General features: G+C 41.3%; 6 protein-coding genes and 1 pseudogene across 8 annotated transcripts; 2 read left to right on the top strand and 5 right to left on the bottom strand.

Moving 5' to 3' along the window:
• Positions 1–8,038: 8,038 nt before the first annotated feature.
• Positions 8,039–15,429, top strand: LOC122027209 (uroporphyrinogen decarboxylase). The gene is made up of 6 exons (XM_042586127.1): positions 8,039–8,282; positions 8,730–8,851; positions 9,557–9,667; positions 10,046–10,234; positions 14,360–14,485; positions 14,748–15,429. Exons 1-6 carry the CDS (start codon positions 8,168–8,170, stop codon positions 15,261–15,263), a joined length of 1,179 nt encoding a protein of 392 aa, XP_042442061.1. The 5' UTR covers positions 8,039–8,167; the 3' UTR covers positions 15,264–15,429.
• A 2,553-nt stretch (positions 15,430–17,982) lies between these two features.
• LOC122026300 (adenine/guanine permease AZG1-like) lies at positions 17,983–19,946 on the bottom strand. Its single transcript, XM_042584970.1, has one exon. It carries the CDS (start codon positions 19,874–19,876, stop codon positions 18,185–18,187), a length of 1,692 nt encoding a protein of 563 aa, XP_042440904.1. The 5' UTR covers positions 19,877–19,946; the 3' UTR covers positions 17,983–18,184.
• A 20,295-nt stretch (positions 19,947–40,241) lies between these two features.
• On the bottom strand, positions 40,242–41,269 carry LOC122027747 (wound-induced protein 1-like). Its single transcript, XM_042586755.1, has one exon. It carries the CDS (start codon positions 41,265–41,267, stop codon positions 40,788–40,790), a length of 480 nt encoding a protein of 159 aa, XP_042442689.1. The 5' UTR covers positions 41,268–41,269; the 3' UTR covers positions 40,242–40,787.
• A 1,948-nt stretch (positions 41,270–43,217) lies between these two features.
• LOC122027235 (protein LIGHT-DEPENDENT SHORT HYPOCOTYLS 5-like) lies at positions 43,218–44,269 on the bottom strand. The gene has a single exon (XM_042586164.1). It carries the CDS (start codon positions 44,064–44,066, stop codon positions 43,356–43,358), a length of 711 nt encoding a protein of 236 aa, XP_042442098.1. The 5' UTR covers positions 44,067–44,269; the 3' UTR covers positions 43,218–43,355.
• Positions 44,270–45,923: 1,654 nt separating this feature from the next.
• Positions 45,924–50,705, bottom strand: LOC122027849 (annotated as a pseudogene).
• An 806-nt stretch (positions 50,706–51,511) lies between these two features.
• LOC122026516 (uncharacterized protein At5g39865-like) lies at positions 51,512–52,889 on the top strand. Its single transcript, XM_042585255.1, has 2 exons — positions 51,512–51,625; positions 51,702–52,889. The coding sequence occupies exons 1-2, from the start codon at positions 51,512–51,514 to the stop codon at positions 52,443–52,445; spliced, it is 858 nt and encodes a 285-aa protein (XP_042441189.1). The 3' UTR covers positions 52,446–52,889.
• Positions 52,890–54,045: 1,156 nt separating this feature from the next.
• LOC122026083 (40S ribosomal protein S26-1-like) lies at positions 54,046–57,417 on the bottom strand. Of its 3 annotated transcripts, none has more exons than XR_006124013.1 (6): positions 57,279–57,417; positions 57,109–57,201; positions 56,873–56,957; positions 56,667–56,797; positions 54,517–54,645; positions 54,046–54,288 (listed from the first exon to the last, which is right to left on the bottom strand). XR_006124013.1 is itself a non-coding variant. In XM_042584719.1 (5 exons), exons 1-5 carry the CDS (start codon positions 57,279–57,281, stop codon positions 54,580–54,582), a joined length of 378 nt encoding a protein of 125 aa, XP_042440653.1. In that variant the 5' UTR covers positions 57,282–57,417; the 3' UTR covers positions 54,362–54,579. The 3 variants fall into 3 exon arrangements, 1 of the variants encoding a protein (XP_042440653.1); XR_006124012.1 differs by having other exon boundaries at positions 54,046–54,284; XM_042584719.1 differs by lacking the exon at positions 54,046–54,288 and having other exon boundaries at positions 54,362–54,645.
• Between the last annotated feature and the right edge of the window lie 13,771 nt (positions 57,418–71,188).

Below are 71,188 nucleotides of genomic sequence, written 5' to 3'. Positions count from 1 at the left end.
ACTCCTCACGACGACGCACTGATCATCCAAATGGTAATCGTCAATTATGCAATCCATCAAACTTTTATTGATATAGGGAGCTCGGTGAATATCATATTCAAGAAGGCGTTCGATCAATTACAGATTGACTGGGGTGAGCTGCTGCCAATGACAACCTCATTCTACGGCTTCACGGGCAATGAAGTGTTACCGATCGAACAGACCAAGTTGTCCATCTCTCTTGGAGAAGAGCCCCTGAAGAGGACAAAGACTACAAACTTCATCGTGATAGACGTGTCTTCGGCCTACAACGTCATTTTGGGCCGACCGAGGCTCAATGAGTTTCGAGCGGTGGTGTCCACTTATTGCCAGAAGACCAAATTCCCAGTGGAAGATAAGGTAGGGGAAGTCAGAGGAGGCTAGTTGGCCGCTCGACGATGCTACGTCGAGATGGTCTAGTCTGAAGTAAGAGTCGCTCGGAAAAACCTACGCTTGGAGGTGAACACTATCATTGAGAAACCCCCTGCGATGGTTTATAAAGAAAGGAAGAGGTCCAGATTCACTCGAGCCGGTCGGATGCGACCACCTTCATTGCCGCCGATCTAGAGAGCAAGAGAAAGGCAGAGTTGTCCGCCTGCCTTAGGCGGAATCATGACGTGTTCGCTTGGCGACCCACGAGCTCCACGGAATCTCGCCAAGCGTCGCCCATCATGAGCTTCATATTCGACCAAACGCCTGACCTGTGAAGCAGCAGAAAAGAGACTTCAGCACGGAGTAGAACATGATCATCCGAGCAAAAATAGAGAAATTACTAGAGGTCGGTCACATCTGGAAAGTCCAACTCCCGAGATGACTCACTAATGTCGTGCTGGTCTCCAAGTCAAACAATAAATGGCAGGTGTGCATCGACTTCCGTGACTTAAATAAGGCGTTCTTGAAGGATTTCTATTCGCTGCCCCGGATAGACCAGATGGTGGACTCTATGGTGGGTTACTTTGCGAGCTGATCTGCATGCTAGACGCGTATCAAGGCTACCACCAAGTGTCGCTTGCCAAAGAAAATCAGGAAAAGGTTAGCTTTATCATGACCGACGGAACGCTATGCTACAACGTCATGCCGTTCGGACTAAAGAACATCGGCGCCACCTACCAAAGGCTTATGAATAAGGTGTTTCGGAAGTAGATCGGCCACAACTTGGAGGTATATGTCGATGGCATATTAATAAAGTTAGTCTGAGCTGCTGATTTGTGTATAGATATCGAAGAAACATGCCAAACCTTGAGGATATACGGGTTGAAGCTGAACCCAAGCAAGTGCCTGTTCGGCGCAAAAAGTTGGCGCTTCCTCGGATGTACCATCACCGAGAGAGGGATCGAGGTGAATCTGAGCAAGGTAAAAGTACTGCAAGACATGCCCCCCATGTAACTTGAAAAAGACCCAACAGCTGACCAAACGGATCACAGTGTTGTCCAGATTCATATCCAAGTCATCCGATCAGAGTCTACCGCTCTTCAAGGTGTTGCACTGAGCGACAAGATTCCAGTGGGACACGGAGTGTGATCGGGCGTTGGAAGAGCTCAAGGAGTATCTTAACTCCTTGCATGTGTTAGCTAAGCCGAGCACTGGGGAGCTGCTTTGGATTTATTTGTCGTCCACCGAGTATGCGGTCGGCTCGGCATTAGTCAAGCAGAACGGCCATGAACAACAACCCAAGTACTTTTTAAGTCATATATTGAAAGACGTTGAATCCTGCTACACCGGTCTGGAAAATTTAGCCTACGATTTGGTGCTTACCGCTCAGAGACATCGTCCGTACTTCCTCGCTCATCTGATCATCGTCATGACCAATAGTACCCTGGGAAGAGTCCTCCTCAACCCAGAGGCGTCCGAATGGCTAATCAAATGGACAACTAAATTAAGCGAGTTTGATATTCAATATCAACCCCGAATGACGATCAAAGCTCAGACCTTGGCTGATTTTGTTATAGAGGTCCAGAACGCCGAGACAGCAGCAACTTGGAGAATATATGTCGATGGTTCATCCACTTGACACGGCAGTGGGATCCGCATTCTCCTCATTTCACCACGGGAAGACCGGATGTAACTTTCCGTTTGGCTAGATTATCGGGCCACCAACAACGATGCCGAGTATGAAGCCTTGATAGCCGGCTTACAGGCAGTGCAACATGTTTGAGCCACAAAAGTCTTCATTCACTTGGACTCTCAGTTGGTCACCCAACAACAATAAGGGGCATTCAAAATTAGCAGCTCCCAATCCAAGTTATATACAGAAGCTTTTGAAAAACTGAAGGCAAATTTCCAAGAGGTCACTGTACAAAAGATCCCCTGTTCAAAAAATCAAGCAGCAAATGAACTGCCTAAGTTAGCTAGTTCATTATCTCCAGTTGTGATTAGCCGGTCGATCGAGTAGGTCTCATTAGTGGCGCACATCGACCGGATGGAGGGAGTGGTCTTCTCGAGCGACAGGAGAACACCGCTGATTGAATTCCTCTGATCAGGTAGAACTCCAGCCGACCAGGAGGCAGCGCGACTATTAAAGAAGAGGGTCGGATGGTTTACCTTGGTCGGAGATCAACTGTATAAAAGAGTCTTCTCTAGACCCCTGCTCAAGTGCGTTGGACCACAGGACCAGAGTACAAGTGTAGGAAGTGCACCAAGGCTCTTGTAGAAACGATCCGGGTGGTCGTTCGTTGGTTCAAAAGATTCTCCTGGACGGATATTTTTGGCCAACCCTCTAAGAGGATGTCGCTCGGACAGTAGCCACGTGCCTGTCCTACCACAGGTATCACAACATCATGCACTGACCGACCGAGGAGATGAAGTCATCCGCAGTGTCTTGCCCGTTCGACCAATGGGACATGGACATCATAGGACCATTTCCCATGACGACTAGTCAACGGAGGTTCCTACTCATCGCAGTGGAATACTTCTCAAAGTGGGTGGAGGTCAAGTCACTGGCAAGGATAAGTGAGCAAATGGTCATCAAATTCATCTGACAGAACATCTTATGTCGGTTCAACATCCCCCACAGGCTCGTCTCGGATAATGGGAGACAGTTCATAGGTCGAAGACTCAGGGAGTGGTGCGAAGGCTATGTCATCCAGCAGGCCTTCACCTCAATTGCCTTCTCCCAGAGCAACGGCTAGGCGGAAGTCACAAACCGGGAGATCCTTAGAGGCTTACGAGTTCGGCTTGACCACTCTCTTGAGTGTCTTGTGGGCACTTCGCACGACTCCAAAAGAGGCAACCGACGTAACACCATTCCAGCTGGTGTATTAAGGAGAAGCGGTGGTCCCCTTGGAGATTATAGTAGAATCCGACCGGGTGGGACTCTACGACGAGGGAAACACTGAGCGGAGGTTGATGGAGCTCGACTTGGTTGATGAAGAACTGGATAAAGTTATCGTTCGGCTAATGGCATATCAACAGCGGATGACGCAAAACTACAATCGGAGGATGATCCTAATATCCTTCCAGGTCGATGATCTGGTCTGGAAGAGAATTAAGCCGATCAGGGGCGTCACCAAGCTCGAGGCACCATGGGGGGACCTTACAAGCTCGTACAGAAACTCTGGTCAGGGCCTATTACTTGGAAGATGAAGACGGAAGACAGCTCGAGCGGCCATGGAGCGCGAATCATCTCCAACCCCTACAAGGTCAGGTGAGAGGTGCATGAGCAAATATAAATGTACTTGTGTATATGCCTTCTGGATGCAGGACAGACATGAATAAACAAAAAATGTTTTCAAGACTCTTGAGCCGATAGACCAAGATAATAGTCGAGCGGCGACTATAAACCCCAGTCTTCACCAACGGTCGAACGACGACCTTAAACCCTTTTCGCCATCAACGGTCGAGCGCCAACCTTAAACCCCAATTTTCACCAACGGTCTAGCAGCGACATTAAACCCCTATCGTCATCAACGGTCGAGCGGTAACCTTAAACCCCTATCGTCATCAATGGTTGAGCAGTGACCTTAAACCCTTGTCATCATCAACGGTTGAGCGGCGACCTTAAACCCCTGTCGTCATCAGCAGTCGAGCGGCGACCTTAAACTCTTATCATCATCAGCGGTCGAGCGACGACCTTAAACCCCTATCGTCATCAACAGTCGAGCGACGACCTTAAACCCTTATCGTCATCAGCGGTCGAGTGGCGGCCTTAAACCCACATCTACGCCATTAAACGGTCAAGTAGCGACCTTAAACTCGAAACTTCAATCGACGTCAAAGGATAACCCAAAAACGCCGCGCAAAAGCAACGGTGTTTTACTACAAGGTGGACATTCAGCAAGGACGAATTGATCTAGTGGTTATGAAAGTGGATAGTCATTTGTCGATTGAGAGGCCACGAAGCCACATTTGCAGCGCGCTATAGTTAGTGGTTCGCAAAGCGGAAAATATGAAAAGGAAGAGTCGAACGACGCAAAACGAAGGAGTGACTATAAAAAGGTTCGCTGAACGGACAACCATTCATTAGCATTGGCACAATTTTTACAAGTCCAAAAAAGAGGTAGTACAAAAAAGAAGGCGCGCAGGAGCATGCTCATTCAAGATAATCCAGAACGTCGTCAGGCAGTGACTCGGTCATGTTATCCTGGCTGATGACCTTACTTGTCAGAGTGGTTGGAATATAGGTGTCGTCCTTCAGTTGATCGAGTATCTCGTCGATTGCAAGCTTGAAGAGACGGAGTGCCCGATCGATGACCTTGTCGTTGAGAGCATCCGAGCGGAGGTAAGCCTTTTTTTGTGCCTCGAATCGCGTGGATTCAGCATCTTGGTAAACTTACAATGCCGCTCGGGAGGCTTCTATGTTTGCCTTCAACTGCACCAGCTCCTCATCCTTGGCGTCCAGCTGGGCCTTCGTTGTAGATTAATCGGCCAACTTGCCCTCTCGTTCGGCGTCCATAGACGCCTCCGTGTCCTTTAGCTTCTGAGACAACGCCCAAAACTCTTTATTTTTTATTTCCAAGTTCTCGATGGCCCGGAGCTTCCTGTTGTTGGTCAAGTTGAGCTTGGAATCAAAGGAGCTGGCCTGCTTATCAAGCCGAGCCAATTGTGCAGCCTGCTCATCGCTTTTGCCTTTCTCGGCCTCCAGCTGCTCGGAGCTACCCTAGCGTTGGCCCATATCTGGGCGAGTGGCCCTTGGATAATTATCTGGTGCTCAGGGGCTCGAGATTCGGCGTTGTCCGAGGTATGCCACTCGTCCGTAGGCAGATGAATGACTGTCGTTATGTGGCATCGACCGCGGAGTGGACGGGGCTGAAGTTGCTCTGCCAACCGACTAAGGCGATGACACCGGTCAACGCGGGACACTTATCCCACCGGCAAAGGGGGTGGCATGAAGGTGACCAGCGGTGCAGCTATTAATCCCTCAAGCAGACCGGACAATGACAGTGTCCGGTCAGAAGATATAGAGCCTAGGAGCACAACGGCTCCCTGATCGGGAGCAAGTGCAGAGGTTTCACCCAGCTCGGAAGGGGGGCGAGACATGATCGGTGTTGGAGTCTGCAAGGTGGAAGTCGCATATCAGGAGGAACCCCCTTCCGCTCAGCACCTCTTGCGGTGTCGCAGGGGCTCGTCGGAAGTCGCCGACTCCGAAGCAACTGCTATCGAGACCATGGATGACCGTTCAGGAGGAAGGTCCACTGTTGCAGCTGTCGCATCGCTCGCGGATGTCCAACTTCCTCTAGCACCACTCCCCATCACTTGAGTTCCCTCCTCCTCGTTGAGCGGATCTTCATTGGAATCGACCGGCTATAGACCGTGGCTCTCCAGCTAGGTCACGACCGCGACGTTGATGTCTGCGTCCGTAAGCTTACACTTGCTGGCCAGACGTGCTCACAACATGATTCGAGCTGCACAAAAGGAAGAAAAATCAGTTAGATTCAAAAGTTGGGAAAAAGAAAGAGCATACCTAGGCTGGACGGAAGCCTTGTGAAGATCGGGCTCAGGCCGAACACATAGAGGATGCCCTTCAGCAACAATTTATGGATATAGTATTTTTGACCGGCCAAGCTGGAAGCTGCATGGAGGTAGTCCGATCGGCTCTTGTATTTCTTGAACTCGGGAGGGTTCGACACCTCTAATTTTTAGTTGGTCGGAAAGTCCGACCGCTCGGGAAAGCGAACAAAGAAGTAGTAGCCCTTCTAATATTTATTGGAGGACGACATTTTATTAAAGAAGACTAGACCCACTCGGGCTTGGAAGAGAAAAGTCCCCGGCTCGGACAATTTAGGATAATAGAAATAGTGGAAGAGCCGAGGAGTAAGAGGAATGTCGTGCAGGCGGAATAGAATGACAACCCCGCACAACAGCTGAAAGGAGTTCGGCACTAGTTGATGGAGAGAAATACGAAAATATTTACGAATGACAGAGAAAAAAGGATGGATCAGGAACGGCAAACCGACGGTAAATTGGTCCCTAAAGAAGCATACAAAACCCGGAGACGACTCGTTCGAGCGGTCAAAAGCCGAAGGAAGGCCGATTTGATAATCAGAGATAATTTCAAAAGCGGTTCTCAAACTCTCAGCATCACCCATCGAACTTGGACTCAATGGTCGTGTACAAAAGCCTTTTCGCTTCGAAGGCTTGGGCCGAGCAATAACCTCACGAAAGAGGGCCGAGCGGCATGAGCTTGTCACCGATCGAAAACCGGAGCATGAAGGTCGCTTGGGCCTTAGAGTCGTCAGCGACACATCTTGTCCAGTAAGTCTGACTTATAGCCTCCTTCGACTAGACTTGAAGGGGAGACTTGTGATGCGGTAGTAAGGAGCCCACCTGGCACGGGTCAACGGTCGCGGTGGAGGTCAAAGTCAAGATGGTCAACGTGGCTCAACCACGTCGCCCGAGCGAGAGGGGGATACATAGGCCGATCGGAGGAACCGCTATCCGGTCAACCGTCTGGAGGAAACAACGTCTGGTCAGCTCGATCGACAGGAGAGCGGGTCATCCGTCCGACTTAGGGTATGCCATTGACAGTGAATAATGAACTAGTATAATAAAAGAAGAAAAAACGAATACTTAATAAGGGGAAAAGAAAACAAATGAGAACATTCCATCTATTATTAAATGCTGAGAAGCCAAAACAAAGATGTCTTTTGTCTGTAATTAATATCATTTAACAGGGAAATATGAAGGGTCACTAAAACAGATATAAAAGAACATGATAAGTATGAAGAAAGACGAGATTAATCTCTATCCCTAGAAATTTCACTTTCTCTTCTTCTTCTATTTCTAATTTGAGCATCGGAAGGTCAACACCAAGGACTCCTTCCTGATTTGATTTTATCTTACAGAAAAAAAAAGAACGAGGTCTTCATCCAATCAACAGAGCTACCACATTTCTAACTTTCCAACTTTATACTTTCATATAAGAACATCAAGTATTCATCTTCTCACGTTTTGGAAGGGTTCAATTTTAAAAATTACGAGTGACATTTTACTCATTGTGCTCCATCAATAAATGAATTAGGCGAAAAACTATTTATCTATTATAAAAAAACATAATACTAATTGTTTAACTTTTATCCTTAATTCACTCATATCAGAAGCCATCTAGCCTGATTTAAATAACTCTTTAATCACAAAATAAAAGTGAGATGTAAGCTATCGTACATAAAATATGTTCATAATGGGATGGAAGCCCTGAGCCTTAATGAGTAACAAATTAATGCTAGTGGACGAGCGAAACAAATTAATTAATTGAATTTTTATACTATTGCAAAATAAACATTATGAAGGTGCCAATCGAGTTATCTAACATATAAAATTAATAATATTTTTTTATTTTTTCAGCTGGAGCACAAACTGATAAGGCTTCTGGTGGTGTTGATACTCGCTCGAGTTAAGGCATTATCCACAGGGCAGGGCCTGATCAATTCTAATTGGCTGGTGAGAGAACGGGAAAGATACAGCTAACGTGAGATTACCTAAACACGCCAGATTGAGATCGAAGTTAGTTTTGAAACCTTTGTCTTCTGGTTCGACGATAGGGTGTTTTGGTAAGTTCGCAATTATATCTTTATTTCATGGTTTTAAGATCATTCATCATCACGTCTTGACGGCAATTGAAAAAATGAGCTGGAGGTGGGAGGACTGCCGAGGATTTTAGGGGAGCGTTTGATTTCGTACATCGCAGTCGCCTCCTTCGTTGCCTAATTGGAAGATGTCGTGTATCGGCTACCCGATTTCGCTATCTTCGACTTCCACTGTCGTTCGGAATTCGGTGTTTGGTTATCAGTCAAAGTCGAAGTTTCTCCCTGTCCGATGCGCTGTTGGAGGTACCGAGCCTTTAACATTTTCAATTCCTTCTGCTGTTTTTGCTTTTGGCGTTCATTCTCGGTCATCGCCTAGCTTTTCGATTAGGGTTTTAGTTTTTTTTTTTTTTTTTTTTTTTTTGTGGAATTGGGACTAATACGTATTTCCTTTTTTAAAAACAATGTTCTTCTTCTTCTTATTATTATTATTATTATTACATATCCGTGGAAAATTTCTTGTATTCACAGACCAATGAGTTGTGGTTCTATCTGATTGCGCAGATAAAAAAAGGTTAGATGCCATTAAACATATGTTTCTCAACCTTCCCATTGATATGTGTATATTACAAATTGATAAGTTTCTTTTTCAGTTTAAAAGAACTGAACACTAAAAAGTAGGCGATGACGTATAATTTTTCTTGTTGATTATCCTGTTCTAGATGTAATCTATGATTCTCTGCAATGTTTCAGAGTATGTAGAAACACCAAAGGTTGCAAGCATTGCGGAGCCCCTCTTACTGAATGCTGTTCGTGGTGAGAAAGTTGAGAGACCTCCAGTTTGGCTGATGCGGCAAGCTGGGAGGTACATGAAGGCAGGTTTAGCGCACTCTTTTGTTTCAGCTGCGGCTTGCTTAGCTCACTTATTAACCTTGATCCATTAAACTTATACTTTTTTTATCTTTTTTTACTGGCATTATTTCATTTACCCCTGCATATTTGTTATTGGACCAATTAATTGGAACAAAAGTAAAGCATAAACTCAACTATTTCTGAATTGGATACCTATGCTCACTAACAAAAGTATATCGGTTCCACTAAGATATTACTTCCATCACCTTTATAGATTGGTGGAAATTGATAAGGCAGTTATTTGGAAAATGATGACACAAAACAACTACTTAGTTTGTGGAATCTGTAGCTAGCTATATTCATGATCTGAACTTTTAGAACTGATTTTTTTGTTACAAGGACCTAAAACTGCAACTTGGTAACTATTGAGGTGATTGTCACAGTTAATATTATATATCGCTGAAAAGCAAGCTGTATGCATAAATTATATTTATTCGCACTAGTGTATGATTATCTGCCAAAAGAATATTATTTATGGATTGTTATTGGAATATGCAAGTAAATTTAACTTGTTTTAGACTTCTTGTACTAATTGGTATTTTGTTTATGAATGCGGAAATCATTCATCAACTAACTATCAATTAAGCAACAATTTCAAGCATACATATCTACGTATTTTAGATTCTTGTACAAACTGATTTCATTTCAGATTTCTTTTTTGCACCCAGAGTTACCAGCAGATATGTGAAAAATATCCCTCATTTCGTGAAAGATCAGAAAATGTTGATCTTGTAGTTGAAATATCTTTGCAGCCATGGAAGGTTTTTAAACCTGATGGGGTAAGATATTCTTAGTTTGTACAATTTGTTTTTCCTTGCCTTTTCCTCATTTTGAAGGCGATGATTGTTTTACTTGATGATTCCTAGACAGATGGGTTATCATGTTATCAATGTTTTATTGGAAACCATGAATGTCATGCTATTGCTTTTAATATTTCTGAAAACATTGCCATCAACATGGCTGAATAGGGAAAGGCCCATATAGATGGCTGCAAATAAATGAAACATCTTGTTCAACATATGTTGTTCTCACTAATACGTAATCACTTAATAAAGAGAGGAATTCTAAATCTTTCAGCTGAATTTTCATTCTTGGATGGTAACATCTTTGCATCTTGAGTTTCTCATCAAGTTTATTTATGATTGTCATTCTTGTAGGTTATCTTGTTCTCTGATATCCTTACCCCTCTTCCTGGGATGAGTATACCATTTGACATTGTGAAAGGAAAAGGGCCACTTATATATAGTCCTATTAGAACTGCTGAAGATGTAGATCAAGTAACTGAGTTTGATCCTGACAAGTTTGTTCCATATGTAGGGGAGGCACTGACTATATTGCGCGAAGAGGTTGGTTCATTTGTTTCTTTCCTTTTTTGGAATTTGAATGGAAACTCCATAAGTTGATTGATTCTAGGATGCATATTTCAGTTAGTTGTCAATCTACAAGCTCCTGATTTTAAATACACTATATGTATGTGCATGCTGTGGGCCTGCATTTATCCTCTGATCCTTAATTACTGGAGTCTTTTTTATCCTTTTTTTATATTCATTTGAATATCCTTGCCTATGAGATTTGGGTGAAAGATAAAAGCATACCTACCTTGATAGAACCATTTGCTTAACATTAATATAATGTATAGATCTTGTGTACTTTCATGAATTTATCCAAAACATATTGAAGTATAGATGTCATAATATTAGATAAAATAATATAATTGTGATGGAAATTTGGAATAATGTTTGAATTTTGTGTTGTTTGGTAATTAGTTGAGTTTCTTGGTAATTCTTTTGTGTTGGTAGCCAATTGTGATTACTGTATCTCAAGAATTATTTAGTTGTTTCTTAATTTTAGTAGTATCCAATCTATACAGCTTTCCTAGTTTCTAATGTAAAATTCAATTTTTGATTAATAAGAATTCTATTTTCCTACCTTCAACATCTTACACTTGAGCTCCTTGATGAAATGGATCAACAACCATCCTATCCATACTCAAATCTTGATCGCTCCATTTTCTGAAGATGATCTACTTGAGAACTAAGCCAATAGTTGATTAGTTGAGGCTAAAGACAGACTAACTAGTTAGCCCATCAACTATGGTGTTGGATTGGTAAACTCACTAGATGGATTGATAGGGTCACAAGCCATGTCTGTTTGGCAAAACATGTCAAGGTCGGGTCAGATTAAGCCAAGGTTGGATTGGCAATGTAGATAGGTCCAATGTGAAATTCATGGCTAGATAAAATTACTGTTCAATCAAGATGAAGTCGACATTTTACAAGTGTGCTAGGGCATCATGCTCTGCACTTGTGGACCATTGGGATGAAAGGTAAGAGCTTAACTTATATTTTTAAGGAAAATATTAAATGGATTGAAGCAGGCACCAATGCAATGCAGCAACACAAAATATTTAAACTATGCATGGAACTACATGGTCTCAAGTCTAGGGCTGAGTATTCGGTTAAAATTGAACCGAACTAACTGAAATCCAACAAACCAAATTTTTTTTGAGCTAACTGAAAGGACCAAAATTTTTTAATGAAAACCAACTAAACCAAACCGATAAAATATTGGTTAATTCGGTCGAAAATTGAATTAACCAACCTTTTATACAATTCTCTTCCGACGTTGGATTTTTAAAGCCGCGGGGACAAAGGCGTTGGATAGAATTTCATGTGCAACGCTATCCAGACCCAAACCCAGCAGCCACACAATCAACATAACTGGGAATCAAGTAGGACGTTTTGCTGATTTTAGAATCGCCGCCGAAACAAATAAGAAACAACTCATCGGATCGAGAGTTGTGGTCTTGTTTGAAGAAGTAATCCAAAGAGGAAGGGAAATAGGAAGTGGAGACTCGGTGGAGCTTTTATCAGAGCGGAAACAGAAGAGATGAGCTTCCCGGTGCCGAAGATGAGGCCAAGGTGCCAACTAGGGCACCAAGTGGGTGGTGGAGGCATCGGGAGAGCGAGCGGGGGAGGGAGGTCATGCATACACGGTGCTAGAGACGAGGCCAAAGAACTAATGGGGCTCCAGAGGTTCGCCTGCTTCCTCTCCGATTGCGGAGGGTCTTCCCGCCCGATCTGCCCTCCTCTGGTGCCTCGTTGCGAACCCTAAATAGGGATGCCATGACATAAGGAAACGAAGAGACGATATAGCAACAATCGGAGAGCGAAGTGCAGAGCAGCGATTGGCGAGCATCGACACTTAAGCAGAAGTGAGAAGTCACGGAGTTTAGGGAAGCCGTCGAGGAGAGAAGCTACCGAATTAGGGAAATCTATTACCCTTTATGGATTTATCCGGTTCAGCGGAAAAAAAATCGATTTATTCGGTTTAACTAAATTTCTACTTTTAAAATTGAAATTGAATCAATATAACCGATATTTAAAAAAAAATGAATTTCGGAATTAACCGAACTGAATTTTTAAATTCGATCGGTTAATTCAGTTTAATTGAACTTTTACTCACCCATACTCAAGTCTTTTTGTTTCTCTATCAATGGATCAAATGATGGTTCTCATTTTGTTATTAGATGTTAAGGATTTCCTATGCTGACTAATATAGGACCAAGGTTAATAGATAGCAAAGGGGACTCAATCCAGGGGCAGAGCTTGCATGGGCCCAATGTGGGCAGCTGTCAAAACTGAGTCAGAAAAAATAATATAGCTGCCCAGTGCCCAGAAAAATAATATAGTTGCCCAAATAATATGTTTGCCTTTTAATTATTGCATCAAATACATGAAAATGATAGAAAATCATACCCTAGCCACCATAGAGTTGTCCAACAATATGTTGGCAGACTTGATATCATGATCCACCATACGTGGAATAGCCTACGCACCCAGGAACAATATAAGATTTATATGCAAAAAGGGAGAATAATAATTTTCTCATATTTCAATTCAAATTTTCCCATTTTTTTAGTTTGATCTTACACCATCGTGAAGATACTCCAAGCCTGTCCCTAGGCACGGTGTGGCAGAAAGACGATTGGTGGATTCACAGAGCATCACAGTTCGGAGCATGCAATAAAAAGGGCAATCCGGTGCACGAAGCTCCCGCCATGCGGGGTCCCGGGGAAGGATCCATTGTACGCAGCCTTATCCTGCTTTTTGCAAGAGGCCGTTTCCAGGATTTGAACTCGTGACATTTTTGGTCAAATGACAATAACTTTACCGTTGCGCCAAGGCTCCCCTTAGTTTGGAGCATGCAATATGGCTATTAATTGGCGGAGCGGCTTAGCAAGGCGGCACACAGTGCCTTGTAAAACCAATTGACTAGCCAAATTGGCGTAGCGGCTGTGCAAAGTGGCACATAGTGTCTTGTAAAATCATTTAACTAGCATATGCAGCTCAACAGTGGAGGGAGGGTTGTGGAAGTTGACTACTAGGCGCACTATCGCAAGCACTTCCAAATTTGCCTAATGGGTAAACCGAGAGAGTGCAGCCCACCTCTCGGAATAGTTGGATCTGTAAGGGTCTGTATACCTGGATTAACTATATTTACTCTCAAATCCGAGCTCAATAGCTCATACTTTTCATCTGCGCTCGTTGAAGATTATTATTAATTAGCATCGAAATCAACTATAAAAAAATTGAATCATTATATTCTTGAATTGATTATATATAAGATGTTATATATATATAACTTTATTAATTATATTATAGTGTTACCTACCGTCAGCAAAAGATTCTAGCTCTGCCCCTAACTCAATCAGTCATTTCCTATGAAGAGTATAAGGTCAAATGTGAAGATTCGTGGAATGTCAATAAGTTGGGATAAAAATATCAAAAGATTATCCACCACCAGGCATATATGTTAAAGATGTTTGATAGATTCCATATGAAGAAATCAAAATTGTTGGCACTGCTCTTTCCCGTCATTTTAACTTATATATAGATTAAAGGTGCTTGATAGATTTCAAATGGAGAAGGCTCAAAATTATTGCCATTCCTCTTTCTGGTCATTTTAACTTAAGTTTCACATAAAATCTTAGGGAATTGATGTGCTTGCTTCATGTTGTAGCAAGAAATTTGTCTCAACAAACACATTTGCCTGTGTTTGGTTGTCTCCTTAATCATCGTTGTCTTTGGGAACAATTAAATCCAAAGATATTGAGTTGGAGAGAAGAATGATTACAATCCACACATCATTCACTGACTTTGAAAAGAAAGAAGAATGTCATTCAGGAAGTGTCAAAGGGAAAATGTGTAATTTTCCAAGTGAAGACTTTCACAGGGATCTCAACTGAGAAGTTCAGGGGAATTTCAAATGAGAACTCAACATGGTTAAGGCAATATTTCAAGTATTAACTAAAAAATTTAGATGAAAGGCTTAAAAATTTAAGGGGAAAAGTAATAAGATCAACCTTATTCATATTGGCTTTGGTGGGGTGTTAACTAGTTTAAAATTTTCCAGGTTTACTATGTTTCATAATTGTATTTTGGATTACTGAACTTGCTACTCTTTAACAGATTAAAGGTGATGCAGCTGTTCTGGGTTTTGTTGGGGCTCCATTCACCCTAGCATCATATGTAGTTGAAGGTGGATCTTCTAAGCACTTTTCGAAGATAAAGAGACTGGCTTTCTCTCAGCCAAAGGTAATTACAAAAATACCACTGTTATTGACAAAAACAAACCATAAAATGCAGAAACATCTTTAGATAGTAGGAAAGCATTTTACAATGCTTTGAGCTTTGACAAAAATTTAACAAAAGGAAATCCTTCAGAATTTTTTTTTAGCTGATGCCTGATTTGGCAAATGTCTTTAGCTTGTAAAAAAAGCGTGAAACTTTTACCAAGTTTAGTCCCTTTGCGCATGTCTCAGTTATGCAACTCTGATACACGATGTTTCTTCTGTAGGTTTTACATTCGCTATTGCAGAAATTTACAAACTCTATGGCCAACTACATCAGATATCAAGCTGACCATGGGGCACAAGCTGTACAAATTTTTGATTCCTGGGCAACTGAGCTTAGTCCTGTGGACTTTGAAGAATTTAGCTTGCCTTACTTAAAACAAATTGTAGATTCAGTCAAGAAGACCCATCCGTATCTACCTCTTATCCTCTATGCAAGTGGGTCAGGAGGCTTGCTTGAGAGACTACCATTGACCGGCGTTGATGTTGTGAGCTTGGACTGGACAGTTGATATGGCAGAAGGTAGGAGAAGGTTGGGATCAGACATTGCAGTTCAGGGAAACGTCGACCCTGGTGTTCTTTTTGGATCAAAGGAATTCATAACTCAGCGTATTATGGACACGGTAAGAAAGGCAGGTACCAATAGACATATACTGAACCTTGGACATGGTATCGTAGTAGGAACCCCAGAGGAAAACGTTGCCCATTTCTTTGAAGTTGCAAAAGGGATTAGATACTGAACATTGTTATATGCTATTTGCAATTGTCAGCTGAGGTTTATTATTGTTCTTTGCATTGATAATTGATTTGCAATCATATTTGACATGAACAATTTTTCGGGTTGTGCTGTGAGTTTACTTGAGAAGCAAAATTGCATATGCTGACACTTATCCCGGTGTTTGTTGAGATTAGCAGTCTACTAAAAACATTTCCAATTGTATATCTCGTATCTTTTGTGCTCATTCGCTATCTCATGACTCAGTCATTGCAATCCAACTTTGAAACAATGAACTAAAAGAGAACATTGAATACGTGAGGTGGTTTTCTTAAGCTCACAGAACATTCATGGTGGAACAATGGTAATGGGAACCTAAAAATGTGCGATTAAAGAATGTACTAGTTGCTGAAACACCGCCTACATAAAAGTTATAATGATTACCTTAGGGTTGATGTATTTTCAGGTACCAACTTTTGCTATACGCATTAAAATTTGTATCGGCATTCCAGTATGATTTTGAATATTAGTGAACTTTTTGAGTAAAATTGTGCTCCTGAAACAATTTTGTGGAAACATGGGGTAATAAAAATCCAAACACAACTTGTGAATATGACATTAGACCAGTCATTTAGGTATTTTTCATTTTTATTTTATTTTTTGAAAAACGTACATTTTTTTTTTAAATAGTGTTTGGTTTATATTTTCTATATCTGTATTAGTTTATATTTTTTCACATCTGTTTTTAAAAAGTATAGATAGTGTTTTTTGAAAAAAAAATAGAGAATATCTAAAAAATTATATATATTTTTTTTTGAAAAATACATACTTTTCAGAAAATAAAAATAAAAAAAATGCAAATTAAACACACCCTAATCTTTCTAAAAAGTCGCAATATGTTTATTTAATTTTTTATATTTATTAATTATTTTCTGTCACATATTCATGTGCGTGAGATTTCTATCTGGCCTTGTTCGTATGAGCTTGTCTAAATTCCACTCATAATATGTTTTAAATCGACTCAGTTTGTGCAGGGACTTATTATGCTTCTTGAAGTAATATCTATCTCCTGCTGATTTGCCTTCTCAATCATTTGCTCATTTTGACTGAGCAGAGGCAATAAGATCTGATCATAATGTATCTACCCTAGCAACTAGGAAATTATGCTCTAAAAAGCAAGGAAAGCCCAGGCCTTGAACAATGAATAGTTACAGTAGCATTGTCATGCATCGTCCGGCATCAGTACCCACCACATTCATTTCTTTTGTTCCAAGAACAAGGAAGTAGCTATGTATTGACTAAGTTGTGCTGAGGGGAGTTGGGCATTTATTGGGTCTTTTCAGTACCTCAAGTCCAACACCATATATAGGCGTAGGGAGTAAGATCATTGCTCAAGAAGGAAAAAAAAAAAAAAAGGACCACAGATCATAGAGCTTACAAAAGTCTTAACACTGTTGTTTTCAGTCACCAGGAAATGAGGATTAAAACTGGTGCTATCCAGCACCGAGAAGGTAGTCATCATTCCATGTGCTCGAAGAAGATACACAAGTTAGCCCAGCATTTAATATATCAACCAGAAAAACAGGTAATGATATCCAATAAAAGGTGGTCCACAACCTGCTCATTAAGAAAAATGTACTAATTAATTATGATGAGGAAACGCAAGATTCATGGACATTGCACATGCTTTAGGTTAGATGTAGCCTCTTTAACAGAGAGTGTTCCGTTTGGGGAGGCAACAGTAGAATGTGACCATGTGAAACAGCACTGGGAAAGTTGTGAGCTTGAATGTAAAATTGCCTTAGAGAGGGCAAAGGCTCATGGTTTGTGACACAAAATTAAGCTTTCTCTGTTATCTATTAACTTGTAGGGAAAAGTCTGGTGTTAGAACATGCTTCAGCTCCTGTTCACGGACAAATGATCTTCCCAGTTGAGCACACACAGAATTACAGATTCCTCATCCGAATTTAGCTTTTTTAACTTTCTCAAGTGAAACAGCAACTGGCTACGTTGGAAGAGAATGCTTTCACTGTTCGTCTGTCGCTGACTGAAGGTTTAGGTTTGCAGAGAGTTCTTTTTGGTACATCAATTAATGATGAGGAGGATTAGCGCCCAAAAAACACAATATCTCTCTTGGTGCAATTAATGTGCACGTTACACTGATTTAAATTGTATGTCTTTGTCTTTAGCAAGATGATCAAGTTGTCTTTATGTTAGTCAAAACCATTTTGCCTCGTGCTGCTTGACTTTTCATTACCTTCCCTGCTGTTGCGCAGCAAATGTTCCAAAATTAAGGCTATGATTAATGATGTTCCTTGTTTGAGCTAATAAAGAAAGCTGAAAGCCAAACAATTACTCGTATTCATATTTCTGTAAACTACGACGCACAAACACATTTATTCTGATGGATTGCCACTCTATAAATCCAGTGATTCCATTGCAAACTATTCTTTCTGATTTCAACACTAGAGAGATGTTACATGACTTCTTTAAGAGGGAAGGTTCCTCAGCCTCGAGTATGTTCTTGCTTTTTGGGTGCAAACAGAAACAACGAGTAGAATGCTGTGACGGTTACTAGCTAAGCGTAGGGGAGTCAAGTCTCCGTGTTAATGAAATAGTCATTGCATTGATTGCTGCTTGATTGCTTTTTATTGTTTTTTCTTGTCGTTGAATAGTGAAAGGAAGGCCTACCTGTCTTATAAACATCATCAAAGTGAAGTAATTAATTACATGGAGGAACTCTGCTAAAGGTTAAAGCTAGTGCCAACAATTTCCCTTCACCAGAAACAAAATAATAGAACAAAGCTAAAGTACAACAGAAGCAGCATTCATCACTAGGTACTACAGCAACAATAAAACAAAGAAAATAGAGAAAAATCCAAACATTTGTAACTTGGGTTCTGTTTTTTGATATGGCTTCTGGACGTTAAAAGTTAATTAAGTGTGTTATACTGGTTCTTGATCATTAAGCTCAATCTGCTGCTTAGCATCCACATTGATTGAATAAGGTAATAAAGCAGAGCTATTGTGGAGAAGATGGAAGCTCTTGACGAGTACAGAGCAGATGCAGTCACAGAGGCGGAGGACGATGTAGGTGGCAATGCCACCGATGAGGCCGTACGCAATTGAATAGGTGAGGGGCATCAAAATGATGGTGACGAAGGCGGGGATGGCTTCCCTCATGTTCTCCCATTCCACCTCCACCACCGTCTTCATCATCAGCACGCCCACCAGCACCAGCGGCGGCCCCACCGCCCAAGCCGGAATCGACGCCAGAAGCGGCGTCAAGAAGAACGACAGCACGAAGTAGCCCGCCACCGTCAGGGCCGTCATCCCCGTCCTTCCCCCTTCCTTTATCCCCGTCGACGACTCGATGAACGCCGTCACCGGCGACGTTCCCAGCAGCGCCCCCACCACGATGGCGAATGCGTCCGACATAAACGCGAAATACTGCCCCTCGAAGTCGCCGCTTGCGTCGTCCACGCGGCCGGCGAACCGCGCCATGGAGTAGAGCGTCCCAGTCGTGTCCAGCACGTCCACGTAGAGGAAGGTCAGGAGAGCCTCCCAGAAGCGCGCGGTGCCGACGCCGCGGAATCTGAGCGCCACCGCTGTGGACTCGATGCGGTGCACATCGACCACCTGCTTGAAGTAGCGGTATGCCGCATCGCCGACTGGAGTGTTTGGGAAGGCGGTGACGGAGGTGCGGCGGAACCAGGAGACAGCGGTGACGAACACGATGCCGTAAATCATGGCTCCTTTGATTTGTTTGATGAGGCAGACTGAGATTATGAAAAACCCGGCGACACCGAGCCAGAAGGTCGGCGACTCCATTCGACCGTGCAGGCAGAGCACGCTGCCTGAGACCGTGCCTCCGGGGATGAGAGAGACAGAACCGTTGGAGAAGGTCTCGACGGGGGCGAGATTCGCACGGTAGTTAGGGGGACAGGCTGCCAGGGTGACGAGGGTGGAGGAGCTATAACCGACGAGGCCCACGCCCTGGTTGCCCTGCAGCCCAATGAAGGCGAGGAAGAGACCGATGCCGGCGGAGGTGGAGACGCGCACGGGGTTGGGCACGAGCTTGGCGAGCCGGGCTCGGAATCCCAGGGCAGATATGGTAAGGAAGAGAAGGCCCTCGAGGAAGACGGCAGCTAAGGCAGTGCGGTAGGGGAGGTTGCCGGAGCCGTGGAAACCGACGACGGTATAGGCGAAGTAGGCGTTGGCTCCCATGCCGGGGGCTAACGCCAGGGGAAGATTGGCGAAGGCGCCCATGATGAAGGACCCGATGGTGGAAGCGGCTGCGGTGGCGACTATGAGGTCACGGCGAGCGCAGTCCACGCAGGCGGCATATCCGGCATCGACTGGCGGGAGGCGGCAGGAGGGGGAGGGTCGGAGGCAATCGTCGACGGTGCAGGTGGCACCGGAGTCGGCGAGGATGGAGGCATTGACGGCGAGGATGTAGGCCATGGTAAGGAATGTAGCGGTGCCGGCTCGTAGCTCGGTGGTGAAGCTGGTGCCGCGCTCGCGCAGCTTGAAGTGCCGTCCGACCCACGAATCGGAGACGGCCGTGTTGAACTGCCCGAGCCATGACTGCGGCTCTACCGTAGACGGCAGCCTCTCGCCTGGCGCCATCGGTTCCATCGGGACGACAGCCGGACAGGGCAAGGAATGGGCGCTCAACTTTACACTTCGCAATCTCAACTAACATTCGGAGACAAAAAGACAGGAGCCATCCTCTGTTTTATAGGAAATTTCCTTTTTGTTTATATCCTGAATTGAGTAAATTTGAAGCTGTGTAATTTTAGTTATTTGTATATATATATATTCTTTTTTATTAGTTTTTATTTCATAGCAAACATACCTCTTTATTTTTTTACCACTCTAACTGTAGAAATATAAATCAACTGATAATCAAATTATTAGTATACTGTTCTTTTATTATTTTTTTTTAAAAAAGGGAGAGTTATTTTAATGATATATGATACGGTGCGTAAAGGTAGGACCTGGTCAGGGGATGTGACAGTTACGAGTCAAAAAGACGTGACAGTTAGGAGTCAAAAGGATGTGGTAGTCAGGAGTCAAGGGGATGTGACAGTCAGGAGTCAAGAAGACGTGGTAGTCAGAAGTCAAGGAGGTGTGACAGTCAAGAGTCAAGAGGATGTGGCAGTTAGGAGTGAAGGGGACGGGGCAGTTAAGAGTCAATGGGGCGTGACAGTCAGGAGTTAAGGAGACGTGACAGTCAGAAGTCAATGGGACGTGGTAGTGAGTCGAGGGGGGCATGATCTAGTTAACACCAGGTCTGGAGTTCCAGGCCAGAAACTAAGATAGGTTACTTAGGCAAAAGGTTCAGGTCAGGATTTACAGACTGAAACTGTTGGGATAGGTTATGCAGATCAGGATTTACAGATCAGGATTTACAGACTGAGATTTCCGGGTCAGGCTATGCAGGGTAGGATTTACAGGTCAGGATTTTCAGACTGAGACTTCCAAGTCAGGCTATGCAGGGCAGAATTCACAGACTAGGGCTTAAAGGTCAGGACATGTTGGTCGGGATGGATCGGTCAGCCGGAACTTCTCCCTGCAAGACGGTAGGTCACTACACGACAACTAAGCTAGAGAATCGCTACCACTTGTCAGAGAATAACCACTGTGTGTCAGGGTATATTCCAATGGTCCATGACTCATTACCAGAATAACCTTCTTGTAAGCTATGATAGGATGTCACGTGACACTTACCCCCATACAAGGTCTGACACTTTCCCTGACATTTGCCAGAGACTAGAAGTACGTATTATCATATAAAAAGGGGTGTCATCTCCGTTACACAGGTACACTCTCTCACTTTTCGCATCTGTCTTTTACTTTATGTAATTTTACTATTTTTCTGGGGAAAAAGTACATGACTTGAGCGTCGGAGGACCTGCACCGGAGATTTTTTCTATGGTTCTTGGTCCCTAATGTGAAGGGGACTTGTCTGAGTGTGCGCAAGGACCTCCCGTGGACCCTCGTCATAATCCCCTGTCAGTAGCCCGTGGAACTTACCTGTGTAGCCTTGTCTTTGTGAAACGTCTCCGTCAATTTCCGTTAACGCCAGTGACAACAGAGTCGACCTCTCTCTGACTCATATACTAGACGAAATTAGTATAAATAAAAAGATTTTTTTATGTCGAGCTTGGATGGCCTATACTTTTTTTTTTTGTTTTACATTTATAGCATCACTTCTTAGCATAAAAGTGATTTTCATTTTTTACTTCAAATTTCTCTTGAATTATATGACGTTATTAGAAACAGTAATATTCAATTTAATTTAATTATTTTTAAAAATCTAAGAAGGAATATATGCTTGATTCAAGTACTATAAGAATAAAGGTTTAAGGAAACAGCATAAATTGATTAAAAGGAAATTACTATTAAAATAAATAAATTTTCTATATATCTCAAAAATTTTCAACCTACGCCAACCCTTATAATTTAGTTTTTGATTTTTTTTTCTAATTTTTTTTTAGTATAAATCTGGACACAATTTTTTTTTATGAGCCAAATTAAATTAAGTCAGTTTTTTAAAAGAAAAAAAAAGAAAATAAAAAACACCCCGAGTCCTACCCAGTCCCAACACCCAAAGCCTTTAAATTGTTCGAACTCCAGGGCACTGTGGTAAATGGAAAAATGGTTTTCCTACGGCGTTTGAATTTCAGGTCGGATATTTCTGATTGTTCGTAGCGTTCGAACCACCAGTAACGTTAGGGAGAGTGGCCGATGGTCAATGTGGGGTTGGCGTACAAGGCCCCACTTTTGACGGGGCGCAGTTTTTATTTTTTTTTTAATTTTTTTTTAAGTAAATGTCAACTAAAGGTGTTCATTGAAAAAAATAAATAAATGGGATCCACTTTTGTTTTAATTTTTATATATTAATGGTAGCAAAATAATGTCTAGATTACGGATATTTTCCTACTTCTATCCCTCTAAATTATAAAATCTCTAAACATAAATTTAATTTATGAATAAAATTATTTTTATAACATCGATTTTATTATTTTTTTTTATAAAAATCGGATCTATTTTATTTTTTTTATATCAGACCCTTCAAAATTTAGGGTTGACTCTAATATTAGGATGTCACGCCAAGTAAGGATGTAAATGAACCAAATGATTCACGAGTTATTCGGAGCTCGGTTCGATAAAAAACTCATTTGAGTTCGTTCATTTATCTTATCGAGCCGAGCTCGAGCTCGAGCTCGAGCTCGACAGTTTTATCGAGCCGAGCTCGAGCTTAAGGATATTCGGCCCGTGAGCTCGCGAACATGCTTGTTTGTAGGTTCACGAGTAGGGGTGTAATCGAGCCGAGCCGAGCCGAGCTGAACTCTTGAATGTTTGAACTTAGTTCGTTTATAATCGAGCCGAGCTCGAGCTTTATTTAACGAATATATTCATGGCTCACGAACTTATTCGAGCTTTTATCGAGTCTAAACGAACTTAATAAATATAAATCATAAATTTAAATATTCATTAAAAACTAATTATATATTTAGAGAAAATTATAATAATATTATTAAAATTTATAATTTTATTCTAATAAATAAATTTAATATACTTGTCTATATTTTTCATAAGTAGAGTATAAAATCTATAAATTCAATATCAAAATTATTTTTTTTTATTTAAAAGTTGCTTAATGAGCTTAACGAACGTGTTCACGAGTTAACGAGCCGAATATTGCGAACCTTGAACTTAGTTTGTTTATTTTAACAAGCCTCATTAAACGAACTCAAACGAGTTTTTATCGAATCAAGCTTTGAATAGCTCGGGAGTGGCTTGGTTCATTTATACCCCTATTCACGAGTCAAAAAACGAGCCTTAAAATGAGTTTTAAATCGAGCCAAAAAAACGAGCTCTAAAACGAGTCAAAAAACGAGTTCTAAAACGAGCAAAAAAAACGAACTCTAAAATAAACCCGAAAATGAACCTGAGCTTGCTTAATGAATTAGGCTCGTTAACTATGATAATCGAGCTAATAACGAACCGAGCTCGAATTGTTCGCGAGCTTGATAATTCCAAAACGAGGCAAGTTCGGGCCTTGTAATAAAAGTTCGATTCGAGCTCGAGCCCGAATATAATTTAAATGAGCTTAGCTCGAGTCTAATACTGTTTGACTCGGGTCGACTCGTTTACATCCCTAACGCCAAGACTTGATTTCCGGATTTATTTAATAGCTAATTTATAGAATTGAATCGTTGAAGGGGGTACTGAATTTTATATAAACATAATGGATGGCCTGTCCCCATGATAAATGGGCTACGAACCCAGAACTGTATATCCCGGCCCATTTATGGATGAGGTCTGCTAGCCACTAAACTTTTAACTAGTGTTTATTATAAGGAGAGAAAGCAAAATAAATTCAATTTATTTAGCGAAATTAATTATCATACGTACTACAGAAATTATAGAAATTAAAATAATTTGGAAAATGATTAAACCTTAACTTTGATTTTATTAATTTATGGACCATAATTAATCACACCTTCGTGTTATATATATATATATATATATATATATATATATATATATATATATATCGTTCTTTGACTAGGCATCGAATCCCAACAATGGTGTAGCTTAAAATCTTAGAGAAAAAGACAGGAATAAATTTATTATCAATTAAAATATTCAAACCTGAAACTTGACGTGCAAATATAGATACAATTTCTCTTTCTAGATTATTTCATGCACCAGATGGTGCTTCCCTCAATCTAGCTTAACTATAATAATGATAGATGATTAACTTGCGTGATAAAATATATAAAGAGAGAGGAAAATTAATGAAGGATCACATAGTTATTTGCATTTAATGGTCGAATATTATTGTAGATTTTATTAATGTTTCTGTTTCCACGTATCGCGCGTGCAAGATTTCCGGAATTTTCCATAACTATATACCGATCTTTAGAATTTTTCAATGGAAGCTCTTAGAGCACGAATAGAGGCCATCGCTTTCATTATCATCGCCTCTGACATCAGCTTCATTGGTAGCCACCATGACCAGATCGAGATCGAGACCGAGATTAAGGAGATTGTGAATCGATGGGATGACTCAATAAAGTAGATACTACTGAGTAACTTCGGTCTTTGTCAGGTATATATTTTCAATGGCCGACTTCTTTCATATCAGGCTTCCTTTAGGTCAGTTGTTGTTATTGGATATTGGGATCTTAAATGGACCAAAACGATTTAGAGAAAGAAAGTCATCAATTAATTGAAAGTCGTAATTGACTTCAAAATTGAAATCTACGATTCGCGTAGATAGATTTAGACTATTAATTTGCTCAAAACCGAAATTAATGTTTAAAAGTCAGCCCAAAATAACATTTATTATTCATTAATAAAGTGCATGGGAGAATAGTCCACATCGGAAATTTTCGATGTGTATTCTCTACTTATTAATGAAGATGTGTTAATGGAGTTAACACAAAAATAAAAGGACAGGTGACCCCTTAGCCCAGGGCGAGCAGGTGCTCGCACCTGTGAGCCCGCCACCCGCCACGTGCGCAATGGACGCTTTGTAGGCGCACTTTGCACGCACGCATCTTCGCGAAGAGCATTGAGGAGCTTAAATTTATGCTCCAGGTGACATTGCAGTGCCTACGTGGCACTCGGGTGACGTGTCAGGCTCGTACCTGACGTGGCAGTGCCTATGCGGCATTCTCGTGGGCAAAGGGAGATGACTGGACAGTTGACTTAGGGAATGGATGACTACCGTTGATCAACGTTGATCAAAAAGGTATGATGGATCGCTTGTGATGCGATCTAGAGCGTTGGATCGCAAAGAGTAGCGATCTGACGGCCTGGGATGAGACTTGATCTGAAGCATCGAATCAATGGATCCAGATCCGATGACCGATGACAATGGGATCTGAGGGTCACAACTCCTCATATCTGATGGATGAGATTGAAGTGGGCTTGGTGAAGGGTTACAACCCTTCAGAATAGATGATCTAGATCGATCCAGCCCAAGGAACACATCCACTCACCCAAAGGACACTCAACCTCTTCTTACAGTATAAATAGAACCCTCCAGATGATGGAATACTCACTCAATCCTCTCTTCTCTTCCTCAAGCATTCATCTCATCTTGTGCATACAGGAGTCCAAGAAGTCTACTAAAAGGTTCGCTGGTCTCGGAAGTCGGAGTGCTACGATTCCGAGACGTTCGTCGTAGTTGTATCTTGGGAACGAATTGCAACAATCCGTTAAGCACCGTAGCGGAGCAATATCGTTTACGGAGATAGTGTCGAACACTAGCCTCGACGATCAGTTTGCATAAACGATAGTACCTGCAAACTGATATGGCTACCAACGACATTCCGACGGTCGTTCCGACCGTCGTTCCGACCGCCATTCCGACAACCATTCCGTACGGAGAAAAGCCGGAGAAATTCACCGGAACCGATTTCAAAAGATGGCAGCAGAAGATGTTGTTTTATCTAACAACGCTAAACCTTGTACGGTTTTTGCACGAAGACACGCTACGGAAGGTAGTAAGGCTGCTAGCGATGCGTGGTCTCATGGAGATTTTCTGTGCCGCAATTATATACTCAACGCCTTGGACAACACGTTATATAACGTATATTGTTCTCTGGAGACGGCGAAATCTTTGTGGGAATCCCTTGAGAAGAAATACAAGACCGAAAATGCTGGATTGAAAAATTCATCGTCGGTCGGTTTCTGGATTTCAAGATGGTGGACTCAAAAAGCGTCTCATCTCAAGTCCAAGATATGCAATTAATACTGCATGATCTGGACGCCGAAGGCATGAAGCTGAATGAGACATTCGCAGTTGCTGCGGTAATTGAGAAGCTCCCTCCGTCATGGAAGGATTTCAAGAATTACCTAAAGCACAAGCAAAAGGAAATAGGGATGCAAGACCTGATCTTGAGGCTACGAATAGAGGAGGATAATCGAAAGTTATCCGACTCCAGAGGAACCAAGCGGACTATAGACGAAATGTCCAACCTGGTCGAGCCGAACGTCAAAAAGCCGAAGCAGTTCAAAAGGAAGGCTCAAGCAAAGAAGTTCAAAGGCTCCTGCTACAACTGTGGAAAGGCATGACACCTATCCAAGGACTGCAGACGCCCAAAGAAGCCAACCAAGGGGCCAAAGGATGTTGTAAATCATGTCGCAACCTCTCTCTAGGACTTGGATCTCACTGCGGTTGTATTTGAAGCCAACTTGGTGGATACCAACCCGAAGCAGTGGTTCATTGATACTGGAGCAACTCGTCATATCTGTTTCGATAAAGCGATGTTCTCCAAGTATACTCCGATAAATGGCAGGAAGCTCTATATGGGTAATTCCACGACGTCGCCAATTGTTGGACTCGGAAAGGTTGTTCTGAAGATGACGTCCGGAAAGGAGCTAACACTCATTGATGTACTCCATGTTCCCGACATCAGTAAGAACCTAGTTTCTGGAGCGGCATTGGTCAAGGCCGGATTTAGGCTAGTGTTCCAGTCAGACAACTTTGTACTTACGAAGAATGATGTCTTCGTAGGAAATGGGTACCTAGAAAAGGGTCTATTCAAAATGGTTGTAATGCCTGTACTCCAAAATTTTGATGGTAATAAAATAAATGCTTCCAGCTATGTTGTTGAGTGTTTTAATTTATGGCATGATCGACTCGGACATCTGAATAATAATACTCTCAAACGTCTCGTCAAATTAAATTTATTACCAAACGTCAATGTTGACGGAACACAAAAATGTGAAGTGTGCGTGGAAGCGAAAATGACGAAACTACCTTTTCATTCGGTGGAAAGGACAACAACTCCTCTAGAGTTAATATATAGTGATCTATGTGACTTGAAATTTGTGCAAACTAGAGGAGGTAAAAAATATTTTATTACTTTTATCGATGACTGCACAAAGTTCTGTTATGTCTTTCTTTTAAGAAGTAAAGACGAAGCCCTAGAGGCGTTCATAACCTATAAAACAGAAGTTGAAAACCAACTTGACAAACGAATTAAAATAATTCGAAGCAATAGAGGTGGAGAATATGGTGCACCGTTTGATGAATTTTGTACAGAATCTGGCATTATCCATCAAACAACGGCGCCTTACTCACCTCAATCAAACGATGTTGCCGAACGTAAAAATCGGACACTAAAAGAAATGATGAATGTCTTGTTGATAAATTCAGGCTTACCTCAAAACTTGTGGGGGGAAGCAATATTATCGGCAAATCACATTCTCAACAGAATCCCTCATAAGAAAAATGATAAAACTCCATATGAACTATGGAAAGGCCGCGAGCCATCGTACAAATACCTGAAAGTGTGGGGGTGCTTGGCAAAGGTCGAAGTACCTAAACCAAAGCAAGTAAAGATCGGACCTAAAACGTTCGATGCGATATTTGTCGGATATGCCCATAATAGTAGTGCATATCGTTTCCTAGTTCACAAATTAGACATTCCTGATATACATGTGAGAACAACCATAGAATCTCGGAATGCGATATTCTTTGAAAACATATTCCCAAATAAAAAGGGAAACGTTGAAAGTGATAACAACGGAAGTTCAAACAAAAATGACGTTACCGAACTTAGCTGTTATAAAAGGACTATTGACAATCAAAGTGAAGAGCCACGTCGTAGCAAACAAGCTAGAGTTGAGAAATCGTTCGGGCCAGATTTCATGACTTTCATGTCAGAAATGGAACCAAGAACATTAAGTGAAACTCTCTCTAGACCCGATGCTCCAATGTGGAAAGAAGTTGTCAATAGTGAAATTGAGTCTATCATTAATAATCATACTTGGGAATTAGTAGACCTTCCTTCTGGTAATAGACCATTAGGTTGTAAGTGGATACTAAAACGTAAGTATAAAGCTGATGGATCAATTGACAAGTATAAGGCCAGACTTGTAGCCAAGGGGTACAAGCAAGAGGAAGGCCTTAATTACTTCGATACATACTCACCGGTGACAAGGATTACGTCCATACGAGTGCTAATAGCCATTGCAGCACTGTATGACCTTGAAATACATCAAATGGATGTTAAGACTGCGTTCTTAAATGGTGAGTTGGAAGAAGAAATTTATATGGAGCAACCCGAAGGGTTCATGGCTCCTGGAAATGAGAAAAAGGTGTGTCGACTTGTTAAGTTGTTATACAGACTTAAGCAAGCGCCTAAACAATGACACGAAAAATTTGACAAAGTAATACTGTCAAACGAATTCAGAATAAATGAATGTGACAAATACATTTATGTCAAAAACACACCTGAAGGCTATGTAATTGTCTGTCTATACGTAGACGACATGCTAATAATGGACAGTAATCATGATGTAATCATGACTACAAAGAAAAATGTTGACCAGAAATTTTGATATGAAATATATGGGTCAAGCAGATGTTATATTGGGAATTAAAATTCTCAGGACATCAGAAGGGATAGTTTTAACACAATCCCATTATGTAGAATCTGTATTTAAAAAATTCAATGCGTACGATCTCTCTTCAGTGAAAACACCTATGGATCTAAGTCAACACTTAGCAAAAAACCATGGTGAGACCATATCGCAGTTGAAATATTCTCGGATAATAGGTAGTTTGATGTATCTCACAAACTGCACACATCCGGATATTGCCTGTACGGTCAACAAACTGAGTCGTTTTACGAGTAATCCAAACGACACCCATTGGAAAGCATTGATGAGAGTTCTCAGATATTTGAAATATACTATGAACTATGGATTACATTATGGAAAATATCCCGCTGTGTTGGAAGGATATTGTGATGTTAATTGGATATCAGATACAAAAGACTCCAAATCCACTAGTGGATATGTATTCATGATCGGTGGGGGAGCAGTATCTTGGAAATCCACTAAGCAGACTTGCATTGCTCGATCAACTATGGAATCCGAGTCTATAGCACTAGACAAAGCAGCTGAGGAAGCTGAATGACTGCGAAATTTCTTGGAAGATATTCCTAGCTGGGTGAAACCTATGCCTGCCGTACTAATCCACTGTGATAGTCAATCGGCGATTGGAAGGGCACAGAGTAATATGTATAATGGGAAGTCACGACATATACGTCGTAGACATAATACCATTAGGCAGTTGATCTCGAATGGAGTGATTGCAATCGACTATGTTAAGTCCAAAGATAATTTGGCAGATCCTCTAACGAAGGAATTGAGTCGAGATCAAGTATACTTCTCATCAAGAGGAATGAGATTAAAAATCTACAACTGAAAATGACTGTAGCGGTAACCCAACCTTGTTGACTGGAGATCCCAAGATCTTGGTTCAATGGGACAATGAAGTTACAGAAGTTGTGGTCCAGCACATTAGATAGTTTATCTCTATCCCAATCCTAGGATGAATTTGTGCTGTCCTACCTCATGTAGTGAGGTTAAGCTTATGCTTTTAGTGACTTCTATACCTGATAAGGTGGAGCATGGTAGGATACTCTTGATAGAAGTGTCACCTATGTGAGTGTGAAGACAGACCGCTTCAATGAAACACTCATGAATCCAAGATGGTATCCATGGCCGAAACGGAACCAACCATGAGAACCTAAAGTAGGTGAGATAGATCTCTATGTGGGTGTTATTGTCTAAGTATACACCAACAGCTGAGCAGTTCAAGACATCACGTTCACTGCGCAGCCTAGTATACTCGATAGCATTTCACTACGGAAGGTTCAAAGCCACAAGCTACCTCTCCCGATGCAGTGACTTATCGATTGGACTCTTGTAAAATGTCAGCATGCATACACGCATTGCATTAATTTCCATTCATGTGGGGGATTGTTGGATATTGGGGCCTTAAATGGACCAAAACGATTTAGAGAAAGAAAGTCATCAATTGATTGAAAGTCGTAATTGACTTCAAAATTGAAATCTACGATTCGCGTAGATAGATTTAGACTATTAATTTGCTCAAAACCGATTAGGGTGAATGAGAAATTAATGTTTAAAAGTCAGCCCAAAATAACATTTATTATTCATTAATAAAGTGCATGAGAGAATAGTCCCACATCGAAAATTTTCGATGTGTATTCTCTACTTATTAATGAAGATGTGTTAATGGAGTTAACACAAAAATAAAAGGACAGGTGACCCCTTAGCCCAGGGCGAGCAGGTGCTCGCACCTGTGAGCCCGCCACCCGCCACATGCGCAATGAGCGCTTTGTAGGCGCACTTTGCACTTCAGGTGACATTGCAGTGCCTACGTGGCACTCGGGTAACGTGTCAGGCTCGTACCTGACGTGACAGTGCCTATGCGGCATCCTCGTGGGCAAAGGGAGATGACTGGACAGTTGACTTAGGGAATGGATGGCTACCGTTGATCAACGTTGATCAAATAGGTATGATGGATCGCTTGTGATGCGATCTAGAGCGTTGGATCGCAAAGAGTAGCGATCTGATGGCCTGGGATGAGACTTGATCTGAAACATCGAATCAATGGATCCAGATCTGATGGCCGATGATAATGGGATCTGAGGGTCACAACTCCTCAGATCTGATGGATGAGATTGAAGTGGGCTTGGTGAAGGGTTACAACCCTTCAAAATAGATGATCTAGATCGATCCAGCCCAAGGAACACATCCACTCACCCAAAGGACACTCAACCTCTTCTTACAGTATAAATAGAACCCTATAGATGATGGAATACTCACTCAATCCTCTCTTCTCTTCCTCAAGCATTCATCTCATCTTGTGCATACAAGAGTCCAAGAAGTCTACTAAAAGGTTCGCTGGTCTCGGAAGTCGGAGTGCTACGATTCCGAGACGTTCGTCGTCGTTGTATCTTGGGAACGAATTGCAACAATCCGTTAAGCACCGTAGCGGAGCAATATCGTTTACGGAGATAGTGTCGAACACTAGCCTCGACGATCAGTTTGCATACTCCAGAAGCTACCCGGGGGATAACAGTTGTCAGCTAGGGCTTCGTTCAAATCGATTGTTATTATATTGACTTCTAAGCAGAGGCGGATTTATAGTAGGATGAGAAAAAAAACAGGTTGATCTGTTGCATCCTCCGTCTCCTTTGTATGGAGTTCTAGATGCCCCTTGCATAATGTCGAAAATTAAACTTGATTTTTGATAGAGATGGAATTAATGGATGATGAGGTGGTGAGTAGTGGATGGATGAGGTGTTAGTGGTAATGGTATATGTGTTAATAGAGTTAGTAGGAAGATAAATATGGAGTTAGTGGTGTTATTTGAGTTTTGTAATAGACCTATAAATATGTTAGTCATTACGAATGCAATGAAGAGTTTGTTTTTAAACTATCGTTCCTTATTTTTCTCTTTCACATAAAGTACAATTTTTCTTCTACAATTATGGCTAATGGAGGTATGATTCCCTTCCAAATTTCAATATTCAAGACGAGTAATTATGATAATTGGAGTATCAAACTAAAGATGCTTCTTGGAGCTGTACATTGATCCACATAATAACTCGATGCTATCTCCTATTGAAAAAGACAGTCATAGAGATTTCCTTATTTATCAAGTTTTAGATGAGGATGATTTTGAAAAGATCTCAAGTGCTACTTTGGCCAAGCAAGTATGGGGAAAACTCCAAGTCTTGTATCAAAGAGAAGAAAAGGTGAAAAAGGTATGTCTTCAAACGTTAAGAAGTCAATTTGATGTTCTTCGTATGAAGGAAGACGAGTTGATATTCGATTATTTTTCTAGAGCCCCTACCATTTTCAATCAACTGAAGAGACATGGTGAGAAACTAGAAGAATTAACTATTATTGGGAAAATTCTTCAATCATTAGATTCAAGATTTGATAGTATTACAACCACCATTAAAGAGACCAAAGATCTACAAGCCATGACGATAGAGCAACTCTTGGGTTTATTACAAGCCCATGAAGAAATGAAGAAAATTAATGGAGAGATTACTCAACAACTTCTTAAGGTTTCTCTTCAACCAATCAAGATGGATGAAAGCTTCTCTAATAATAGAAGTTAACGTGGAAGGGGTCATGATATGGACGAAGTCGTGCTAGTGAACTCGAGGTAACAACAATGAAAGAAGAAAAAAATTCAACAAGAGGAGGTGTATAAACTCGAGGCAAGATAAATCTCAAGTTAAGTGCTACAATTGTGACAAATTTAGGTATTATGCTAAAGAATGTAGATCACCCAAGAATAAAGTATATGAAAGAGAAAACTATATGGTAGAAAGAAAAGAAGAAGATGACACTCTACTGCTAGCATATAGAGATAATGAAAGAGGTGAAGATACAATGTGATATCTCACACTGGTACAAGTAATCATATGTGTAGAAAAAGAAACATGTTCGTAGAACTTGATGAATCAATTTGTGGTAATGTATCCTTCAGAGATAAATCAAAGATCGAGGTGAAAAACAAATGTAACATTCTCATTCGTTTGAAAAATGGAAAGCATAATTTATCTCAACTGTTTTCTTTGTGCCAAATATAAAAAGCAACATCTTAAGCTTATGACAACTTTTTAAAAAAGGATGTGATAGTCATCTAAAAGATAGTATGCTCATCTTTAAAGATTATATTAGCTATTTAATTATTAAGGTGCCTATGTCAAGAAATAGAATATTTTTTCTTACTATTCAAAATGTTGTTGCCAATTATCTCAAAACTTATTATAAAGACACGACTTGGCTATGATATCTTTGATACGAGCATCTCAATTTCGGAGGACTAGAATTGTTTTCAAAGAAGGAGATGATGAGAGGATTACCTTGCATCAAACATCCTGATCAATTATGTGAAGCATGTCTACGTGAAAAGTAATTTAGAAAAGGTTTTCCAAAGGAGTTAAGTTCAAGAACCCAAAAGTCGCTTGAACTTATACACACAGATGTGTGCAGTCTGATAAAGCCAAGTTCACTTGATAAGAGTAATTATTTCATTCTTTTAATATATAACTTTTCTCAGAAAACTTTGATGTATTTCTTGAAGCAAAAATCAAATGTCTTTGGCATATTTAAGAAATTTAAAGCTATTATAGAAAAGGAGAGTAGTTTTGAGATCAAAACTATGCAATCTAATCGAGGAGGGAAATTTACCTCAAAAGAATTTCAAGAATTTTGTTAAGCTAACGGAATACGGAGACGACCTTTGACAGCTCCAAGATCCCCTCAACAAAATGGAGTGAGAGAAAGAAAGAATCGAATCATTCTTGACATGGTAAGGAGCATTCTCAAAAGTAAGAGGCTACCAAAGGAACTTTAGGCAAAAGCAGTTGCATGTGTAGTATACTTGTTCAACTGATCACCAACAAGGAGTTGTGGAGCAAAACACCACAAGATGCATGGAGCGGAAGGAAGCCTGAGATTTCTTATCTAAGAGTTTTTGGGAGTATAGCCTATGTTCATGTGTCTTACGAAGTAAAAAAGCAAATTGGATGATAAAAGTAAGAAATTTATTTTTATTTAGTATAATTTTAATTCAAAAAGGTATAAGCTATACAATCCAGATATTGGGAAGATAATCATCAACCGAGATGTCTTATTTAATGAAAAATAAGAATGAAATTGAGAATCTCAACTTGAAGATTACAACTTCTTTCCATACTTTGAAGAAGTAGATATGGAGCAATCAAGAGTGGAGCTAATAAGAGAGAAGCCTATTACTCCACTAGTAACACCAACATCAAGTGCTTAAGGAAATTCATCTGCATCAACTTTAAGTTAAAATTCAAGTGAAAGAGTACCACACTTCAAGAGTTTATGGGACCTTTATGAAGTAACTGAAAATCAAGATAATATTACTCTATTTTATCTCTTTACCAATTGTGATCCTATGGATTTCCAAAAAGTTATAGTGAGCAAAAAGTGAAAAGATACTATGGTTGAAAAAATCAATGCGATCGAGAAGAATAGTACATGGGAGTTAACTCCACTTTCTGAAGGACATAAAGCGATTGATGTGAAGTGGATATACAAAATAAAGAAGAATGTCAAAGGAGAAGTTAAAAGATACAAATGAAAATTGGTGGCAAAAGACTATAGTCAAAGATCTGACATTGACTATGATGATGAATTCACTCCCATTGCTCGATTAGAAATTGTCAAACTAATCATTTCTTTAGCAGCCCAAAATAAGTGGAAAATATATCAAATGAATATAAAATCTACTTTCTTAAATGGAATTCTCTAAGAAGAAGTCTATATTAGGCAACCTTTAAGTTGAGGTCAAAGGATAAGAAGATTGAGTTCTAAAATTGAAGAAGGCTCTCTACGGACTAAAGCAAGCACCAGGGGCATGAAATAGCCGGATAGACAAGTACTTGCAAGAGAAAGACTTCATCAAATGTCCTTATGGACATGCTGTATACATTCATAATAAGGATAAAGATGTTTTGATTATCTGTCTATATGTCGATGATTTGATATTCACAGGAAGCAAACTAATTATGTTTGGAGAATTCAAAGAAGTGATGACTAAAGAGTTTGAGATGACTGATATTGGGCTCATGATGCACATCTGGGCATTGAAGTGAACCAAAAGGAAGATAAAATCTTCAACTCATAAGAAGGTTATGCAAGAGAGATATTAAAGAAGGTCAAGATGGATAATGGTAAACCCATAAATATTCCAGTAGAATACGAAGTCAAGCTATCAAAGCATAATGAAGGAGAAAAAGTTGATTTAACACTTTTTCAAGAGTTTGATTGGAAGTTTACAATACTTGACATGCACAAGGCATAATATTCTTTATGTTGTTGGACTTGTTAGCCGCTACATGGAGGCTCCAACTACCACTCATTTTAAGATCACTAAGAGAATTTTGTGCTATATCAAAGGTATAATAGATTTTGGATTGCTTTATTCATCATCTAAAAATTTCAAACATGAAGGATATAGCGACAGTGATTGAATAGTGGTTCGTCACGCTTGCGTTGGTTTGCTTCTTCTTGATGATGTGCAGCGGAAAATACAAGAACTAAACACAAACAACGCTAACTTTAGGGATTTACTTGGTATCCACCTGAAGCAGAGGTGACTAGTCCAAGGATGCACACACTCACGCACCCTCCACTATGAAACCACTCCTTTACGGTAACTACCAAAGATGGAGAAGTCTTACAAGCTCACAATACAACAAGAATATAAAGAGAAACAAATATAAGGGAAATCTTACAAGATTTGTACAATAAACCCTAACCCTAGCTTCTTCTTGTTGTTGTAACTTGTCTCTTGACTTGGACGTGCCTCCAAGAACCTTCAAAAACTGGTGATGCAAGCTTGGGAGAAGTTGATGTGAAGTCGCTGAGAAATCGCTGATCGCTGATAGTGAAGATCTATCGAGAAAACACTCCGCCAACAGTTATATCCTGCGCAACGGTCGAATCTCAATCGATTGGATTACTCCCAATCGATTGAGCAGACTCTGAATCGATCAGTCGATCGATTCAGAGAGCCTCTGTGCTCTTTAGAAATGGCTGGATCGATCGACCAATCGATCCAGCTGTTCTCACGAGCTTTCCTGCACTGTAGCGCAAATTCCCAGCCTCCCAATCAATCACTTGATCGATTGGAGGCTCCCAATCGATCGGGTGATCAATTGGGAAGCATTCTGTGCGAATGCGTCGACTTCCCAATCGATCCATTGATCGATTGGGAAGGAAACTTCTCGCAGGGACTCACCAATCAATCAACCGATCGATTGGGCATGAGCCAATCGATCGGTTGATCGATCTAGCTCACTTGTGACTTGCCAAATCAAGTCCAAACGTCCCTCAAACCAACATACGGTCAACCATGATCTGTTGGTACATCATGACTAGTATTTGGCCACACACGACCAACCTCAAACTAGCCTTCTAGCCTCCTCCATCAGTCATGCGTCCCTCGGATATCTCCCATCCTTCACGCCTTGCCTTCAGGAGCTTCCTTCGGCCTCATCCTAGTTGTCGGATTATACCACCATACTCAACTAACCTCGAACTAGCCTTCTAGCCTCCTCCATCAGCCTTGCGTCCCTCGGATATCTCCCATCCTTCACGCCTTGTCTTCAGGAGCTTCCTTCGACCTCATCCTAGTTATCGAGTTCTCCTTGCCAAGTCACATGCTTGGATTTACAGCCTTTGTCAAGATAACACTTGGACTTTCCAATTGCCTTGCTCTACTAAGACTTTCCCATTTGCCTAACCTCCAGTTAGGACTTCCACCACTGCCTAAACTCCCGTTATGATTTCCAGACGCCTAACCTCTAGTTAGGACTTCCCAAATGTCTAACCTCAAGTTAGGACTTACCCAGTCAAGTCTCCTGTCAACCCTGACTTACTTGACTTGTATTCTCATCAACCTGATCAACCCTTTGACCATCTCCACAACCGGACGATTGCCCTAGCAATCTCCATATATTGTCAAACATCAAAACTCAAATCACGACTCAACCTTGACTCAACTCAAGCTTAGTTAAACTGGTCAAACTTGACCAAGGGAAATTACCCCAATACTAAGGAGGTTGGTCTTTTCAGGAGTTGGTTGCCAAGTGTCGAGCACCAAAGGAATCTTCAGACAGAAGTCTCTAAAGACTCAAGAAATATGTTAGGGGGAAGGAAAATCTCGGCAAGATTCATCCGATGCTCAAGTCAAACCTCGAAGAAAAGATGGGGAAAATTAACTAATGGAGAAAATGAAGAGAGTTGATACGATGGTTAAGGTGGACTCCCAAGTTATAAGTCATAGTCTAGGAGGTCGGCCGATATGGCAGTTAACATTCTGAGCTAAGGTTTATCATCAGTGGGATCGAGAGCTCACCACACTATTCGGCTCAGTGAAAATATGGTTCAACCCACTCCCGACCGAGTCCATATGACATTTCAAGGATTTTCGCAAAACTTTTCTGCATCACTTTATCAACAACCGTTGTTATCACAAGACGACGCCGAGTCTGCTCTCTCTCAGGCAGGGCCCAAAAAGACGCTAAGGGCTTACATTAAGAAATTCAATCAAGTTACCATGGACGCCCCCTTAGCCACACCAAAAATTCTGGTGAGCGCGTTCTCTGAGGGGCTCGCGGATGACAAATTCTTCTGATCCCTTGTTAAGAAGTCGCCAAGTGACTTTGATCATCTGCTCGAATCAGCCACCAAGTACATTAATATGGAAGAAGCTCAATTCGTTCAGAAGAAAGAAGTTGCTCCTTCTACTCCTTCCGCTCCTGAGTGTCGAGCACCTGCTCCCACTTTTCCACCTAAAGGACCTCGATCAGGCCCCCCCGCCACAGCATCACGAGCCAAGGTTGCATGCAGTCCAACATGTAGAAGTTGAGCGGATACGCTTCCTCGAGCTCCGACAATGGGCTCCCATGTTCTGCACTTACCGCCGCTTAGGAATGCACAATACAGAAGATTTTTACCACTACAATCAAGGGACGCGTTGACTAGTCAATCAGGAGTTTCACCATCAATCCCCTTCTCCTAACTACCAGCGTCGACTGAACAAACCCGGGTCAGAACCCTACAACGACCGATAGGGACCCATAGTGGCCCCAATGAAGAAATAACCCAGCACCAGCTTGGGTGTCTGTCGAGAAGCCTCCACGCTAACCCACTTGGGAGAAAGAAAATTATAACAATGCCACCCAGGGCAACATTGGTATGATGGCGGGTAACCTGACCGATGGTGATTTCAATTAATTAGACCAGAAAATCACATGTACACCGACTGGAGATCCACACAGTAGGGTGTAGTGAGGAGAAAGCGCAAGGACCAGAGATTAGTTTCGGCCCTAGAGACTTGGAGGGGATGTATATACCTTATGATGATGCCTTAATTACAAAAGCTATGATCGGTAACTACAATGTTCATTGTACTTTTGTTGACATAGGCAACTCGATCAACATTATTTTTAAGAAGACGTTTGAGCAACTTTCGATAGACAAGAATGAACTCCAGCCAATGATAATGCCCTTGTACGAGTTTATGAATAATGAAGTGTAGCCTATCGAATAAATTTGATTGGCTATTTCTCTAGAGAAAGACCCACTCATGAGAACACATCGATTGAACTTCATAGTGATTGTACCATCGACATATAACGTAATTTTGGGCCGACTGACACTAAACGACAAGCCGATGTTTCCACATTTTGCTAGAAGATAAAATTCTCAGTGGATGGCTCAGTCAGTGAGGTCAAAGGAGATCAGTTGACGACACACAAGTGCTATGTTGAAGTTGTGAAGACCAAGGCTCACACCGCATAAAAAATTTCGCGGTTTGAAGTCAATGCTATTTCAAGAAGCTCCTCCGACCTTGGTTTATAAAGAAAATGAGGAAATATAAATTCACCCCAACCGATCGAAGGCCACCACTTTTATTGTGGTCGACCTGTGCCCCAAGAAGAAAACAGAATTGATTGCCTGCTTGAAAAGCAAGTCTTTGCCTGGACTACTCATGAGCTTACGAGCATCTCATCGATAATAATGAAACATTAGTTGCACATCCATTAGGATGCTCGACCGGTTAAATAAAGAAAAAGAGATTTTGGAGCCGAGCATAATAAAATAGTCTGAGTGGAGGTGGATAAACTACTTGAAGCTGGGCACATCTGTGAAGTACAATTCTCGAGCTAGCTCGTAAATGTAGTATTGGCATCTAAGGTAGGGAATAAGTGGTGAGTCTGCGTCAACTTTAAAGATTTAAATAAGGCGTACCCAAAAGATTACTATCCTCTGCCACACATTGATCAAGTGATAGACTCAACTGCTGGTTGTAAGTTAATATGCATGTTGAATGCATATCAAAGTTACCACCAAGTCCCGCTCGCTAAGGAAGACCAAGAAAAAGTTATCTTTATTGTTGTTGAAGGAACATATTATTATAATATTATGTCATTCGGACTAAAAAATACAGGAGAAACCTACCAATAATTTATGAGCAAGGTGTTCTGAAAACATATCAATAAAAATATGAAAGTATATACTGATGACATCTTGGTCAAATCTCTCCCAGCAAGATCATTGCTCAACACTAAAAGTGAACGCTTTGCCCGATTGAGCCCATACAAGCACCCTTACGCTTCTTCGATCTTCGCTCGACCGAACGTATGCTAGAAACTTTATAAGACTGGATGCCCTTTATCTTGGGCAGATTTATGTTCGTCCGGACACATGCACAGAATCCCTCGGTCAGTCGACCTTTACGTGATCCTTTATATGATACAGTCTTGATAAAACCAAGCATCTTTAGGCCCGACTGGTCTTTTCCGTCTGGGCCTATACAAAAAGTCTTATGTTTGACCAAGTTCAAGCGTCACCCTATCCTTTTGACTTTGTCTTCCCCATTACCTAAAAGATTCATTCATCATAATCTGTATCAATTTCTAAAGGATATACCTCTTCCATCTTGATCGAGAACACCTCTTCCATTTTGACGGAGAGATTTGCCTTTTGATTGTCAATATTACCTTAATAACTACCGTGTCGAATCAGAATTCCAAATTGTGGCAAACTAAATTTGGATGTAACTCAGATGAATTTGATTTGACGTCTTCTAGCATGCATCGATCAAACCTGAGCTTGGTTTGACTAGATCTGAGCTTGTCTCAACTCAACTTGACTTTTGACTTCATCATGTCACGTGCTGCATATTATCTCTACCGCATCACCCTCCATAGAAATGCCCTCCAAAGAAGTGCTCGCATTGCAAGGTAGGGGATGCATGCTGAGAACATGAGGCGTTATGGATGAAAGGGCTTGCGACAGTGATATCATCTTTATCATCGCATTGGATGAGAGACATCTTCATACTATAGTAGCATAAAGTGATAACTCTCATCCTCCGTGTTGGCCTTGGAACGGATTGACTGGGGCGCTGGGAGCAAGCGTATTAGTCTTTTGCCACAATATAGGGACTTCTAGGACTGTCCCATATAATCTTGACGGTAAATAAATCATAGGTGTCACTCAGCATAATGACCTTTTACATGGAGTCAAGTGACCCGCGATACATTTAGCATACATTAAGAATCTACTTTATGACTTATTACGGTAATATCATATATAAATACCAACTATATATATCAAATAGTGGGGACGCGAGATATCTCTATATTATTACAAAGGATGATTACACTCACCTCAGACTCTACTCACAATCTGTTGCTAGATTATACAAAAGTAGGTGAATTATGAGATCAATTTATAGTCACTGCCAAAAACATCTCCATATGAAGTAACAGGTAGTCGCCGCGGCGATGATATGTGGGGAAGGATGGATCGAGCAGTACAGCGAGCGGCCATTGGCAACTCTTCATAGCATTCCAGTGGCGCTCACGAGCGATAGACGAAGTGCTCACCTGCATGGGAGATGCATTCGTTTGGTCCCAGGCTCCCAGCTCGTCTCCTATGTATCAACCCCCCGTGTCCCAGTCTTATCGTTTTAATTCGTTCTTCTTTTTCATTACTATATTTTTAATTTACCTTTACATATAAGGTGTATAAACCTCAACCCACCTATCAGTGCAACAAGTGCAAGCGTGCAACACGCGTTAATATAAATATAAATATATATAATATTACCAATATTCTAAGTGATTAATTAAATGGCCAGTAAAAGCCCAGGGAGAGACCGGCGGCCCTCCCGCGCAGGGGCCTCGCTCTGCCACAATGCCCCACCGCCGGCCCCCATCCGCCCCACCGCCGACGTCGAAGACGTAGCGCCACCACCACGAAGCTGGCCGTGGCTGATCACCGTCAGGGAAGTGTTGAAGTACTCCCTGAAGAGCGTGATGACGCCGTGCTCGACGGCCCACGCGTGGACCCAATAGGCGTGCTTCCCTTCCCACCCCTCCGCCACTACCCACGGCCCTCCTACCGCCGTCACTCTCCGCGGCCGGAAGCGGAACCCACCCCGCTCGTCCGCCTCCCCCGTCAGCACCCGCCGCATGTACTGGCACCGCCGCGGCCCGTGGAACCACCACTCCACGTCCTCCGCCATCGCGGCCTCCGCCGCCGCCGCGTCCCCTCTCGACAAAGCGTCATACAGCGACTCCACCACCCCCCGGCCTTTCGTCTCCATGACTGATCGATCATGTGTGACGAATAGAGGAGAGTATTTATAGAACCATTTGATCGATCGGTCACATATTTGTTTTCAATAAAAATTAATAAATAAATTAACATCGACAGTGATGCCGGAAAAAATAATCTTTTAATTTTTCTCTTACCGAGGGAGGGAACGACCCGGCGAGGTGTCGGAGAATACAAGTTTCTGAAACGGACAAAATAACCCATAAAAAATCATGAAGGCCACTAAAATAAATTAACATGATCATATATTTCCTATCGATACACCAGATGACGGAAGTCTTAATCAAAGTATATACAAATCTGATGCTAAAATATTTAATCGATATGTGAATTAAGCATAAAAGAATTAAGAATATGACTTGTTATTTAAATAGAACCTTAAAAAAGTAAAATTAAGTGCTCAAGGTCAGATATTCTATTTAAAAATTTTATCTTAAACATTAGAGGAATGGATTTCATTCCCTAATATCTAAATTTAATGAAATAATTTTTAAATTATAAATTTTGGATAAGAAAATTAATATGGATATCTTGATTAATTAATGGGCCATTGGACATCATTACAGTGCTTGTGAGCCTTAACCCGCTGCGTTAAGAGCCCAATAAAATAACATTAAATATCTAGAAGGTCGAGAGAATAATAATTGCTTTATGATCACTTTTCTTTCAGGTTGGTCTATGGGTCAAGATAATGATGTTTGCACAGACAACTTGGTAAAATGGTAATCAGTATTTTAGCTTAAAATATTTTCATTAAGAACAAAAGTTGAATATGACAGCAACTTATTCCCATTTTTTAATTTTGGGTGAGGCAAATGCCCTTCCCTTGTCTTATTAATTCAGAGTGATCGCCTTTCATTTCAAGCACAGAAACCCCATTACATTAGCAAAATGGTTGTCGATGTGCTCTCCTTTTCACCAGACTAGTTTTATTCATATTAGATTAGCAAAATAATTTTGGAAGTTATCTCAACTCTGAAGTTAAATTTCCCCTAGTTTTGCAGGTTTTTTCAACTCCTGCCCTCCTGCCTTTGCTGCTAAGTAATATTTAACGATCAATAGGAGATTTCAATCAAATTTATAAAAGAGGAAAAATATCTCTCTTTCTTTTTCTTTTTTTTTCATAAAGGAAAATACGTGCATACGTTGGTGATTCTCTTGGAATATAATCCGTACGATGTTGAGGAACCTAAGGATTATTATAATCTATGAGCGCACTGATAGTGTTTCATGGGATTAATATGATAAATATATGGGAAAAGGAAGAAGGAAATAACTGAAAAATAAATAAAGGAAAAGAGAAGCTTTAATTTTGTAAAATCAGAGGAATGGTAGCAATTAATTAAACAGAAAAAAGAGTACTCATCAATTCAATAATATTCCTTTTTCATTAAAAAAAAAAAGAAAGTAAGAATACAGATGTTGTGATGACAACAAAGCAGCAGGATTATATTAGCAAGTAAAAGAATATCTAAGTTAATTATCTGAAACTAAAGGATTGCTAGATTGTCTGTTAAAAATGCTTATAGTAAGCTAACAGCCACTTTGATCTCTCCAACTCAAAGGGAGTGCAAATTCGAATGGGAGCAAGAAATATGGATAAATATGAGACTGGCAAGAAGAATATAGAAATTCATATACAATAAGATCAACAAACTATTAATTCATTAGGACACACTTAACTTGAATGATCAAACATGAGCAAGTACATGATTTCATTTCCAAACCAATATAACAAATAATCCAAAAGGTTAACAGCAGTAATTACACTACTAATTACCTAATGTCTTGGTGTACACAAACAACTAGCTAGTTTCTTCCTGTTTATGTTTTTGTTCTTGATAAGTAACAAAAATGTGCTTAATGACTCGAAGAAACATGTATCTCAATCCTAGACGACCTAACTAGTTGGAACATTTATATATCCATGATGAGTAGATTGTCATGAACAGGCATGGATGCTTAATTGCAATTTGTAATAATATTATTTACAATTAATTTACCAGCTGATCATGAAGAACCAAAGAGGATTAGTAACAAGCAATCGAAGGGAATCGAAGTATAATCAATCACGTCCTCATGAATCGGACGTTAAATTCCCTGTCTCATCTGCATGGCCTGGATCCCTAATCCCTAAACTTCCACCTTGATCAGTTGCAGCAGCAGTAGTACTAGAGCCAGCAACTGCCACAGTTACAGCCGTTGCAGCACTAATAGCAGCTGAGGAACTCCCCTCGCCGGAGGGTGGCAGCAGCAGTTGGTGGCGCCTCTTCCTCTTCTTCTTGTCGTAGGCGACGCCGCGGGCCTTGGCCTGGCTCTCCCTCACCTCCCGGAGGTGCGCCTTGACCGCCCGGGCACCGAAGGGATTGGGGCCTCCGGCTGTTGGCGATGCGTTCTCGTCGTATGCGGCGCGGAGGCGGCCGATGAGGGCGTCGAGGGAGCCCCAGGCCTGGCGGGTGGGGCAGCCGCAGGGGCCCGGCGGCCGGGGGAGTCCGAAGTGGGAGCACCCCGCCACGTGCACCTTCGTCTTCCCGAACTGGTCCAGGTACTTGAGGAACTCCACCACGTGAGGGCCGCCGCACAGCGCCAGGGGTAGAGCTGGCTTGTAGTGATTCGAAAGGAACTGGAGGAAGGTGTTCCAGTCGCGCCGCTTCTGCGACTCGTATCGACTAGGCTTTTGCTGCTGCTGCTGCTGAGGAGGAGGAGGAGGTTGAGGTGGATCAGGAGCGTCGTCTTCGTTGTCGCGGCCTCCGCCGGGAACTGGGGAATCGACGGCTGCTGGTTCCATGCATGCATACACCTGGCCGGAGGATTAAATTAAACCATAATAGATCAGTTTCAGTCCCTCCTGATCTCTCGATCTCTCCTGTCTATCTCATCCAGGTGACCATCATCGAGTTTGGAAGAAGGGCGTAAGGATGATGTATGCCAGTATGTATACAATCAGGTAGGTAGGCAGGCAGGCTTGTGAGTTTTGGTGGTGACTGGTTAGCTTTTAGGACAATCACTTTATTTTGTTTTTTCTCTCTCTCTCTCTCTCTGTCTCTTTTTTTTTTTTTGGTGGAAAATTTTCATTCCCCTCCATCCCTTCATCCTTTTTCAAAGTAATCTATGGAATTTTAGAACCATAAAAATATCTTCATACTTATTTTATCAATTTGCCTCTTCACGTTTAATAATATTAACTCTTCAATAGAATAATGATGAGGAGAAATCAAGGGGAGTCAAGATGACTGAAGAATGTAATTAATAAAGATTACACAGAACAGTGGATATTCATGCATATACAAACGCCTTTTGAAAAAAGTCTGAAGAATCTCATTGAACTCAAATATCTTACATCTGCTCAGGCTAATTATCTAGATAACGCATATGACTTCTTTTTCTTTTATGAAGTTGGTAACATTTTTTTTGTCTGAAGCGCCTTCCTTTCGTTAAAACAAACTCAAATCTAGGTTATATATGTGTGTGTGTAAATCGTGAAGTGGTTGAACTAATGTGATCCACTTTATTGGTCACATGGATTCGACTTCATATATAAAATGTATAGGAATCCTAAAGTAAATCTATCAGCAGACGATCCAAAAACTCATCAGTATCCTCAATGGAAGCTTCAGGGGGAGTTTGAGTGTCATTGATCAAGGGGCAAAGCCAGCTTTATTTTATACTTTTCTCATGAAAATGTGAGTCGCTCAATGAATGTGGAGGATAGGAATAAATGTCCTTACTGTTAATTAATTAAATCTCCTATTCTCGTTTCTAAACAAGAAGAAAGAGATATTATTGCTTAATAAAAAACCTTTCATTTTTTCAACCTATGAGGAACGAAGAGCTTTTCAAGAATGTATTATTATTATTTATTTGTTTATTATTTTCCACCAAAACAACTAGGGTGGTTTGTCTACACCATCACTCACCAAGCAGACAAAAAAATCTATTAAAGAAAACAATACATTATTCGAATCCAGAAAGTAAGTAACACAGCTAGCAAATTGTTTGCAGGGGCGAAAGCAACAGTAGAAAAATACAAATCATGGGCTCCGCACTCAACCTCTGTGCTATATAAATATAAAGAATTAGAGGTCAGCATGATTAGCAACCCACTACACTGTATAATGACCAATGATTGCTTAATTGTACGATTAACGAATTAATTGCTTAATTAAAAAACATTTGAGCACAAAAGGCCAGTCTTGCGAATATCTGTGCATAAATAATTACAGAAAATCGAAAAGTTTGTCCTGCGTCTTACAATTAGCTTCAGAGCAATACTAGACCAATCAGATAAAATGTTTGATAAATTGCTGGTTAAGTTTTCTATCATACAGTTAAAAAAAAATGGCAATCTTGTACTAAAAAGTATTATACTTCAACTTGGCAAAAAGAATCCAATGCTGGTGTTCTACAAGAAATCCCTCTGGCTCTTTAAATTAACCCATAATAGTAGTAATTCCCACTTATCTCTCTACTTTTGTGTGCACGATTACTATTTCTAATTGTCCGTGACAAAAAAGATTCGCTCGATGATTTGCGATGTCATGTGATGCAAAAGCAACAATGACCAAAATCTTGGTGAGTACAGCATCACATGTTTAATATCATCAAATTGTAAACATATATGCTTGTAGAGTTCAAGTGTCCTTATGCTCTAAGTTTGTCTTTGCCTCTCACACGAACAAATACATGTGTATGCATAGTAAACATGATGGTCCCCTCACATTATGAAGAGTTATTTTTTTAATATTTTTTAATAATCAAGGTATCAAACTATTTGAACCGACTAATCTTGAAGGTAAAAGACCCATCCCACGGAAGTTTTCCATCGGCTACCCAAGTAAATCGAGAAGCATTCGCGGAGGCCCATCATGCAAGCTCTGCAACCTTATTTATCCCGGCAACAGTGGAACGGGGTATCATGAGCAACTTAGTTCAAATAAAATTTGCTTCAAGAATTAGGTTCAGCACATACTCTGGAGGAGGAAGTATTTCCATGATTGGGCAGTTTATTATATGGCAAAAGCCAGAGAGGAACTCAAGGACTTGACAAATTGGAAGATGAAGGAAAGGTGAGAGGGATACTGAGCTATTGGACAAGCCTTCTCAAATGCTTCCTGCTCTTTGTGACACAGATCGGACTCATTGGCGCCGTGATACATACAGCTCGCTGCTCGCATGTACATCCATTTCTTTTCTTTAGGACACTTCCGATGAAGATCCTTCAGCCTACATGAATGGTTAAAGAAATATAGGCACCAGTCCACAAGAAATCATAAATCCAACTAATCTTATGAAAAATTATATTGGTAGTAGTGTTCAGACTTCAGACTTCTTGTAGAATATTGTAAACCATGTTTGATTGAATTTCTTTATTCACCGACACCTTCAGTTATATTTGGTACAACTTGTCTAATTCATGAATCAAAGAAGAAAAACAAAGAGTTGTGTTTTACTTGGCATAGATCAAAACAAACAGCTTAAGTGAATCTACAGGTTGCCTATCTCTCTGAAACACTAATGCTGCGTGTTTAGGACACAGAGTTTAGTTTCAGTGTTTGTCACTCATTTAATATACTTTGTACCCCCCTTCCTCAAATTAGGGGCCTCCAATGTAACAACAACAAAAAGAAACAGTAATTGTTTTCATTACAAGTCAACCAGAATTCGTCTCCAGTTCTCACTTCAGAATAGATCCCCCCACTGTTACCTAAATTCTTGCCAAGTTATCGTTTCTCACTATCATAGACATTCCACGGCCAACTGATTCCTAAATCAAATTTTTACACTCATAAATTCATCATCCAGAGCTCCTTTTCATTTGCCAGTCCATGATTTACTGAGATCTGCAGATATTCTAGGATAGCATTATCCTAAATGCACTAAGTACAACAATAGCAGATACACACACTCCTATCGTATCCCTTGTGCTCTCATTTTTTTGCACAAAAAAAAAAACTCACATTTGTCCATGTGGTATCAATTTTTGTCATTTTCAAGAGAAAATAATCAATGTCATGAGTAGGACTTTAAAATGAATCAAATTAAGAAAGAAAAAAACTTGTGAATTTTTACTCTGTTAAACATGTTTTAAATTGCCAACTGGTAGGCTTAGAAGAAGTTTTTTTTAAAAAACAAAAACAAAGGTATACAAAATTCTAGTAAAACAGCAGTGGGTAGATATAATTTACCCATATGATAAAGTGACCAAGACTCATGAAATAACTAAATTCCTCAGGCCTGTCAAATGATTTAATACAAATTTTTTCATGTTCCATGCCAAGTGGTAAAAGGGGCATGTAAGAGGATGAGAAACCCTTTTGATAATTTGTCATAATGAGGTACCCTGTTGATGAATTTGTTAAAATGGGGTTTCAATTCAGTTTTACCCATCTATTTATACTCTTGTCATTTAGCATAGTTAGATAATTAAAAAGGAACCTTTATACTGAGAAACTCATATCCATATTGAGAAACTCTGTTTGTCAGTCAGTCAACAAAAAGAATCCAAGATCTTCTAAATAAGATTGAATTAAATCAAGGGTGGTTTGATATAAAATGCTTAAAGGGAATCATGCTTCATTAATCAGTCTTAGTAAGGTTGTCCTTTTCCTGTTAAAGAATATGGCCCATCCATAATATTCCATTTTAGATTTAACTTTTAAAACTAGTTCTATTAAATCTAGTTCTATGAATCAATGTCTTTCCTGCAACTGCATTGACATCACAAGGTCTGGGAAAAACTAAAATTTAGCACTTTTGTTTGGGCCTAAAATCTTAACTACAGGATATGCAGTCTAAACTCAGTTGTTTTCATGTTTGTCTGTCTTTGGAGCTTGGTCTAAAATCTTAGTATAGTTTGATTTTGCCTAAGCTGAATTTTCAAGGAACAAAGTTCAGTCACTATTTTATTTCTTAGTATAGTTTGATTTTGCCTAATTTCATTAGTATTACTATCCTTACGACCTTACCATTTCTCAAGTCAATTTAATAGATTGTTGGTTCCAATCATTTTGAAGAACAAACTAGTATGATATTGTACTCAAGTATCTTAACATACACAGAAATATGACACTTATATGAATATTGATTTCAATTATAATCATTTGCTCCCTTTATAAACAAATTAGAAAATGCTGACGCAAATATAGATGAAAGTCATATTTATCCAAAGTAAGAGGAAGAACAAAATATATGGATGAAGATGTATTTAGATTGAGGAGCTACTTCCAGATGATGAACAGCTATTGAGGGCTAGAAAAAAAAATAGAAGGAAGAAAAACAAAATGTACAACTGGAAATTATGCATCATATGGAAACTCATCTAAATTATATGGGGGAACAAGTTGGTGATTCTTACCGTGAAACTTTGGGAAGTAATTATCAAGAAGAGACAATAGAAGAGATGTCAAAAAGCGATTTATTTTTTCTGTCAGGAAAGATCAACCGTAAGATGCTACTTAATAAAACAACTAATGAAAAAATATAGAAAAAATAAAGAAGGATTTACATATGAATTTTATTGACTCAGGAAAAGCTTATGATGGAGTCATACAAATTTGTACTTGTGGTTCATAGATAAGATAAAAATATCTAACAATTATATTGATGTGATGAAAGATATGTGTGTTAATATAGTTACTACTAGTACAATTATTGAGAGTGTGAGAAATGTTTTTTTTTATAATGTAGGTTGACACCAAGGTTAACCTTTTAATCAGCTTCTCTTACATTGATTTTAAATGAACCCGCTAATCTCATTCATGGTAAACCTCCTTGGTGTTTCTTATTCGAAGTCAATTAATGAGAATCTACTAGAATGAATTTGAAAGCTTGGATCGTAGGAAAAACTTTAAAAGCTACCAAATGTAGCTTCTGCAATCAGAAGAAAAAAATCAACAGCAGATGGATGATCATGTAAAGAGAGGAGTTTATTATATTGGATTTATTATTCAACAAGAAGATATTAATTGAAATATAATTAACAAAATAAAGAATGGGTGGTGGAAGTGGAGAGGAATTTTTGGAATCTTGTCATTGCCCCTTTGGTTATAAGGAAAGTTTAACCAAAATGAAACATGCACAGAAAAGTTAATGTAGAAGTGATGAAGATGTTATGATGGATGCATGGATTAAAAGGAAAGCTTAAAAAACTCCCAAGATTATTTAGGTGTAGCAATGATACAATGTGAGAAAATAGAATGAAAGAGTATGGACATGTTCAAAGTCGAGCTAAGTTATAATTTGAAGAGTTGAATCAATTAGAGAGAAAGAAGTATTGATTGATGGGCACCAAAGAAACTAATAATTAATGTGTAAAGATTAATTTAAGTGATTAGAAAATTACAAGTGATAAAGCCTTGCATAGAGCATAATGTAGGAATAAAAATATGAAATTGACCCCAAATAGTTGAGGTAAATGTATGTGAATATGAATTTCTAGTTCGACATAACATAGTAGTGACAATAATAACTTTGAATTTAAGAAGATAAGGGTTCATAATGAGCATCAAGCATAATTGCATTTGTTATGGTATGGGAAAAAGTAAATTTTGATTTAAAATTGGAGTATAATGTTTGTTATCTCCAAAATACTCACAAAACACCCTTATATTTCTGTCTTTTCCTATAAAACTGCATTTACTTGTAGATGTGTCAGGAATTTTTAACATTCTCCCGCATTTAGAGCTGGCTTGATAAATAACACAATTACTTTTCTTTACACAGCATTGTAACAGCCAATTAATCATCACAGGATAGAGAATACTGGTTGCGGGAAAACATATGGGTATGTAGATGGCTAAAATTTCTCAGGACACCAGTCTCATACATAGGTCTACTATGTGACTGTTCTTAGCATGAATGCTTTTGCGTTTCAGATTGAGTATAGTCGTATAGATATGGCGAACTTTCATCACTTTCAGGTTCATATACAAATACTGATTGTGGTTTATCGTTTCAATGGAAACAGATAGGCACAGCCAGTGTTTTTAAATTTATAAGTGGATTTATCTATTGAAGGATCTGGAATAAGAGAAAACTAGAACACAACAACTAGATAAAGTAAAGCTGGGAATTTTAACCCCGACACATGATTACCATCATTTAAATTATTCATAATGCTCTAAACTGAAACCCGTTTAGTTGCAAATCAACCAAACTATACAAGAAGCAATTCAAAGTTCAAGACAGAATATTACTACCGATTAATACTTACAGATTTAGGACACGGCTAGTGGCCTGCCGTCCCTGATCGTGGCATTTCTCCGGTTTGTACCCGGCACCGCGAAGCAATGTGCTTGGAGGCCGCCGTAAGGACGGCCGAAGTTGGTACGGTCGAGTCGGCCGTACTCGACATGCCCCAAATCTCAGCCTAACTGCCCAGACGAAGTTGAGACCGCCGTCGGAGAATACTCAGTCAGGGATGACAAACAGCGTCGATTTTCTAAAAAAACGAAACTATAAATGCTACTTCGTTGATGTGGCCGCAACGACTGACGAGGTTGGGCCGTTAGTCTAGGTCCATTGGGCTTCATGTTAGCCTATTAAAAAAAATATAGATACATTACCTCTCCTAATATCGGCCCTGTAAATATAGAAGAAAGTAAATATAAACTATTAGATGATATGACCGTCTGCCCCAAACATCATTGCTTTCTTTTCCCTCTAAATATTTTTCTATTTTTAAAAATCAATTTTAACTTAATTGATTGCCATTATAATGTACTTTACTTGTAGCACACCAAAAAGCAAAACTACTGCCGAAATTTTATTTATTTCATTTATTATTTCTATTTTATTTAATTTGAAAAATAAACAAATACTTCTAATTTTCTCATTCAATTCCATTCCATACAAAGAAATGGGATGGGCCTATTGCAAAATTTCTACTTCCCATCTGAGACATCACTCCATTGGACTCCAATGACTATATTCCATTCCATCCATATAGAAAATACCAAAGTATTTTTAAAGGATAATTATTCAAAATGATGATTTTATTTTGGCAAGTATTCATCTACTCAAATTATATTATATAGAATTTATTTAATATAAATGTGATGATGGATTGTGGTAATAAATAAATCAATATTAATCTTTAAACGTTTTATTATTTCTATAATTTAAATTTGACAACAGATTGTAACAACGGTTTTACCAAACAATGTACTCTGTCCTCTATATATCAAAAGATCCTCCTCATCAGGATTCAGGCATTATTTGTGCTAAAGATAGGAAATGGCTGAGCCTGATTGCATTGGCAGTAGCTGCGCCTCTCCACCTTCTCCGCTCTTTCCCTCATTTTCATTCTTCCAAATTGAGTTCTACATCTTTCCTCCTCTTCTTCTCCTTGTGCTTCTTATTCCTCTCGCGTTAGATTTCGTCGGATTGATGTGGCCGGCGTGGGGAAAACTGCACCTCCCTCGAGGCGGCGGAGGCGGCGGCGCTATCACGTCCCCTCGCCGCCCCGCGATCTTCATTTCTCATCCGCTCCTCCTCCCTCAAGGACATTCTCTCCCTCCTCGACGATTGTGAGGCCTTCGACCGCAGTAACCCCTCCACCGCCCCCTCCCGCGCTTCCTCTCCTCCTCCTCCGCCGTCGCCGCTCGTGCACCACTCCCGGCCGGCCTCCGCCGCTCTCCTCCGCCCCTGGTGCTCCTCGCAGGAGAAAGATCCCTTCGGCCTCCCGCCCGGAGAGGAGAAGCGCGTCATCCTCTACTTCTCCTCCTTTCGCGTCGTCCGCCGCACCTTCGAGGACTGCGCCGCCGTCCGCGCCATCCTCCGCGGCCTCCGCGTCGCCGTCGACGAGCGCGACGTCTCCATGGACGCCGGGTTCCTGCGCGAGCTGAGGGGCGTCCTTGGAGGCCGCCCGCAACCCGTAGGCGTCCCCCAGGTGTTCATCGGCGGTCGCCACATCGGAGGCGCGGAGGATCTCCGGCGGCTCCTCGAGGCAGGGGAGCTAAGGCGGTACGTGGAGGGTGTGGCGCCGGCGGCGACGGAGATCTGCGACTGGTGCGGTGACCTCCGCTTCTTGGTGTGCCGGAGGTGCAGCGGGTCGCGGCGGTGCTACTCCGAGAAGGGCAACGCCGGCGGGGCGTTCCGAGCCTGCACCGCCTGCAACGAGAACGGGCTCATCCGGTGCCCCCGATGCTGCGCCTCGACAGTCGTCTGATCGTGATCGGACCGTCAGTGATAGATGTCTCTGTACGCTCTCGTAAGCAAGTACTAATTGCAGTAACGATAATACATATATATATATATATATATATATATATATCTATATATATATAATAAAAACTAGGGACGTGGTCCGTGGGAGAGTCTGTTAAATATCCCGGTTTAATATGTTTTTTTTTTTCATATTTAATCTCAAGGCAAAGTGTTTAGGAGACTTGAGATCTCGTTCTGTAATGCCTATCTATCCGTCATGATCATATAAAATGAACGTGTAGTGATTCAGAGTGAAAATATTTTTCTCATTAATTTATATGTGATATGATCAATGTTCATTACACTTATTCAATTCTTTGTCTACGTCTTTAATTCTCAGTTGCCAGAATAAGCATGGTAGGGGCAAATGGCCTTTCCTTTCCTTAGAAAAATAAAAGAGATTATAACAAGCTAAGTTGGCAAGGGCAGCACAAAAACACACCATTGGCATGCACATTAGAACACCAAGACAAATGGCTATAATTATAAGAATTATATGAAACCGCTAGAAGATGTATGCTTTTTTCCATGCTGTGTAACGTGCATGCTCTCTGAATCATGCAAGTGTGCAAGTTAATTAGAATATACAACAAATGAGTCGAGAAGCTAAGTTAAAATTTTAAATTTGCGAAGAATTAAAAAAAAATTAACTTTTTATTGATAATTGATATCTTGATGACAAAATTTCCAAAGGCTAGTAAGTTAGAATTTCCAAAGGTCTCATATTTTGTCCTAACACAACGGACTTTATTTAGGAAGGCAAGACACCCAACTTTTACATTTTTATTAATGAACATTAAAAAGGTACATGTACTTAAATGTATGAGTTTACTGTATTATTTAGAGTTTCCATTTAAAAGTCTCCTTTCAACACTGTCAATTAATTCTTTAATTTTCATAATTCATGTGAGTTCATTTTGTCAATTCTTAGATCTGTTTATTATGTTTGTATCTGATACCTTACTATATCTTCTACATACTGTTTAGGTTCTCAGTAGCCTTTTTTTTCATACAATAAATTAGATTAAAGAAATTTTAGTCCATCAGTTTCTGATGGACTTAAAGACCTACAATGTTGTCACAAGAAATCAATCTAGCTTTTGAGCCACAACAAAATAAAAGCAGGCAATTTAAGGGGGAAACATATAATTTATAATTCAAAGAGAATATTGTCAAACTTATTCATTTAATTAAATGCATTGGTTGGAGAAAGTTGCAAAACATATGAAATGTGTAGCAGAAATTGGTTCTTCATATAAAATTATGATTTTCATATTCAAAACAAAACACTAAAGTTCAGAGATTGCAGTTATCATTGATTTGTATATGAACTATCACATCCAACATAGTTATCCGAATGATTTGTTGTTTTAATCTTTTCTGAATGCAATTTAGTAGATGTTGAAATATATCCATCACCTTACTTGCATCCTACAGGATAGTGCAGATGAAGTTATTTTAATGTCATTCTGAAATTCTAAATGATCATTGCCAAAATTTATTTGTTTTAGGTTATTATTTTAATATCAGAGAAAAAGGAAAAATAATATTCTATCATAGAATTGATAATCCTTCAATTATTCTTTTATTATTTTTGGCTGTAGTTTTCGTCACACTTCACACTAGCTAGTGTACCCTTCTTATACAACAAATATGAAGACGAAGTTGATGGCTTCATCGAGAAGGCAATTGCAAAACTACCTTCAGAAAAATTAAGTACAACACTTCATCTCTCGCTTGTCTGATTTTGCATGTATGGTTTAGCTAGCGGTTTGGTCTGTAATTTGCATCAGCTTCAAAACTACCTTCAGAAAAATCAAGTACCGATAATATTTGACTGTTACGTTAGTTAAACAAATGGTGACAATTGGAACAACAAGAGCAAATGATGTGATCAAATAGAAGGTTGAAAAGCATGAACATCACAAACGGATGAGTCTTAGTTAAAGAACTTCCACTAACTAGGAACTTAAAAGTTGAGGTTTTCAGTTGAACCCAAACAAGACTTGAAAACTGATCGAATAGTAGCACACCTCAACCACCAAAATTCTGTCTTTGAAACGGAAACAAACCAATGAGTCCCCATGTGTGCATGGTCATGGACGGGTAGGATTTCCAGCCCCAACTGGGCGAGTGCCTTGGGCAGGCTTTGCCAGATCATCCTGCAGTAAAAAACATAGGTGAATTAGTGAAGCATTCATCCGATTGAAGGATTAATTCACAGATGTGCATCTATTTGTAAGATACATCTTTGTAGTGATTCACTGAGGGGATAAATATAATAATCACAACAGTTTCGCATTACTTTACAAGCTAGTATTAATTCACAAACTATTTATCCTTAGCATCTTTGATGTGAGATATCTCATAATGGCGTTTGTTTCAATTAATCTGGTTTGATTATATATCACAAAGCTACCATTTTAGTATCCAGGGAAAAATGCTTGATGGTGTTTGTTTCAACAAGTCTAGTATGATTATATGATTTTTAAGCTAACAATTTAGCATCAACATAAATAACCTCCACGTCAGTTGCATCTAATGAATCGTATTTGGTCTAGTATTAAAAGAAAAAACATTTACATAAAACATAGTGGAATAAGATCCAATTGGGATTCAATCAGCAGAAACTGCTAATCAAAAATAAAAAACGAACGACGACCAAAGCCATATGAGGTTTTGTTCTTAAATGAAGCTGCCAGCTTTTGTCCCTGTTTACTAGAAGTGAAAATTGAAGTTTTGAAGTAAGATCTCTGATCTCTTCCAGCCTCCACATGCAACACTGACACAAGAAGGATACCTTCTAGTATGGACCGGATGACTATTATATAAGTCAGATAATATTTGGATGGTGATATGACAGGTTAAACATGATGATGGGCCAGATGACTATATTACATGTCATACAATATTTGAACGTTTGATATGGTTGTCTATATAATATCAGTAAATACATCGAGTGACTCGAGTGCCAACTTGTAGGATGGAAATCTGAATTACAATATCCAATATGCAAACAAAAAAGATTAGAAAAATAAAAATCCAAATATAAGAGCCGCTAGAATGGAGAGGGTTGCCAAAGTAACCAAAAGTTTTTAGCAAACACAACAAAGGCTGCTTCGACACAATGAGGATGATGGTGATGGACATTAAATGAAAGAAATTTATAAGGTAACATCAGTTTCTTTATCAATTTGATCATATTTTCTCAGTATATTTTTTTTTCCAAGCTTAGGGCTGACCGAAACACACATTGATTTTCTTGTTTTACCAATACATGCCCTTGTTTTGTTATTTAATGAAACACTGGGCGGAAAAAAAATCTATTATACCCTTCCACTATAACAATTTCTCCTCAAATGTTTCACAAGATGGCTTCAGAACCAACTCATACCAATAGTTTCACTTGAAAGTGAAACTTTTTATTTGACTTAATTTCCATCTAAAATATGTATGTCAAGTACTCACGTCCTATTTGATTCTGAAATCTATTTGTGATAACATATTCTTTGAAGTCATGTGTAGGCTCATTTCTACCTAGATATAGTTCTTAAACAACAAATTTAGCCGATGAAAGCAACTTGTGAAACATTTGAAGAAGGAACATCTACTTGTTCATATTTGGTTCATAATGGGAAAAAGATATTTGGGGTGTGGCGCATTTTGGTAGAAGGAAAATGTAAGTGGGATGAAAAAATGAAGTGGCGTGTTTTGGTAAATTATCCTTAATTCTTTCCCTACATGTTAGTAGACTCATGTTAGTACACAGATCGCATACTTACCCGAGAATTAAGCATAAGTATGTGGGCATGAGTGTTTGTACACTTAACTGGCATCTACCTCAGGTCAAACAAGAGCAAGTATTGGCACTCCTCTTCGAAAACTTGAGTTACCAATTTGTTCTATAGACGTTCACAATGTAAAAGCAAAAAAAAAAAAAAAAAAATACCCAATGGGTTTGGTTTTTTCATTCCCCGACTCCAATTACAAAAATCAAAACACCTATTTAAAACATGTGAAGCATAATTAACACTCTGCTTTTCTGCATAGAGAGCATAGAAGCTTAGAAGCAACGTAAGAAAATGATACTATGGACTTATGGATATCAAGACGTATTCATCAAGGGCCACTAAGAAATAAATAATTTGAAGGTAAAAATAAAGAAATCCATGGTAAATCGTACCCGACGTCTGAAGCGCTGTGGTGGCTCTCGGTTTCTCCTATCTGTGCGAGACCTCACCCTGACAACCTTTGAGTGGATTGCGCAGGACACGCAGTACTGCACTTTGATATACAACTTCGGAAGTGTGTATCCTAAGTTGTTTAAAACCTTTAGCCACCAACAATGACAGGTATTGAACCAAATAATCCAAAACAAAGAAATAATACCATCGTAGGCACAAGCCTCTTGCACATCCCTCACGGCAGCTTGCTCCACTATATTCCTCACGAGGAACCTCTTTATAGCCTTGTCCTTCGTTGTACAGTAGCAGACGAGGATGAATCGAAATCGCGAACAGAACAAAAATAACACTAAAAATTCAAACTTCTTGGAGGGGAAATTTTGTCTTGCGAGTAAACATCAATGTAGATTAATTCAGAGAAAAGATGGAAATCTAGGATACCTTAGGACAGCACTTGCCGCAGTTAGAGCAGCGGATGAAGTTGACGTGACCCCTGCCATGCTTGTTGCGTCCGCCGTTTCTGCGCTTGAAAGTCTGCAAACCAATCGAATAGAAATCGTTCAGATCGTGCAAGGGGAGGACGAGGACAGGTTGGTTTTCAATCGGCTCACCATTTTCGCCGCTCAACTCAACTCCGGTATCAAACTCGACGTTTCTAATTAGGGTTACGAATGCGCAAAGGCATCTCTCTCAGATCAATGTATACCATTCGGACACCGAAGGCCAAAGGCATGGGTCGAATCAATCACAACCGCTTTTTGTCTGGGCCGAAAAGGCTGATCTGAGTTGCTATATATGGGACAAAAAAAGGCCCAACTAGAGATTCATGAAATGGCCTTTAAAATTGTTATTTTGCTACTTAAATACTCGTATCTAAAACTGAAATACATTTTCTACCATTCTAAATCACCATATAAAAATACATGTGGAGAGTGAGGAAACACATTTTGAAAAATACTTTACTATTATTACATTCAAATGGGATAGAGTTGAATTTTAGACGGAAGAGATAAAATGAGATGGCATCCTCTATTAATAAAAAAATAATAATAATTATGTCCGTGCCCATTCAATTGTTTTTTTTTTATTTTTTTAAGTTGATTATGCTAATGAGATTTTTCTTTCAGATTCAGAGGGTGAATTATAGTACTAAGCGTATAAAAATTTTTAAATTAAAAAAAAAATCATATGAAAAATGATACATTAACGATCTTACGTCGTATATTCAGTACACATCTAAAAAGAAATTGATTTAAAATTTTTTATGTATTTAATATTATAACTCAATCTCTAAATCCTAAAGATAAAATCTTATTGATACAATCATAAATTTAAAAAAAATTAAATAGGACACGAGAATTTAAAAAAAATTAAATAGGACACGAGAATAGTTTTTGAGAAAAAATAATTTTATTCATGTTAATCTAACTAGTGGCGCTAATTATCCCAAATAGCTAGCTATTAGGATGATTTAATGATATTTTTATTTTAGAAAATAATAACTTGGAGATATTATTTAGTTTTAAATACATCCATATCATATTCCCTATTTAAAATTTAGAATTTAAAATTTAAAATTTAAAATTTAAAATTTAGAATTTAAAATTTAAAATTTAAAATTTAGAGTAAAAAAATTACTTTATTAAATTTAAATATCTAATTTTTATTGCACAATACATCATATTTCCTATAATTTCCCATATCTTTATAATCCGGTGGTAAGGCCGGAGGACCCTCATGAGGGAAAGGTCAACGACGCGTGGAGGATCAATTTGTCAATGGGGGGTCAATCCCATGGGCTCGACGAGCGGGCGAAATAGGCCGATCACTGGGCAATGATTTTCACCCAAGAGAGCAACTAGCTGGCCGTGAGCCCAAATTTCCAAGGGAGAGAGATCATATGGCCGAGCGGAGCGGATATTCCGCTCGGCCGCATTGCAAATCAAGAGTGAAGGCCGAGCGGTTGTCCGCTCGGCCAAGGTGTCAAGCTATGAGAGTCGGGCCGGCGACGACTCTGAACCTTCCCAGACGGGCAACCACTTACGTCGGACCAAAAGTGAACATCCTGGCCGACCGGCCTGAAGGCCGATCCGGGAGGAGGAAGTCAAAAAGTATGGGACAGCAGGTACGTCAGCTCAGTAACCCCTGTTGCTGATAACCGGCATGTTTGAAGACCAGGCCATACTCAGTATCGTATGACAAAAGGTTCTGCGGTCCCATCAAGGAGACACTCAGACTGTAGCAGTATGGCGTCAGACATGCTCTTCTGACAATCTCATGCTGCGGTATGGTGTAGGACACGTGTACATCTCGGTTTGTGTGCACCAAGTTCCCGTGGCTCTATATAAAGGCCATTAGACTTCACCGGAGGTATGAAATCTTCAATCCTTGGAGCCACTTTCTTGTTTTTCCCTCACCTGATTTGAGCGTCGGAGGGTCGTCGCCGGGAACCCCTTCCCGACCCGACATCTGTGCAGGTTCGCCGGAGCACCTTGCGATCAACCGGAGATCTATGCCAGCAGCTTGGAGAGCGCCGCGTGCCCAGCGTCCGTTGATTCAGCTTTCGGACAGGATCAATTTGGCGTCGTCTGTGGGAACGCTCCTGCATCCGATCGGAAGCAATGGACGAAGCTGGACGACAGCTGATCCGGTAGTGAGAACAGGGGACCCCGCCTTGTGGAGTCAACGCCACGTGGAAGTCAAAGTGGCAGTTGTCCATCCGGAAAGGGCCGGGTCCGACCGGACGACCGGCCGGCCGTCCGGTGGAATCGAACGTCCGGAGAGGGATGGGTCCGATTGGCTGGCCGATCGGACGATGTTCGGCTGATGGTTAAAGGCGCCTTGTCGAAATCAGGGTTCCGACGCTCAGTGGAAAAGGTCGCAGGGCCGAGCGGACTGCACGCTCGGCCAAAGTCATAAGGTAACATACTGCTAATAGTCTCCACAAAGCACGTGAGGGAGAATCTCCCCAAGTAAGCCACCGCATATGTCCGGCCGGATGTTGGGGGAGCTGTCCGCCCGGACGCCAGATCTGGAGCAAAGGGGAAAAGGACAAGGGACGTCTTTTTCTGACAGCAGGTATGTTTCACGTGTAGGCCATACTCCAAATCTTGTGACAGGGGATTCCGTTATCCCATCGAGGACATGCTGAGACTGTAACAGTATGGGTTAGGGAAGCTCACTAACAAGCCCTTACTGGGGTATGGGCCATGGACACGTGTACACCTCGGTAGGTGTAGACTCACTTCTTCGCTGCCCTACATAAAGGCCCTCATTCTTCGCCAGAGGTACACTTTCTATGAGTTTTGGAGCCACTTTTTCTCTCTTGAGCTTCGCCTGACTTGAGCGTCGGAGGGTCGCCGCCGGGAACCCCTTCCCGGCCCGACTTTTGTGCAGGTTCACCGGAGCTTTGTGCTACCAGGCGAGGATCCACGTCAACAGTCGAAAAGCGCCCCGTGCCCAGCGTCCGTTGATTCAGCATTCGGACAGGATCAACAGCATATGGTGACACTTTCCACAGAGGAACTCGACGCTCTGATCGAGTCGAGGGCCGCTAAGCTTGTGGAACAAAAACAGAAGGCACAAGTCGAGCGGCCTGAGCAGCAGGCAACATCAGCATCTGGTGGCCGAGCGGAAGCACCACCAGCCACAGTTCCATTCCATCGGGCTCTATTCCGCACTCCTGAGGCTGCAGCAGTTAATCGTGATCGAGGATCATCTTCAGATGAAGTGCCAAGACGAGACAGTAGAAAAGGCAAAACCCCCCGAGTGGACGCCTCGCCCGAACGGATCAACCGTCAATTCTCAGAGGCTATTCTACAAGACCCTCTGCCAAAGTACTATGTGCCCCCGGCGATCGGTGAATACAATGGAACCACCGACCCGGATGATCATTTGGGTAAGTTCGATAACACGGCTACTCTTCACCAATATACAGATGGAGTGAAGTGTCAGGTTTTTCTTATCACCCTCTCGGGATCGGCCCAACGGTGGTTTCAGAGATTGCCGGACGGATCTATCTCAAGTTTCAAAGACTTCCGAACGGTCTTCCTCCACCACTTCGCAAGCAGTCGGCGCTATCAAAAAACTAGTGTTAGTCTGTTTGCCATCAAAAAGGAAGCTCGCGAATTGCTCCGAGCCTACATCCAGCGGTTCAACAGAGTGGTCATGGATATTCCAACGGCCACCTTCGGAGACCATGATGAATGCCTTCACACAAGGCCTCGTGGATGGAAATTTTTTATGATCACTCATTCGGAAGCCGCCCCGAGACTACGACCACATGTTACACCGGGCCAACGAATACATCAACGTGGAGGAAGCCCAAGCGGCCCGAAAAAAAGAAACTCCAACCGAGCGGGTCCCGCCTACCGAGCGAAAGCCGCACGCTGCTCATCAGCCACCCAGAGGACCGAGGGCCGAAGCAATCCGCTCCCCCCATGCTAGGTCCCACGTGCAAGAGGTAGCTGCCGCGCGGCCCAAGCCAAAGAAGAAATGGACCCCAATGTTCTGCTCCTTCCACCGGACGGACACACATAACACCAGGGATTGCCGAAGTCTTCCTCTAATCGCCCACCCCGTTCCCAGGAGTGGCGGTCGTCGATCGCCATCAGCCGACAGGCGACAGAGGCCTCGTGAAGCCGATCAGACGATAGATGAGAGGCGACAACAACAGACTCCCGAGTGACATCGCTCTCCGAGGCGGGAGAATCTCCGGATGTCTAGGGAACGGGCCCGACCGTCCGCTCGGGAAGAAGAAAATAGAAGTAATATTTCCCGAGGCGAGATCAACATTATTGCTGGCGGGCCGACCGGAGGCGACTCTAACCGAGCAAGGAAGGCGAGCGTCCGGCAGCTCCAGATCCATGCGGTCGGCTGCAGTCAGGAACGGGCAAGCGGACCCGAAATTAGTTTTGGGCCCAGGGACTTGGAAGGAGTTGAAGTTCCCCACGACGACGCTCTTCTCATCAAAGCGGTAATAGCCAATTACACAATACACCGCGTTTTTATTGACACAGGAAGCTCGGTCAACATCATGTTTAAAAAGGCCTTCGATCAACTACAAATTGACCGAGCCGAGTTGCTGCCCATGACAACCCCCCTTTACGGGTTTACGGGCAATGAAGTTCAGCCGGTCGGACAGATCCGGCTGGCCATATCGCTGGGAGAGGAGCCGCTCAGAAGGACGCGGACTGCAAACTTCGTCATAGTGGACTCTCCATCGGCGTACAATGTCATATTGGGACGACCAGCTCTAAGTGAATTCTGAGCAGCCGTCTCCACCTTCCACCAGAAAATCAAGTTCCCAGTAGAAGACAAGGTGGGAGAAGTACGAGGAGATCAACTGGCAGCTCGGCGATGCTACGTCGAGATGGTCCGAGCTGAATCCAATGCCGCTCGGAAGGCGCCACAAATCGAGGTGAACGCTATAACTGAAAAACCTCCCTCTTTGGTTTATGAAGAAAAAGAGGAAGTGCAGATTCATCCGACCCAATCGGAGGCCACAACGTTCATTGCAGCCGATCTGGAGGCCAACCAGAAAGAGGAAGTGATCAAATGCCTCCAGAGAAACCGTGATGTCTTCGTCTGGTCAACGCATGAGCTGCCCGGAATTTCACCGAGTATAGCGCAGCACGAGCTCCACGTCCGACCGGACGCTCGGCCGGTGAAGCAGAGAAAGAGGGACTTCAGCGCCGAACAGAATGCAATCATCAGATCGGAGGTCAAGAAACTCTTGGAGGCCGGCCACATACGCGAGGTCCAGTTCCCTAGCTGGCTGGCGAACGTGGTACTAGTCTCCAAGCCGGGCAATAAATGGAGAGTGTGCATCGATTTCCGGGACCTTAACAAGGCGTGCCCAAAGGATTTTTATCCCCTGCCTCGGATCGATCAACTGGTGGACTCCACGGCCGGCTGCGAGTTGATATGCATGCTCGACGCTTATCAAGGCTATCATCAAGTGCCGCTCTCCATGAAGGCGTCTCGGACACTGTTCATCCGAGGCTTTAGGTTGCTCCTTTGCACTTGCAAGATACGTTAGTCTCAAACACTACCCTGCAACACAAAGTTAGCACCTAATACAATAAATATGATAAATGAAGTATAGACAGTCTTCGGACTGTCCGAGTCTGACTTCGGGTTTCCGTCTGGAAACCCTAGGTCGACCCGACGCCTACTGTTCCCTCTACGGGGAACGCGTCCTCACCTACTCCACTCAGGAGATTTTACCTGTTGACAGTGCGATCCTCCAGGTCGACTGGACTTTTGCTCAGCACTCGACGCTTCCGGACTTTCTGCTGGACATCCGCTTCCCGGCTAGTCCAGTCTTTCACCTGGTTCGCGACACCAGGACTTTCCACCTAGGGTTACCACCCCCTAGGACTTTTGCCTGAAGCCATCGACCTGCCAAGACTTTCCGCATAGGGTTACCACCCCCTATGACCTAGGGTTACCACCCCCTAGGGTTTTCCCTTTGCCTAACCGCAGCTAGGACTTTTCTCCACCTAGGGTTACCGCCCCCTAGGACCTAGGGTTACCACCTCCTAGGGTTTTCACCTGCCTAACTGCAGTTAGGACTTTCCTGAAACACTCATTCAACATGTTAGATAACAACAAGACTTAACTTTGAACCCTTTGCCATTATCAAAACTTGGGTTCGATCGTCGGATGCTTCCCGCACCAACAATCTCCCCCTTTTTGATTATGGCAACCCAAATTCAAAGTTAAGTAAAACAAATGCATAAGTATATTAAAAGGTTTTAAGTGAGCAAGCTTAAGTATATAAATTCAAATGAACGTCTAACTTAAGCTAACACTTAAACTTTTGTGAAGCTCCCCCTTAATACAGGGTTTCCTTTTTGAATTTAAATAAAATTTTACTTTTGAATTACCTACTCTCCCCCTTAATAAAACACTTTTTTACTATTTTGAATTTCCTACTCTTCCCCTTTGCCATATATCAAAAAAAATAAGCCAGTTGGAAAGCATGTTTAAGTTTTTAGAAAAACTAGTTTTAGTATTTGAAAAAATGCTTGTGAAACACTTAGCTAGTAACTGAAAAATTTGTTAGTTATTTTTCACCTAAGTTAAAAAGGCTAATTTATGGATGACTTGAAGGATGACTTTAGCCTCTTTGTAAACTTAGTTGGTTTTAGAGGAAAAGAGAAAACAATATGTAACTAAGTTTAGAAAAACTTAGCTAGATTTTAATAAATTTTGGAGGCAAATTATTTTGAAGGCTCTTTTTACTTGGCAATTTTTTTTTTTTTTTTTAAAGCTATGAGTTAAATTTTGCAAGGAATATGATTTTAATACTTTTAGTTAAGTATAGAATGAATCTAATAGGTAACTCAGCAAAAATTCATAAAGATGGCTAAGTTTGAAAGTTGCTATATGAGTCACTTAGCTAAGCCTTTTGCAAACATTAAATTTTGAAAATATAGCTTAAGTGAAAAAAGGGACTTAGCTTAATTTTGAAATAATACTTATTTTTGAAAAAGAACTTGTTAATTTTTAGGTTGAAGAGAGAGAGTAGCTAAAATTTAGGTTATTTATTCAGTTGGTCCTTAAGTCCAAGCATAAGTCAAGTTAAATAGCAATCAAATTATTTAATTGGTGTTGATCAGGTATCAGAGCCCTAAAGCCCTAAAGTTTAAAGATTTTTAAAATGATTTTGAAAGATTTTCAAATAATTTTGAAATTAAGTTTTGAAAGATTTTTAAACTGATTTTGAAAGATTTTTCAAATAATTTTGAAATGAAGTTTAAAAAGATTTTAAAATGATTTTGAAAGATTTTTAAAATAATTTTGAAATGAAGTTTAAAAATATTTTAAAATGATTTTGAAAGATTTTTCAAATAATTTTGAAATGAAGTTTAAAAAGATTTTAAAATGATTTTGAAAAAATTTTCAAATAATTTTGAAATGAAGTTTAAAAAGATTTTAAAATGATTTTGAAAGATTTTAAAGATTTTTCAAATAATTTTGAAATGAAGTTTAAAAAGATTTTAAAATGATTTTGAAAGATTTTTCAAATAATGTTGAAATGAAGTTTTAAAAGATTTTAAAATGATTTTGAAAGATTTTTCAAATAATTTTGAAATGAAGTTTAAAAAGATTTAAAATGATTTTGAAAGATTTTTCAAATAATTTTGAAATGAAGTTTAAAAAGATTTTAAAATGATTTTGAAGGATTTTTCAAATAATTTTGAAATGAAGTTTAAAAATATTTTTTAAAATGATTTTGAAAGATTTTTCAAATAATGTTGAAATGATGTTTAAAAAGATTTTAAAATGATTTTGAAAGATTTTTCAAATGGTTTTTAAAAGATTTTGAAATAATTTTCAAAAGATTTTAAAATAATTTTTAAAAGATTTTTGAAATTAAGTTTTAAAGATTTTGAAATAATTTTCAAAAGATTTTTGAAATGATTTTTTAAAAGATTTTTGAAATTAAGTTTTAAAAAATTTTGAAATAATTTTCAAAAGATTTTTGAAATGATTTTTTAAAAGATTTTTGAAATTAAGTTTTAAAAAATTTTGAAATAATTTTCAAAAGATTTTTGAAATGATTTTTTAAAAGATTTTTGAAATTAAGTTTTAAAAAATTTTGAAATAATTTTCAAAAGATTTTTGAAATAATTTTCAAAAGATTTTTGAAATGATTTTTAAAAGATTTTTGAAATTAAGTTTTAAAGATTTTGAAATGATTTTCAAAAGATTTTTGAAATGATTTTTAAAAAAATTTTGAAATTAAGTTTTAAAGATTTTGAAATAATTTTCAAAAGATTTTTGAAATTAAGTTTTAAAGATTTTGAAATGATTTTTAAAATATTTTTGAAAATAAGTTTTAAAAAATTTTGAAATAATTTTCAAAAGATTTTTGAAATGATTTTTTAAAAGATTTTTGAAATTAAGTTTTAAAGATTTTGAAATGATTTTTAAAAGATTTTTGAAAATAAGTTTTAAAAAAATTTGGAGAACTGAAGGCATATTTGAATGCGATCGGGCGTTCGAAAAACTGAAGGCATATTTGAATTCTCTGCCCGTGCTAGCCAAGCCAGCTGTGGGTGAACCACTTTGTATCTATTTATCTTCAACTGAAAAAGCAGTCGGCTCGGCACTAGTGAGGGCAAGCGGAGAAGAACCTGTATATTTTCTAAGTCATATTTTAAAGGAGGCTGAATCTCGCTACACTGGACTCGAGAAGCTGGCTTTCGCTTTGGTCCTCGCCGCTCGGCGCCTCCGTCCCTATTTCTTGGCCCATACTATCATTGTCCGGACGAACAGCCCATTGGGAAGAGTGCTGTTGAACCCAGAAGCGTCCGGACGGCTCATCAAATGGACCACGGAGTTGAGCGAATTCGACATTCAATATCAACCCCGCTCGGCGATAAAGGCGCAGTCCTTGGCAGATTTTATCACTGAAGTATAAAGGCCAGAGCCCGAAGCAATGTGGAAATTATTTGTGGACGGATCGTCCACCCGATTCGGTAGCAGGATTGGCTTGCTGTTGCTCTCTCCACAAGAAGAAAAGATGCACTTGTCTGTCCGGCTGGATTATAGAGCTACAAATAACGAAGCAGAGTATGAGGCCCTTATAGCAGGCTTGCAGGCCGCCCGGCATGTGGGTGCCGGTCGGGTGACACTACATTCAGATTCACAGCTGGCCGCGCAACAGCTCTCAGGTACTTTTGAAATTAACAACGCTCGGCTCAAACTCTACGCGGAAGCCTTCTAAAAGCTCAAGGCCAATTTCAAAGAGGTCATTATCCAGAAGATACCCCGAGCGGAAAACCAGGCTGCAGATGAGTTAGCCAAACTCGCAAGTTCAATAACGTCGGTCGTCATCCAGCAGCCTATTGAGCAAGTATCTTTGGTGGCGCACGTCGACCGGATGGAGGGCCTCGAGTTTCCGAGCGACTGGAGAACAGCCATCATGGAATTTCTTCGATCGGGGGCAACACCATCCGATCGGGAAACAGCCAAGCAATTAAGAAGGAGAGTTGGTCGGTTCACGCTTATTGGAGACCATCTCTACAAGAAGGCTTTCTCCCGCCCGCTGCTGAAATGCGTGAGCTCGGAAGACGCGGCGTACATCCTCCAAGAAGTGCATCAAGGATCGTGCGGAGGACATCCGGGCGGACGATCGCTGGCTAGGAAGATCCTGCTGGCCGGATACTTTTGGCCAACTCTACAAGCAGACGCCGCTCGGACCGTTGCGACGTGCCTTTCTTGCCAAAAGTATCATAACTTCTCACACCGACCGGCGGAAGAAATGAAAGCAGCTACTGTGTCCTGTCCTTTCGACCAATGGGGAATGAATATTGTGGGTCCGTTTCCTATGGCGACCGGGCAGCGGAAGTTTCTACTAGTGGCGGTCGATTATTTTTCCAAGTGGGTGGAGGCCGAGCCGCTAGCCAAAATCACCGAGCAGATGGTCAAGAAGTTTATCTGGCAACATATCATCTGTCGGTTCGGCATCCCTCGACGACTTGTTTCCGATAATGGGCGGCAGTTCGCGGGAAAGTTGCTCGAAGATTGGTGCAAAAGCTATGGTATCGAGCAACACTTCACGTTCGTGGCATATCCCCAAAGCAATGGTCAAGCCGAAGTTGCCAACCGGGAAATTCTTCGCATTCTGCGAGCTCGGCTCGATCACTTGGGAGGAAGCTGTGTCGATGAAGTGCCGGGCGTCCTATGGGCCATCCGAACGACCCCGAAGGAGGGCACGGGCGTGACACCATTCCACTTGGTGTATGGCGGCGAAGCAGTTATTCCTGTCGAAGTCGGCGTAGAGTCCGTCCGGATCCAGAATTATGATGATGATAACGCCGAGCGGAGGAACATGGAGCTGGATCTGGTCGAAGAAGAGCGAGCCAAGGCGTCCGTCCGTCTGATGGCGTACCGACAACGGATGAAGCAAAATTACAACCGGCGCGTAATTCCCCGATCGTTCCAGGTTGGTGACCTTGTCTGGAAGAAAGTAAAGTCGGTCGACGACGTCGGCAAGCTGGAAGCTCCTTGGACGGGCCCTTTCAAAATCATTGAAAAGCTCCGCTCAGGCGCTTATTATTTGGAGGATGAAGACGGGCGGCAGTTAGATCGACCATGGAGCGCGAATCATCTCCAGCCATACCGAGCTGGGTAAGAGGTGCGCTGATGTAATTTTGCATATGCTTTGGTCGCCTATGTACTTGTAATGCAGGCAGCTAAAATGATAAAGGATGACAAATAACTTCGCCGAACGGCAGTGTTAAAGTTAGCCTTAAAGGTCGTCGAGCTCCGACGTTAAAAATCGAGAGACGAGCCGGCGTCTATAAACCCTCCGAACGGAATACCGTCGAGCTCCGACGTTAAATATCGAGAGACGAGCCGGCGTCTATAAACCCTCCGAGCGGAAGACCGTCGAGCTCCGACGTTAAATATCGAGAGATGAGCCAGCGTCTATAAACCCTCCGAGCGGAAGGCCGTCGAGCTCCGACGTTAAATATCGAGAGACGAGCCGGCGTCTATAAACCCTCCGAGCGGAAGACCGTCGAGCTCCAACGTTAAAAATCGAGAGACGAGCCGGTGTCTATAAACCCTCCAAGCGGAAGGTCGTCGAGCTCCGACGTTAAATATCGAGAGACGAGCCGGCGTCTATAAACCCTTCGAGAGGAAGACCGTTGAGCTCCGACGTTAAAAATCGAGAGACGAGCCGGCGTCTATAAACCCTCCGAGCGGAAGACCGTCGAGCTCCGACGTTAAATATTGAGAGACGAGCCGGCGTCTATAAACCCTCCGAGCGGAAGACCGTCGAGCTCCGACGTTAAAAATCGAGAGACGAGCCGGCGTCTATAAACCCTCCGAGCGGAAGACCGTCGAGCTCCGACGTTAAATATCGAGAGACGAGCCAACGTCTATAAACCCTCCGAGCGGAAGGCCGTCGAGCTCCGACGTTAAAAATCGAGAGACGAGCCAGCATCTATAAACCCTCTGAGCGGAAGACCGTCGAGCTCCGACGTTAAATATCGAGAGACGAGCCGGCGTCTATAAACCCTCCGAGCGGAAGACGGTCGAGCTCCGACGTTAAATATCGAGAGACGAGCCGACGTTTATAAACCCGCCGGCCGGAAGATCGTCGAGCTCCGACGTTAAAAATCGAGAGACGAGCCAGCGTCTATAAACCTTCCGAACGGAAGACCGTCGAGCTCCGACGTTAAAAATCGAGAGACGAACCGGCGTCTATAAACCCGCCGGCCGGAAGACCGTCGAGCTCTGACGTTAAAATTCGAGAGACGAACCGGCGTCTATAAACTCGCCGGCCGGAAGACCGTCGAGCGCCGACGTTAAAAATCGAGCGATGAACAGGCATTTATAAAGCCGCTGAACTGATAGCAGTTCGCATGACGCGACCCGATTGTAATCACCGACCCATAATCTGTCCTACTATAAAGACAAGAATAAGGCCATTGTATGGCCGAGCGGCTCCATTATAAAGAATACTTAAGCGTGAAAAAATTATTATGACTGAAACAAAGGCTAAAGAGGAATATTGGTCTAGCAAGCAAATAAAAGCAGGTTTCGTTTACGCCGAACGGCAGACAGATAAAAATAGTAATAACAAGGGTATTAGCGCCGAACGACGGGCGTACAAAAAACAGCTCAAATACTCCTCACTCATCAAAGTTAAAGAGAGCGTCCGGGATAGAGCCCATCATGACTGCCAGATCTTCGGGGGGGGGGGGGACAGACGGCTCGGCTGGTAGGTGACCCTTAGTCTTCAGATAATCAACAGCCACCTTGATAGCCTCTTCAAAAGTTAAGGACAACTTGTCGCTGAACTTTTCGCCAAATTCGTCCGAGCTAACGAAAGCTTTGCGCACTTCCGCCGACCGACCGGGCTCCCCATCTTGATATTCTTTAAGAGTGGCTCTGGAAGCGTCAAGGGCCGCCTAAAGATCTTTCAAAGCTCCTTCTGATTTAGTCTGGTCAGCCGAGCGGCCTTCCCGTTCGGTGGTCAATAGGGCGTCCAAGTCCTTCACTCGCTGTTCTAGCCCCCGATTTTCCACCTTCATCAGGTCCATGTCGTTGATAGCCTTGAGCTTCCGGGTGGTTGCAGTCTTTATCTCCTTGTCCCGCTGCTTGACCAAAGCCTCAAGTCGAGCCACTTCACCCGACAAGTCGGAGGACTTATTCCGTTCGGCTTCCAGTAGCTTCTTGGCCTTCTCCAGAACGGTCGTGGACTGTCCTCTGCTTTCTCGCGAAGCTTTGAGCTTTTTCAGCTCGTCCTCTAGCTCGGCTAGGCGGTTGCTGATAGCAATCTGCTCCACCCAGTTCTGCAAATGGATATGATCTAGTTAGAAGTTAAATCAAAGTAACTAGCAAGGCAAAGGATATACCCCGGTCGCCTACTGTAAATTGCTGTCCCCTAGTTGGTTGGGGGTCATAAGAGCGATGCGAAGCCGAGCGTCCTCCCAAGCTTGGGCCAGAGGACCTGTGAGAGTGATTTGCTGTTCGGGAACCGTTGGCCGGTCGACAGCCAATAAATATTCCTCCGACGGAAACCGCAGAACAGTTTTTATCAACCGCGGTCCGCTCGGATCATCTTGTGGCGTAGTGGCTGTGCCAGACGGCTCGCTGATTGTGGGAGGACGGTCGCCCAATCGTTTTAGGTGACTCAGGGTCCGAGGAGGACTAGTAGGCGGCACCTCGGAGGCAGCCCGGGGGGAGTCGAGCGGCGTATGGGTGCTCTCCGTAGAGACCGCGCCGGAGATCAAGGGAGCATCATCACTTCGCTCGGAACGCTGTTCATCGGATGGGGTTGGCTGAGAGGCCTGCTCTCGCCGTCTGCGTTTCCGAGTCGCTAAAGGATCCTCATCCACCGAGCGGCCCGCTACCTCGGCTTGAGCAAAGGATGCGATATCGCCCCCAGCCTCGTTGAGAGAGGCAGAAGCAGTTAGGGCTTCAGGGGCAATCTGAGTCCCCTCATCCCCTTCATCCCCTTCAGGCGCCGAGCCCGCCAAGATCAATCCCCGTTCGGCGACCTCCTTCTTCTTCGCCGCCTCAATCTCAGCAGCTCTCAACTTAAGCCGCTCGGTAGCCTTGGCGTGCCACATGACTTCAGCTGCAGAAACGAAGAATAAATCAGTTAGAACTAAGAAAAAAGGAAGAGAAGAAGGCTTACTCATGCTGTAGGGCAGGTCGGCGTGGACAGGGGACAAGACGAATATATATAGCACTCCGGGAAGGAGCAGTTTATCGATGTTGTATCGTTGGCCGACCAGCCGGTTGGCTGCATGAAGATAGGCTGGATCGCTCTTAAATTTGTCAAGCTCCGGTTGGATCGGCACCGTTGTCTGCCACTTGGTCCGGAAAGCCGGCAGCTCGGGAAAACGCAAGTAGAAGAAATGTTCTTTCCAGTGCTTGTTGGAGCTCGGCATATTATCGAAAAGAACAAAACCTATCCTAGATTGGAAAATGAAAGTGCCCCACTCGGATTGTTTCGGATAGTAGAAGTAGTGGAAAACTTTGGGGTCCA

Source organism: Zingiber officinale, chromosome 10A (assembly GCF_018446385.1).
Source record: "Zingiber officinale cultivar Zhangliang chromosome 10A, Zo_v1.1, whole genome shotgun sequence".
Taxonomy (NCBI): domain Eukaryota; kingdom Viridiplantae; phylum Streptophyta; class Magnoliopsida; order Zingiberales; family Zingiberaceae; genus Zingiber; species Zingiber officinale.
This window is presented reverse-complemented; position numbering and strand designations above follow the sequence as displayed.

Excerpts from the sequence above, each read along its gene's own strand:
- LOC122027209 (XM_042586127.1), top strand. The coding sequence starts at position 8,168 with ATGTCGTGTATCGGCTACCCGATTTCGCTATCTTCGACTTCCACTGTC. Across the intron at positions 8,283-8,729 it reads TGTCCGATGCGCTGTTGGAG|AGTATGTAGAAACACCAAAG; the intron begins GTACCGAGCCTT and ends GCAATGTTTCAG. Across the intron at positions 10,235-14,359 it reads TGACTATATTGCGCGAAGAG|ATTAAAGGTGATGCAGCTGT; the intron begins GTTGGTTCATTT and ends ACTCTTTAACAG.
- LOC122026300 (XM_042584970.1), bottom strand. The coding sequence starts at position 19,876 with ATGGAACCGATGGCGCCAGGCGAGAGGCTGCCGTCTACGGTAGAGCCG.
- LOC122027747 (XM_042586755.1), bottom strand. The coding sequence starts at position 41,267 with ATGGAGACGAAAGGCCGGGGGGTGGTGGAGTCGCTGTATGACGCTTTG.
- LOC122027235 (XM_042586164.1), bottom strand. The coding sequence starts at position 44,066 with ATGGAACCAGCAGCCGTCGATTCCCCAGTTCCCGGCGGAGGCCGCGAC.
- LOC122026516 (XM_042585255.1), top strand. The coding sequence starts at position 51,512 with ATGGCTGAGCCTGATTGCATTGGCAGTAGCTGCGCCTCTCCACCTTCT. Across the intron at positions 51,626-51,701 it reads TTCCTCCTCTTCTTCTCCTT|GCGGCGGAGGCGGCGGCGCT; the intron begins GTGCTTCTTATT and ends ACCTCCCTCGAG.
- LOC122026083 (XM_042584719.1), bottom strand. Across the intron at positions 56,798-56,872 it reads AGAGGCTTGTGCCTACGATG|GATACACACTTCCGAAGTTG; the intron begins GTATTATTTCTT and ends TAAACAACTTAG. Across the intron at positions 54,646-56,666 it reads CACAGCGCTTCAGACGTCGG|GATGATCTGGCAAAGCCTGC; the intron begins GTACGATTTACC and ends TTTTTACTGCAG.